This window comes from Narcine bancroftii, chromosome 14 (genome assembly GCF_036971445.1).
Source record: "Narcine bancroftii isolate sNarBan1 chromosome 14, sNarBan1.hap1, whole genome shotgun sequence".
Taxonomy (NCBI): Eukaryota; Metazoa; Chordata; class Chondrichthyes; order Torpediniformes; family Narcinidae; genus Narcine; species Narcine bancroftii.
In genome coordinates, this window is record NC_091482.1 from 168,946 (window position 1) to 241,034 (window position 72,089).

Sequence of the window (72,089 nt, forward strand, 5' to 3'; positions counted from 1 at the left end):
ATACCAAAGACAGGGAAAGATCCACTCGCACCAGCGTCATATAGACCAATATCTTTACTTCACACAGATTGTAAGATAATAGCTAAACTATTAGCAAACAGATTAGCCGACTATGTACCAAAAATAGTAAATCTAGACCAAACTGGATTTATTAAAAAAGATGAACAACAGACAATATTTGTAAATTTATTAACTTAATTCATGCAGTAGAAGGAAATAAAGCTCCATCAGTAGCGATTGCTTTAGACGCAGAGAAGCCCTTTGACAGAGTAGAATGCAATTATTTATTCAAAGTACTACAAAAATTCAGTTTACCAGAGAAATATATTCATTGGATTAAAGCATTATATAAGGGGCCATTGGCGAAAGTGACAGTAAATGGATATATATCAAAGCAACAAGATCAACAAGGCAGGGTTGCCCACTATCGCCCTTATTGTTCGCGTTAGCCATAGAACCACTAGCAGAATTGATAAGAACAGAAAATAAAATAAAAAGGATAAAAATAAAAGACAAGGAATATGAAATCAGTTTATTTGCAGATGACGTTATGGTATACTTAACAGAACCAGAAATAGCAATAAAAGAATTACATAACACATTGAAGGAATATGGAGAAGTGTCGGGATACAAGATTAACGCAAATAAAAGTGAAGCAATGCCAATGAATAATGCGGATTTCTCAAAATTTAAGAAAGAATCACCATTCAGATGGCAAATGCAAGCAATACGATACCTAGGTATACAAATAAATAAAAACCTCGGCCATCTATATTGTCTTTGGCTTGGCTTCGCGGACGAAGATTTATGGAGGGGGTAAAAAGTCCACGTCAGCTGCAGGCTCGTTTGTGGCTGACCAGTCCGATGCGGGACAGGCAGACACGATTGCAGCGGTTGCAAGGGAAAATTGGTTGGTTGGGGTTGGGTGTTGGGTTTTTCCTCCTTTGCCTTTTGTCAGTGAGGTGGGCTCTGCGGTCTTCTTCAAAGGAGGCTGCTGCCCGCCAAACTGTGAGGCGCCAAGATGCACGGTTTGAGGCGTTATCAGCCCACTGGCGGTGGTCAATGGGGCAGGCACCAAGAGATTTCTTTAGGCAGTCCTTGTACCTTTTCTTTGGTGCACCTCTGTCACGGTGGCCAGTGGAGAGCTCGCCATTTAATACGATCTTGGGAAGGCGATGGTCCTCCATTCTGGAGACGTGACCCATCCAGCGCAGCTGGATCTTCAGCAGCGTGGACTCGATGCTGTCGACCTCTGCCATCTCGAGTACCTCGACGTTAGGGGTGTGAGCGCTCCAATGGATGTTGAGGATGGAGCGGAGACAACGCTGGTGGAAGCGTTCTAGGAGCCGTAGGTGGTGCCGGTAGAGGACCCATGATTCGGAGCCGAACAGGAGTGTGGGTATGACAACGGCTCTGTATACGCTTATCTTTGTGAGGTTTTTCAGTTGGTTGTTTTTCCAGACTCTTTTGTGTAGTCTTCCAAAGGCGCTATTTGCCTTGGCGAGTCTGTTGTCTATCTCATTGTCGATCCTTGCATCTGATGAAATGGTGCAGCCGAGATAGGTAAACTGGTTGACCGTTTTGAGTTTTGTGTGCCCGATGGAGATGTGGGGGGGCTGGTAGTCATGGTGGGGAGCTGGCTGATGGAGGACCTCAGTTTTCTTCAGGCTGACTTCCAGGCCAAACATTTTGGCAGTTTCCGCAAAGCAGGACGTCAAGCGCTGAAGAGCTGGCTCTGAATGGGCAACTAAAGCGGCATCATCTGCAAAGAGTAGTTCACGGACAAGTTTCTCTTGTGTCTTGGTGTGAGCTTGCAGGCGCCTCAGATTGAAGAGACTGCCATCCGTGCGGTACCGGATGTAAACAGCGTCTTCATTGTTGGGGTCTTTCATGGCTTGGTTCAGCATCATGCTGAAGAAGATTGAAAAGAGGGTTGGTGCCAGAACACAGCCTTGCTTCACGCCATTGTTAATGGAGAAGGGTTCAGAGAGCTCATTGCTGTATCTGACCCGACCTTGTTGGTTTTCGTGCAGTTGGATAATCATGTTGAGGAACTTTGGGGGACATCCGATGCGCTCTAGTATTTGCCAAAGCCCTTTCCTGCTCACGGTGTCGAAGGCTTTGGTGAGGTCAACAAAGGTGATGTAGAGTCCTTTGTTTTGTTCTCTGCACTTTTCTTGGAGCTGTCTGAGGGCAAAGACCATGTCAGTGGTTCCTCTGTTTGCGCGAAAGCCGCACTGTGATTCTGGGAGAATATTCTCAGCGACACTAGGTATTATTCTATTTAGTAGAATCCTAGCGAAGATTTTGCCTGCAATGGAGAGCAACGTGATTCCCCTGTAGTTTGAGCAGTCTGATTTCTCGCCTTTGTTTTTGTACAGGGTGATGATAAACTCAATTATTATCCACTAATGAAAAAATTACAGGATGACTTAGAGCATTGGAAAGACTTACCACTAACACTAATAGGAAGGATAAACTGTATTAAAATGAACATTTTCCCAAGGATACAATACCTATTTTAGGCATTGCCAATACACTTGACGGAGAAATTCTTCAAGGAGTTAAAGAAAATAATAAGAAAATTTTTATGGAAAGGGGGGAAACCGAGGATAGCACTAGATAAATTAACAGAATGGTATAAACAAGGAGGCTTACAACTGCCAAACTTTAAAAATTATTATAGAGCCGCACAATTAAGATACCTATCAGATTTTTATCAAACAAGGGAAAAGCCAGATTGGACTAGATTAGAACTAGATAAAATAGGGGAGAAGATACCCGAACATATATTATATAAATGGGATGAAAAATTGGTACAACGTAGAAATTCTCCAGTATTACATCATCTGCTCAATATTTGGAAGAAGATTCATGTAGAAAGGAATAAAACAAATTACCAACTACCAAAACTAATACTGACGCAAAATCAGCTAATCCCTTTTACAATAGATAACCTTTCCTTTAGAGAATGGGAGAAAAAAGGGATCAAAAGAATAGAAAATTCTGTGCAATTTGACAAGTGTGACAAGTCTTACAAAATCTCTTTCCATCCTTTTCCAAATTAGGTCAGTAGAATTGTTTCATCATTTCCTTTTCCCAAAGGTGCCCACCCAAATGTGTTTTATGAGCCATGTTCAAAATCTCATCTCTATAGGCTGTAGGATCTATAACCCAATGAACCTCTGCCCATTCTTCATTATCCAATATCGCATTATATTTTCTCATCAATAAACCTCCTTTGAAATAATATCCAACTGGCCCTTTTTAATTCCTTCACCAGAGAATGGTTTCTATCCATCTCCATTTTGTTTTTCTATCAATTTTCCTCGAAGTTCTGAAAAATCCTTTTGCCAACTGCTGCTCACTGTCACAAACTTTTAAATCATTTTAGACATCACTGCCCTCACTGTCACAACTTTCAAATTTAAAATCAGAATCAGAATTCTGACTGAAGAAAATATTTAAAATGACTGGTGATTCACAGCTTGACTCTTTGATCTCTTCATTAGTTTGCTTCTGTACCTGACAGCTTGTTTCTTTCAGCTGCTGACTCTCTCAAGCTTTCTTGAAATCAATTGTCCAATATCTTCTTCACTGACCAAGGTTTTCAACATAACTGCCAACTTCCGTTGTTCAACTTTTAACCTCCAGAACTTTCATCTCCTTAGCAATAAGCAACAACTCCTCCTTTTTCAGATCTGAAAAGTTTGGTGATTCCAAACACATTTTTAATTTCTATTTGGACAAGTTCACTTGGCCCACACTTAAGTTTTGTTTCCAAAACACACTCATCTGTACTTTGTGCAGAATCTCACTTCATATTGGGGTTTAAAACATTCACATTCTGCAGAAACTGACAAAGTTTCCACTTTCAAATCGACACAGATTGGAGTTGCCAAACATGGACCAAAATCCATCGCTGTACTTGAACCCCACACACACAATAAGCCTTTTAATGAGCTTGGGAAATCAGTTTACTAATAAATCACAAAAACTCCAAAGATTTCAGATCCCAAAACTCCAAATCGCAAGGACAAGCCCAAAATATGTTATGAACTAACAACCTTTTTAATTATGTTTGGGATTAAAGGACCTTTTGACAAGAATGTGCTAAAAAGCATTTAAATCCATTTATGCCTCTGAGAAGTCTGCTTTCCTCAGAATTAAAATGGCCTGCATTTGTACAGGTGCTTCTGAACAAACACCTATTGTTTTCAATATCTCAAGAACATCATAAATCCTTTTCACCTTCTTGCATGTTTGTCTCAACTGCCTTCTGTTTGCGATCTCCAAGAACAATCTGTGTTTAAAATGCTAATGCTTTGTCCTTGTGCCCCTGAAATATCCAAGCTAACTGATCAAGTATACAGGTACAATATTTTACCTCTGTAATTTACTTTACTAAGACATTTTTATATACGAGAAATATTAAATTAATATTAAAGGTTAACACAACTCCGTGACATATCTGAATAGTCAAGGTATTAAAGGTGAGTGGGAGAATGGATCAGTTCATGATGGAATGGACACAATGGGCCAAACGGCCTACTTCTGCTCCTGTATCTTATTGTCTCATATTTTACAAAGCACAGATGTTTTTTTCAACCCCAATTTGTAAATCACAGTTTTGGCTTTTGGAATGTAAATTGCACACATTTTTGCACAGCAAAGATATCGGTTTTGACCCAAAAACAGGACATATTTTGAAAAATACAACTTTTGTCTTTTTTTAGCAAAACACTCCATACTTTCCTTCAAAACACAACCTTCAGTTTTTGTTTATTAGAACCTCCACTTCTCCCAAAACAACCATTGTACACAAATTCTCCAAAACACCACAACCATTCCTTAATTGGGGAACACTTCCCCAAAATATTGGCAACATTTATGCTGGCATTGCTCGAACGCCCTAATCAGAGTGACCCACAGTCGCCAGGAGTGGGTGCTGCCACGCGAGCCATCATTCAAGTAAATGGCTCACGAGACTATCTTGTGACTTGAAGTCAAGCTGGTGTAAATACGATCAGTAACTCTCTCTCTGTTTTGTGCAAAGAATCTTGCATATAAGAACTAAAGAGAGTTGGGGTGTGGTTTGGTGAAACTCTGTGTCCTTCATTAATTCTCTGAGTCAACTCAAAGTGGGAGTTCGATTCCTCATCTACGTGTGCAGCCCAGACAGTTTGGGCACAGTTACACCAGGTGGACACATTGCCCAAAGCCTTTGGGATCAGCATTGTGGTGCACACAATAATCACGTCAAATAGGATGGAGTGATTAAACACCTTCAATGACCAAAAACCTGAGCATTACTGATACACGACTGGGCCAGGTTCAGAGGGGGCAAGTCCGGGAAATCCAGGGTGGAGCTAAGGGAGAGGTTGGAGAAGGTCAGGTAGATATGGACTGGCCAGTCCATACATCTATATAAAAGCCTTTCACCACTTTGAGATAAAACCCAACGAGGTGATGTGGCGACACAGAGCACATACTGTACTTTATGACATACATAGTTCATAGTGTCCATCACAGGTTCAGCCTGTCGGGTGGTCTTGTGATGCTCTGTGGCTTCCGAGGCACTGGGCCCTCCCAATTTTGTGCCAGCTCCCCTTCTCGCTTCAGTCTGTATACGGACCTGAATCATTAACTGACCATCTCTCTCCATGGACACTGCCTAACCTGCTGAGTTCCTCCAGCTTCATTCTTTATTCCTCATTCTGGTGGTCCTTCACCTAAAGGCAGAATGGGCTCACAGTGTTGGGGAAAACCTATTCTAAATCCTCGTTCACTCCTTGAGGTGATCGGTCCTTGGCATCTGTTGGCCCTTGTACAGAACAAAGGCCACTCTTCTGCCTCTCACCCTGAAAGGACTCAGTTCAACCTTGTGCCATTTGGGGGATTAGTATTGGGGGAGTGTCAGGTATTGAAGGTTGGGGGTAAGACGTGGGTTTGTTGGTGGATCAGTTAAAGGTTATCTGCCCTCTCATTTCAACTGAATCCACATAGACCTGCATCATTCTGTGTCATATTAAGCCCTGACCACACAAATCCCCCCCATTCACTTTCCAATTTGATGAAGGGTGCAGAATATTAGCTGGATCTTGTTCTGATAATTGCGATGAAGACATCATCACACAGATTTTGCCAGGAAGCTAGGAGAGAGAGTGACCAAGGACATTTCAGACAGGAATCAATTCTCAACTCCTCGACTGAGTCTCATATCCTAATGCCTGCCCCATCTCTAAAACAATAGTGCGAATTGACTACAGCTGGAGCCACTTTCAGGTGCATTCTACGTCAAGAATCAGTCTGCAGAAGCGGAAACAGCCCTGTGGAATGTTCTTTCAGGTGGCACCCTGAAAGGGACAGCTGCAGGAGAGGCGCCTCAGAGCGCACTCCAGCTCCTGTCAGCACGGGAGATCAGGGCAGGTGCGGCTGGCTCAGGATGTTGGGGCAGAGGAGGCTGTCAGGCAGCAGTGATGGGTGGTGTCGGGCGCGGTGATGGAGGCTCTCGGGTAAGGTGAATGGGGCTGTCGGACGCGGGAACGGTGAGTTGTCGGGCATGAGGAGGGGGGCTGTCAGGCGCGGGGATTTGGGTCCCTGGCTGATTATCATCAGGCGGCTGCATTCAGGTTCCTCGGGGGAATTGCTCAGACACGGAGATTATACCTCCCGAAGGAAGATTGGTAAGTACTCCTCCGAGCCGCATCAGGCTCTTTCACATGGCCTCCATACAGCCGTATTCGGGTAGAATATGTGACTTTACATTGGGGTATTCTGGCCACCTGAAGGAGGCTCATCAGGCCTGATCCAAAGGCTGCAAGAAGCCTTCAGCACCACTCAGTCCCAGAATGGCATTTTCTGCTTTGAACTGTTAGCCACCATTGTCAACTTCAAGAATTTAAAATTACTATGAAACTAGACATTTACATATGTAAATTGGAAACCAGAAATCAGACAGGCAGAGAATGATTACCAATGTGTACTGTGAGCAACCCTTCCAGATTTCTGTTGAAATTTTGTAGACCAGAAGGATGTTCTTAATTATAACGGGCACATGAGATTAAATTGCCAACAACAAATCCTTTCTATGTCTTGAGGAAGAGGATGTGCAAAATGTAAAGCAGAAGCTGTACCAATGCCTTCCAAGAAATGTTATCCAATTTGTTGGCAGGAAAATGTCTTAAAAGCTCTACCATGTGACTGTGTTCTTTAACTCCCGTTCAAACATTAATAGTGAGGTGAGTCTGTTCACCCACCACTGGTACCCCTCATTCTTACTGGCATGACTCAATAAAGACTGTGTTTTAGAGTTTGTGGTTTGTTACTGTACCTTTTTGTACCTTGACAGGAAATCGACTTCAACAAGGGTGAGAAAAAAAAACACTCAAACCCCTTACATGGTGACAGATTGAAACTGGGTTACTGTCACTAAGAACATTCTTCCAAACATGCCAAGATCAAAATTCAATTGATTGTCATGGTATAAAGTGCAATATTACACAAAATTCACTTCATTCAGACATAAAGCAGACAGGGTCACATTAGCAGGAAGTTAGACATAGTGTTCCTTGCAGTCAAGAGGAAAAGAGAATTCCCTGAGTCCCCTACAGCCCCCAAACCCAGCCCTTGCCCACAAACACCCAGCCCCCTGCCCCCAAAATCCAGCACAAACCATCAAATGCAGTCGCCTTGTTTAGAAAAGGTAATGGGGAGAATCTTGGGAATTATAGACCAGTATAGGATCTATGAGCATTTGCAGAAGTACAGACTTCTCAAGGACAGTCAACATGCCTTTGTGATGGTAAGGTCATGCCTCATAAGTCTAAATGAGTTTTATTTGAGGGGGGTAACAAAGGAAATGAATGAGGCTCGTGTGGTAGATATGGTCTACATGGATTTTAGCAAGAATTTGACGAGACTCATCAGAAAGTAATTTGGCAAAGGATCAGGGTATCTTTGGCTGTGGATAAAAAATTGTCTTGTTGGAAGAAAGCAGAGAGCAGTGGAGTGCCACAAAGATCTGTTCTGGGACCCCTGCACTTGGTGATTTTTATAAATGACCTGGATGGAGGGGCAGAAGATGGGTCAGTAAGTCTGCAGATGATGTGAAGGTTGGAGGAGTTGTGGATGAAGCTGAAGGTTGTCGAAGGATACAAGAGGATACAGACAGGATGCAGATTTGGGCAGAAAAGTTGCAGATGGATTTCAATCCAGGTAAGTGTGAGGTGATGCATTTTGGAAGTACAAACCAGAAGGCTGGGTACAAGGTTACCAGTCGGTTTCTTGAGTGTGGATAAACTGAGGGAATTTGGGGTTCAAATCCAAACATCCCTCAAGGTTTCCGCTCAGGTTGATAGGATAGTTATGAAGGCCAATGGGATGATGAGCTTCATTAAACTTTTCTACGTGGTCTTGCGTGAAAGTGAGGCCATTTTGGCAGGAAAGCGCAGAAAAATTAACCACGATCACAGGAGTGGCCTCCACGTGAGACCTGGAGCAATATCTTCATGGAAACAAGCGACAACTTAACCAAATATCTAATATCATTTATAAAAATAGCACTGGCCTTCACGAAAAGATGTATCACGATCAACTGGATGTCCGATAGCACGCTGGGCTGGGGAAATGAACTGCTGTTACCTACGGAAAAAAAAAATCACATAAACGTGACCCTTTGGTAAAGGTCTGTCAGCTGTACCTGGACCACATAGGGGCCCAGACACTAATATAAATGAACAATAAAAGGGGATAAAAGTAACCATTATATAAACCAAAACCAAGTTTCCCCAACTGGACTCATCTACTTGTAATCTCTGAAAATGTGGATATGAAAACAAACTGCAATAGAGAGAGAAAAAATTCAAAGTGCAAAAGGAAGAGTCTTTAAATGAATCCCTGAATGTGTGTTGAGTCTCGTGGTGAAGGGGTAGCAGCTATTCCTGAACCTGGCTATACCTCTTTCCTGATGGGAGCAGTGAGAACAGAGCGGGTGATGTGGATCCTTGATTGCTGCTGCTCTCTGACAGCAGCGTTCCCTGCAAATGTTCTCAATGGTGGAGGGTTTTTACCTGAGATGTCCTGGGCGGTGTCCATACTTTTGCAGAGCTTTTTGCTCAGGGGTATTGGTGTCACAACAGCTCAAACCTACTACAAACTGAACCTTTCACCCCTCACACCCGTAAACCCACTATTTTTCTTGCATCAATGTGCCTGCCTAAATGTTAAAGGTCCCTATTATTCCAGACTCCACCATCCTGCCCGGCCATGTGCTCCAGGCACCCGCAGCCTTCTGCACGTTCTCTTTCTACAAGTCCTTCAGCAGCCTTGTGTTTCCTCAGCACTGCCTGCTCTTCCACCAAGCTCTGCCACAAATCCATTCACTATGAGCTTCCTGCATCACTCCAGAGAAAAGCCCAAGGTTTCTCTCTCTGAATATTGCATTTACTTCATTCTGAAGGGCTGAATTCCTGCAGCTTCCCAATCAAACATCTGCAATCGCCTTTAAATTGTGCCGCTCTGCACAGATTTGTGCCACCTGCTTTTAAACAGGTTAAATCCTATGGGCATTCTGACAGTGTCCTTCCACTCTCTCTCTCTCTCACTCTACCGGTGGAACTAAATCCTTCTGCTCAAATTGTTGCTTGGTCTGGGCTTCTGTCCTTTTGCCTGGATTCTCATCCTCTGCTATTTCAGTCTGAACCTTGCCGTCAGCCCGAGGAATAAAAACGTGTGGATATGGATCGGAATTCTTTCTGGCTGAAGCATCTCAAACACTGCTCTCATCTTCGTGTGTACACAGCTAGAGACAAGAACAAATCTTAGAAACATAGAAAAATAGGTGCAGAAGTAGGCCATTTGGCCCTTCAAGCCTACACCACCATTCAATATGATCATGGCTGATCAGTACTCGGTTCCTGTCTTCTCCCCATACCCCCTGATCCTCTTAGCCACAAGGGCCAAATCTAACCTACTCAACAAACACATTCTTCTGAATAACTGGGTGCTCATCAATGCTTTCAAAGCTCTGGATCCCCAGCACAATTTGCATCATTGTGCACGCAGACGAGTGCCCCAGAGTGGTCGATGCTGAATTTTTTTTTAAATTTAACCCTTGAATAAAATTAATCTTGACCTGGAGCACCTTTTACCATCTCGATCCTCTCTCTCCTTCCACATCATCCCTCTCCACCACTCCCCTGGGATAGGTGCAGAAGGTAGCATGTTAAACCGGAAAGTCTGAAGTTGCTGAGGTTGGGTGCAATGCACAGACGTGCTGGAGAACCTCAGCTGGTCACACCGCATCCTAAAGAGGTAAAGGACAACCAACATTTCATGCCTGGGCCCTCCGTCAGGAATGCCCGGAATGTTCCTGTGGTTGCGGTGTGACCCCCTGAGTCTCTCCAGCACATTAGTGCATTTGCAGGGAGTAGAAATCCTTTTCAGTAATGACTTTGGGAGTAAAATCCTGGGCAGCATAAGATCTGACTGATGAAGGAATTCTAATCCACTCGAGGTGAAGCGCCCTGTGCCATGTAACAGAGAGCTCGGAAAATGTTATCTGCAGTCCCCGCAATCAAAGATATATTTTCATTTTTAATTGCACGGCGAATACTAATTCGACAACCAACACCTTCATCCCCACCATGAAAAAAGGTCAAGTACGTAACAGTCATCCCTGTGGGCAGGATTCTAGCGGAGTTGAAAATCCGTGGGTGCCCGTATCTTGTCCTGAGTCACTGTGAAATCCATCTCCAGGATGTTGGCACTTTATTCCTGTGTGTTTTTTTGAACCTTGCTTAGTGCTAAGTGTTTGAATTAAGATTTTTCCATTAGTTTTTCCTTTTGAATTGAACATTACAATATATGTTAATGCACTTTCCAAAGTGTTTTACAATGTAAACAATATTTTAAAGAAAAATCTGAAGACTTCACCATCTGAGATGCAGGAACTAATCTGTGGCTTCAGCGGGTCTGCGCCCAGGGTTATTTGGATTAGTTGAAACAGGACCGTCTTCCAATGTCTGCAGTGAAACTGGGAGAAAGAGGGTTGGGCTGTCGGTGTCATAGTTAATGACGTCTCATTACAGAACTGAAAGCTTTCAGTCTGTGGTGAACTGATATTCTCATCCCACTGACCAGCATCCCTTCCTGCTCATTCCCATCCATGGGTCCGGGACTCCCTCGCCCTCACGGGTCCCCCTCACACTCGCAGTTCCCCGATCGCCTCAACCACACGGATCCCCTCAACCACGTGGATTAACACCCCCACCTTCAGCCTCGCGGGTCCCCCTCAGATTTCTGGGTCCACGTCCCCGTCCCCCCTCAGCCTTCCGGGTCCCCGTCCCCCCTCAGCCTTCCGGGTCCCCGTCCCCCCTCAGCCTTCCGGGTCCCCGTCCCCCCTCAGCCTTCCGGGTCCCCGTCCCCCCTCAGCCTTCCGGGTCCCCGTCCCCCCTCAGCCTTCCGGGTCCCCGTCCCCCCTCAGCCTTCCGGGTCCCCGTCCCCCCTCAGCCTTCCGGGTCCCCGTCCCCCCTCAGCCTTCCGGGTCCCCGTCCCCCCTCAGCCTTCCGGGTCCCCGTCCCCCCTCAGCCTTCCGGGTCCCCGTCCCCCCTCAGCCTTCCGGGTCCCCGTCCCCCCTCAGCCTTCCGGGTCCCCGTCCCCCCTCAGCCTTCCGGGTCCCCGTCCCCCCTCAGCCTTCCGGGTCCCCGTCCCCCCTCAGCCTTCCGGGTCCCCGTCCCCCCTCAGCCTTCCGGGTCCCCGTCCCCCCTCAGCCTTCCGGGTCCCCGTCCCCCCTCAGCCTTCCGGGTCCCCGTCCCCCCTCAGCCTTCCGGGTCCCCGTCCCCCCTCAGCCTTCCGGGTCCCCGTCCCCCCTCAGCCTTCCGGGTCCCCGTCCCCCCTCAGCCTTCCGGGTCCCCGTCCCCCCTCAGCCTTCCGGGTCCCCGTCCCCCCTCAGCCTTCCGGGTCCCCGTCCCCCTTCAGCCTTCCGGGTCCCCGTCCCCCCTCAGCCTTCCGGGTCCCCGTCCCCCCTCAGCCTTCCGGGTCCCCGTCCCCCCTCAGCCTTCCGGGTCCCCGTCCCCCCTCAGCCTTCCGGGTCCCCGTCCCCCCTCAGCCTTCCGGGTCCCCGTCCCCCCTCAGCCTTCCGGGTCCCCGTCCCCCCTCAGCCTTCCGGGTCCCCGTCCCCCCTCAGCCTTCCGGGTCCCCGTCCCCCCCTCAGCCTTCCGGGTCCCCGTCCCCCCTCAGCCTTCTGGGTCCTGATCACCCTCACCCTTCTGGGTCCTGATCACCCTCACCCCTCTGGGTCCTGATCACCCTCACCCCTCTGGGTCCTGATCACCCTCACCCCTCTGGGTCCTGATCACCCTCACCCCTCTGGGTCCTGATCACCCTCACCCCTCTGGCGGGACCCCGTCACCCTTCTGGGTCCTTGTCCCCTCTCCCAGCAGCCTCAGCATTCCACTGCCCCCCTCAGCCTCGCGAGTCCCCGACCCCCCCCTCAGCCTCGCGGGTCCCCGACGCCCCCCTCAGCCTCGCGGGTCCCCGACACCCCCCCTCAGCCTCTCGGGCCCCGACCCCCCCCTCAGCCTCGCGGCCCCCGCCCCCCCACCTCAGGCTCGCGGCCCCCGCCCCCCGACCTCAGGCTCACGGCCCCCGCCCCCCCACCTCCGCCTCGCGGCCCCCGACCCACCTCCAACCTCGCGGGCCCCGACCCCCCCTCAGCCTCGCCGCCCCCGACCCCCCCCCCCTCAGCCTCGCGGGTCCCCGACCCCCCCCTCAGCCTCGCGGGTCCCCCGACCCCCCCTCAGCCTCGAGGGTCCCCAACCCCCCCCTCAGCCTCGCGGGTCCCCGACACCCCGCCCTCAGCCTCGCGGGTCCCCCGACCCCCCCCTCAGCCTCGCGGGTCCCCCGACCCCCCTCAGCCTCGCCGGTCCCCCGACCCCCCTCAGCCTCGCGGGCCCCGACACCCCCTCAGTCTCGCGGGTCCCCCGACCCCCCTCAGTCTCGCGGGCCCGACCCCCCTCAGCCTCGCGGGCCCCGACCCCCCCCTCAGCCTCGCGGGCCCCGACCCCCCCCTCAGCCTCGCGGGCCCCGACCCCCCCCCCTCAGCCTCGCGGGCCCCGACCCCCCCCCTCAGCCTCGCGGGCCCCGACCCCCCCCTCAGCCTCGCGGGCCCCGACTCCCCCCTCAGCCTCGCGGGCCCCGACCCCCCCCTCAGCCTCGTGGGCCCCGACCCCCCCCTCAGCCTCGCGGGCCCCGACCCCCCCCTCAGCCTCGCGGGCCCCGACTACCACACACCCTAACGCCACCCCGACCCAAACTCCCTCACGGTTCCCCGGCCCCACCTCACAACCATCTCCCCGCCCGTTCCCCTCCGAGCTCCGGCCGCCCCGGACCCAAAGGGCGACCCGTGGAAACTCCCTCCTCCCTGGTCTCGCTCCCAAAATGCCCCGATTCCCGCCCGTGAAGCACCGACACGAACCTCTCCCGCTCGCGACCAACTGCTCCAAAGGCGGGAAAGATCAACAACATGGCGGCCCCCAGCGGTCGCTCTCGCGAGAGCTTGAGCCACCCCTCCACGGGATCTCTTCGCCAGCCCAGTCCCACTGGGGAAGGGGCCGAGAGCTGCCTCGGGCCTCCAGTCCATCTCCCCTTCAGGCTGCACATTTCCACACCAGGACCTGCCCCACATTCCCCCCCAAGATTCCAGTCCATCCCACCTCCACCACCTTGGCCCAAAGCTCATTCCACGCTCCCACCCCCCTCTGAGGGAAGAAAATCCCCCTTCAATCTCAATCCATGTCCTCCTCTTTGAATCTCCCCCACTCTCCTTGGAAACAGCCTGTCCCCATGGACACGATCCGTCCCCCCTCACAATTTTCAAATCTTCCTCAATCTTCGACGCTCCAGGGAATAAAGTCCCAGCCTGTCCAACCTTCCCCTGGAACTCAAACCCCGAAAGCCAGACCACCTTCTTGTCCCTCTCCTCGACGCGCTGTCTCATTCCTATCCTTCCTCTCCTCCAGCCACCCAAACGGCACACAATGTTCCCAAGTTGGCCTCACCCATGCCTCGTCCAACTTCCTCGTGGCCTCCCACCTCCTGCACTCAATCCTCTCATTTCTGAAGGCCAAAATACCAGAAGCTTTCTTCACTCCCCCCACCCCCCCCCCCCATCTCCACATGGGACTCCACTTTCGGGCAGTTCTGTACCACAGTTCCTCAATCCCTTTGTTTGACAACACTCCTCAATGGTGTACCATTTAACATTCAAACTCTTACGTTTTAAGAATCAATTGCAGAGATCCATGGATGTGGGAAGTCAGGAGGGTTAGGGACTGGGTGCAGGTCGATGAGACTGGCAGAATGATATTTCACCATGAACGAGAAGGGCCGAAGGGTCCCTTTTCTTTGCTGTGGGGTTTCTAGGGTAGAGTTCACACCATTCTCAGGAAGGAGGATGAGCAGACAGGTGTCATGGTCCATGGGTAGGAATGGTGATGAGATCCTGCCAGGAGAGATGAGGGAGTTAAGTGCGAAGGTGAAGGGCACAACCAAGGGGTCTCTGTCTGTCTGTGTGCGTGTGTCACTACGTCTGTGTGTTTCTCTCTATGTCTCTGTGTGTCTCTGTGTCTGTGTGTGTGTCTCTGTGTGTGTGTCTCTCTCTGTGTCTGTGTCTCTCTCTCTCTGTCTGTCTATCGGTCTGTGTGTGTATCTGTGACTGTGTGATTCTCTGTGTCTGTGTGTCTCTGTCTGTGTGTGTCTCTCTGTGTCTGTTTGTGTGTCTCTGTCTGTGTCTCTTTGTGTGTCACTGTCTGTGTGTGTGTCTCTCTCTCCCTGTGGCACAATGTGTGTCTCTCTGTGTCTGTATGTTTGTGTGTCTCTCTCTCTCTGTCTCTTTCTGTGTCTCTGTATCTGTGTGTGTGTCTGTCTGTGTCTCTCTGTCTGTGTCTCTCTCTCTGTCTGTGTCTCTCTCTGTGTCGCTGTCTGTGTGTCTCTCTGTCTGTGTCTCTATATCTGTGTGTCTGTGTGTCTATGTCTCTGTGTGTGTCTCTCTCTATCTATGTCTGTGTGTATGTATCTGTGTGTGTCTGTCTCTCTGTGTCGTGTGTTTGTCTCTGTCTCTGACTGTGTGTGTGTCTGTCTCTTTGTGTCGTGTGTGTGTCTCTCTCTGTCTGTGTGTGTGTCTCTCTGTCTGTCTGTGTCTGTCTGTGTGTGTCTCTGTCTGTCTGTCTCTCGCTGTCAGTGTCTCTCTCTCTGTCTCTGTCTGTGTGTGTTTCTCTGTGTGTCTGTGTGTGTGTATCTGTCTCTCTGTGTCTGTGTGTGTGTGTCTGTCTGTCTGGGTATGTGTGTGTCGCTCTCTCTCGGTGTCTCTAATATATGCTTATTCATTACCCACCATTATCCATCCCTACTGGTGGTGCGGGCTTTGTTCCCCAAGGCGTCCGTATTGGCTGCCCATAGACCATCTCTGCCCCAACGCATTCCTCGGTGTCACCTGCATTAAAATCAAGATGGCATCAGCACCTTTTTGGACACTTTTAGCTGTGTTTCCTCAGTTCTTCTGGCCAGTTTTGTGTTTCGTTCACACATTCCTGCTTCCTGGGGTTCACGGCACTCGTGGAAGATCGCCAGTTCCTGAAACAATTCTTCATTCATCTTATTTGTAACATTTTTACATTTAATTTAACATATGCATTAAAAAACTTAAATTTCTTGTTTGAAAATAAGATAAAATTAATGCATAGTGATTTAAAAAGTAACCCCTCCCACAGCTGCCCAATAGAAAACAATAAAGAGAGGAAACATCTAGATAGTATTTATAAAAATTGACCAAAACTCTCAAATAAAATCTTGGTTTTCTTGGTTTTAGGAGTCAGAAAGTTCGTGTTGGGTGGTTAAAACTTAATTCTGACAATTGGTAAATACACATCCCAAATCTTCAAAAGAGAAATTCAAATTTGTTCCGTGAATTCGATGTAATTATTTCAAGTGGGAATCAACGGCCTATTTCAGTGTGGCCATCGACCCATTCCCAAATACGCATCGGACTTCCAAGTTACTGCCACACATTTTAACCCTATAACAATTACAGCACAGAAACAGGTCACTTGGCCCTTCTTGTCTGCACTGAACAAAATACTCTCCTCTCGTACCACCTCTCTGCATTCCCCTCCCCTCCAATTTTCCCTGAAATGACAAAATGGACCCTGCCGCCACTATTTCTCCCGGAAGCTCACTCCACTCAGCCACCACTCTGAGTAAAGAAGTTCCCCCTCATGTTACTTCCAAACTTTTACCTCCTGTTTCAATCTCTGCTCCCGCAATGAAAAAAGTCTCTCCACATCAACTCGTTCTATCCTCCTAGTAATTTTAAAGACCTCGATCAAATCCCCTCTCAACCATCTACAATCCATAGAATAAAGACTTCATTTGCTGAATCTTTCTTTGTAATCTAGTTGCTGATATCCAGGTAACATTGACTTAAATCTTCTCTGCACCCTCTCTACTTTGTTGATAGCTTTCCTCTCATTTGGTGACCAGAACTGCACACAGTACTCTCAACAGGGCCTCACCAATATCTTGTCTAGTCTCAACCTCACTGCCCGACTCCCGTATTCTATGCTATGGTTGATCAAGGCCAGCTATTTGAACAGATTCTTTTCGAGGTACTCTCTGATTACCCTCCAATAATTAACCTATCACTGTCAGGCTCACCTGGTTGGCTTTTGAAGCCGTTTTTAAACAAAGGAACATTAGATTACATCCATTCCTCTGGCACCTCACCCGTGGATAAACAGGTTTTAAATATTTCTGTCAGAGCCCTTGCAATTTCTACTCTTCTTTCCCTCAAGGCCAAGGGAATATCATGTCAGACCTCCATCCACCAACAGACAAAAATCAGCCATCACAAGGTGAAGGCAGGACAGTAGACCCACCTCTCCAGCACGAGTCATGGATCAAGTGAGCACTGACTGCAAGAAGTTTCTACATCCTCTTGGTGTCTATGTGGATTTCCTCCCACACTCCACAGCTCAAGGTGGCCGTAAGTTCATTGGCGAATTGGGAAGCTCAAGACCATGGGGTGGAAGTGCACATTCTGGTCCTGGGGGCATCAATTCAATTCAACTGCACGGATGAACCTTTGGGCACGACCTGATCTTTTTCTGGTTTCAAACTCATTATTTTTGAAAATTGTATGTGCACCTCTAATGCAACACGACTGCTGCTAAACAGGCTTCTTGATGCATATCCATGACAAGAACTCGGGAGAATCTGATTTGGTTACTAGACTTTTGAACAGAACAGTGTCTGGACATTTTATCCCTAAACTGAAACTTTATAGACATACAGAACAAAAACAGGGCAAAACAAGCTTGTGTCTCACCAATACCACAATTCACAGACACTTTTTAAGTTCTCAAGGGTGGCAGAAAACAAAAAGAACAGACAAACTCCTTCCACACTGTCACTTTGAGAGCTTTGGACTCACCATGCTAGAAATATTGCCAAGCCATCACTCTCTCTCCAAATCAATGACCAAAAGTACTGGCTGAGCGATAGATTTGAGACATTTTACCCGCTATGTAGCAATCAGGCACAAGGGAAAGTGGTGCTTCCATTGTAAAGTATTTAGGAATCTCAGACCACAAACAACCTTCACCCCAAAAAACAAGCAATTCTCCACAATAAAACTAGGTTTCCTTCCTGTCTGCAAGCATCTGCTCTCTTGAGTCTGAATGGCACAACTGGGGAAACCGTTTCAAACCCATGACCTGAAACAGCATATTCTCTTCCCCTAATTGGAGCTGTCTTGAATTGGCCACCATTGCCCGAGCAAGAATGAACTGGGAGATCTCACACTTGCTCCTTCACAGGTGAGACCTCCCTGTTCATTGGAGCTCCATATTATCCATCTTGCTCTATTTTGTTAACCTTAATCAAGTCTCCTCTCATTCTCCAACACTCCCATGAAAAATAAAAATCATGTATCCTGAAGTTCGCGAGTCCGGACACCAGGTGGTGGTATTATACCTAGATCTCTCTCTCTCTCTCTCCCTCTCTCATCATGTATGCAGTACTCGGTGTGAACAGGCGGTGGCAGCACTTTACAGCCCTTGCAATCTGCAGCTTGGACAGGAGATGGTTGGTTTGTACCTCGTGGGCTCTTGCACCAAGATTGAAGATTTGGAGATTTCCCATTGATTGGCAGAGAACATGCACGACATCACATCCAACCCTGAGATTCCCTTTTTCCTGTAGACACGACCGAATTCCCACGAATGGATTGGGAAATCAATGTTCCCGGGTACACGTCCTATAGAAAAGACAGAAAGTTGAGAAGAGGGGGTGGGGTAGCTCTGTTGGTAAGAAATGAAATTCAGGCGTTTGAAAGGAAAGACATTGAAACAGGTGGGTAGAGTCTGTTTGGATAGAATTAAGAAATTGTAAAGGCATGAGGACCATAATGGGGGAAATTTACAGGCCTCCGAAAAGTAGTTCAGATATCGGTGGCAGTATAAATCAGGAATTAAGAGTGGCATGTCAAAGTGGTAGCAATACGGTAGTTATGGGGGACTTCAACATGAAGGTGGACTGGGATAATCAGACGGGGGCAGGAACACAAGAGTGAGTTTATTGAATGTCTACGAGATACTTTCTTGGAGCAGCTAGTGGAGGAACATACCATGAGGAAGTCGATTCAGGACTTGGTACATTGCAGCAACACAGAGTTAATAAGTGACCTCGATGTAGGAGAGCCATTAGGGAATAGTGAGCATGGTATGGTTACTTTTGAGCTGCAATTAGAAAGGGAAAAAGAAAGGAAGTCGGAAGCATCTGTACTGCAGTTAAATAAAGGGGATTATGCAGCTATGAGGGAGGATCTAGCCAAAATAAAATGGAAAGATACACTAGCTGGTAGGACAACTCGGGAAAAATGGCAGGTGTTTTTGGACATTTTCCACAGGATTCAGGACAAATTTATTCCAAAGTGGAGGAAATGCCCTAGGAGATGCAAATGGCAGCCGTGACTAACTAATGAAATCAAGTGCAATATCAAATCCAAAGGGAGTAAGTATAAGATAGCGAAGTGGAGTGGGAAGCTAGAGGATTGGGAAACCTTCAAAGAGCATCAGAGGGTAACTAAGAAAGTCATAAGAGAGGGGAAAATGAAGTATGAGAGGAAATTAGCAAATAATATCTTGGAGGATAGCAAAAGCTTTTTTAAATATGTGAAGAGGAAGAAATTGGTTCGGTCTAAAATTGGTCCATTAAGAATGGAAAAGGCTGGAATTATTACCGGAAACAAGGAGATGGCTGAGGAATTTAACAAATACTTTGCATCGGTCTTCACCAAGGAGGATATAGGTTATGGTCAGTTAGGGGGTAGTGGTCATGTGGTATCAAGAGACTTGGGGAACTTTCCTGGGGAAGTAGGGGATCTAATGGATATCCGGATCTAGAAGCAGGAGGTTGTGAGTAAATTGTTGGGACTGAGGGCTGATAAAACCCCAGGGCCTGATGGGCTGCATCCCAGGGTGCTTAAAGAAGTTGCTATGGAAATTGTGGAGGCACTGGTCGACATTTTCCAAAGTTCCATAGATTCAGGGGAGGTCCCTGAGGATTGGAGAATGGATGATGCGGTGCCGATTTTTAAGAAGGGAGGGAGGGAGAAAACGGTAAATTATAGACCGGTCAGCCTGACGTCAGTGGTGGGGAAGATATTGGAATCTATCATAAAAGGAGTAATAGCAGAACACTTAGGCAGAAATAATAGTATAAGGGCTAGTCAGCATGGATTCCTTAAGGGTAAGTCATGCTTGACTAATCTTCTGGAATTTTTCGAGGATGTGACAAAGAGGGTGGACTTGGGAGAGCCAGTGGATGGGGTGTATTTGGACTTCCAGAAGGCCTTTGATAAGGTACCGCACGGGAGACGAGTGGGCAAGATCAGGGAGCATGCAATTGGAGGTAAGGTGCTGACATGGATCGGAAATTGGTTAAGAAATAGGAAACAAAGGGTTGGAGTAAGCCGGTCCTTTTCAGGATGGCAGGATGTGACGAGTGAAGTGCCGCAGGGATCGGTATTGGGTCCTCAGTTGTTTGTAATTAATGTAAATGATTTGGATGAGGGGATTATTAATAACATGAGCAAATTTGCAGATGACACTAAACTGGGTGGCGGTGTGGGGTGTGAGGAGTATGTCAAGAAAATGCAGAGGGACTTGGACAGGTTGGGGGTGTGGGCTGCTGAATGGAAGATGACGTTCAATGTGAGCAAATGTGAGGTTATCCATTTTGGGGGCAATAATAGGAAAGCTGAGTATTATTTAATTGGAGACAAGCTCGGGAGTGGGGAGGAGCAAATGGATCTGGGTGTACTTGTTCACCGGTCACTGAAGGCTAACATGCAGGTTCAAAAAGCTGTGAAGAAGGCAAATGGCATGTTGGCTTTCATAAAGAGGGGATTGGAGTATAGGAACAGAGACACCCTTCTGCAGTTGTACAGGGCCCTGGTGAGACCCCACCTGGAGTAATGCGTCCAGTACTGGTCTCCAGTTTTGAGGAAGGACATACTAGCTATAGAGGGTGTGCAGCGCAGATTTACAAGGTTAGTTCCAGGGATGGCGGGGTTGACATATGCTGAAAGGCTAGAGAAACTGGACTTGTATCCGATGGAGTTTAGAAGGATGAGGGGGGACATGATTGAGGTATACAAAATTATCAGGGGGATGGACAGGGTGAAGTCGGATTACTTGTTCCCAGTGATGGGGGAGACGAGGACTCGAGGGCATAGTTTAAGAATACAGGGAAGGCCCTTTAGGACGGAGATGAGAAAACATTTTTTTACCCAGAGAAGTGTGAATCTGTGGAATGCTCTGCCACAGAGGGTGGTAGAGGCAGATTCGCTGATTATGTTCAAAAGAGAGTTAGATAAGACTCTAGTGGGCAAAGGAGTTAAGGGTTATGGGGATAAGGCTGGAAAGGGGTACTGATAGTAGTGATCAGCCATGATCTGTAAAATGGTGGTGCTGGCTCGACAGGCCGGAGGGCCTACTCCTGCTCCTATTGTCTATTGAACCATTCCTCCAAGGTCCCTCTGTTCCTCAATGCCCTCCCCTTCACTGCATACGTACGTCTTGGTTATTCTTCCCAAAATAAAGCACCTCACACTTACCTACATTAAACTCCATCTGCCATCTTTCCAAACAGTCCAAATCCTTTTGTAGTCCATGAAAACCCTCCTCACTCTCCACAACTCTTGAAAATAAGCAAAAAGTATTACGTTATGTTAAGCTTTCCTTTGAAAATTTTAATAAAATTTAATAGAATATTTCAGGCCAATGGGACGCCAGGCATCATTAATCTTTCCATGTACGGCGTGGTCGTGCGTGAAAGTGTGGCCATTTTGGCCAAAAAAGCGCAGTAAAACGAACCGCGATCACAGGAGTGGCCTCCACAGTCGACCCGCAGCAATATCTTTGAGGTAATTTCATGGAAACAAACGACAACTTAAGCAAATATCAAATCTCATTTATAAAAATGGCACTGGCCTTGTCCTTTGACTGTTGGTTCCGTGATTAGACAGGGATGACTTAAAAGTGTGGTGGGGAAAGAAAGTGTTTGAAAACAATGAAATAACAAATGAAGGGCAGGGGAGTGGATGTGGGGTGTGTGGATTTTAGTGAGGCCTTTGACAGGGTTGCCCAGGGTAGATTCATTCTGATAGTCATGAGGCAAAGGATCTGTGGAACCTTGGTTGTGTGGATTCAGAATTAGTTTGCCTGCAGAAAGAGGTTCTCAACCTTCATCTTCTCACTCACGTACCACCTTAAGTAATCTCTGAACATTAAGGGATTGCTTCATGTGGTAGGTGAGTGGGAAGGGAAGGTTGAGAATGACGCTTCTAGATTGTTCATATGATTATTTTAAAATAGGGTTTGAACTTTCTTTCCACCCACTTACCACTAAAAGTGGTATGTGAGTGCAAGGAAAAAGGTTGAGAACCATTGGTTTAGTACGTTATATTTAAGGAGTGAATATATGGGCTAGAACAACATCAAGGCCTGAAGGGCCTGTACTGTGCGGTGTTCTCTGGATCTGCTGATCAATGGCCAGGGTTACCCATCCAGTATGGACACTGCAACTGAGTAAGGCAAGAGGAAACTTCTTCAGTATTTCCAGCCCATCTGTAACCATGACCTAAACGTCAATATTGGTCTCAGCTCAGAAAAGAACGGGGAGGCCACAACTACAATTCAGAGGTTCAGAGATTGTGGTGGATTGAGAGACAGGATCGCCCTCGCTGGACGGTAAGGCACCTGAATGATGATATTTGGTGTCCAAAATAGGAACTTCTCTTATTTTTGATCATTGAGCCCATGGTAAAACCTTCATTTCACTTCAAGTCACACTTTCCAAGAATGTGTCGACAACATTGAGGACCAGCTGTAGGCCCTGGTGGGTTCACCTTCAAGTCCCAGCAACAACCTAACCAATCTCTGCACTCCTTCAATCACATGGATTCTGCAATTTGGTGACTTGGTCCTCCAAATATGAAACAGCTAAAGCAACCTGAAAAAATCCCGTTTAATCCAAATATTTTTAGTCTCTTCCAGGAAAAATATTCTAGGATCCATTGGGAGTGTTCAAAATTTTAATTTTGGACCAAAATGTATATATTTTGGACAAACCCAAGTAGAATATATAAACATAGAAAAATAGGTGCAGGATTCGGCCATTTTGCCCTTCAAACCTACCCTGCCATTCAATACGATCATGGCTGATCAGTACCCAGTTCCTGCCTTCTCTCCATACCTCCTGATCCCCTTAGCCACAAGGGCCAATTCTAACCTACTCTTGAACATTGACAAGGAACCAGCCTCAACTACTTTCTGTAGCAAAGAATTCCATAGATCCATCATCCTCCAAGAGAGGAAATCTTTCCTCATCTCGGTCCTGAAAACCTTCCCCCAATGCCTGAAGAGGGCGCATAAAATCAGTGAACTGGTGCGGACTCGAAAGGCCAACATGGCCTGTTTCCGCTCCGTAAATGGTTATATGGTTATAGTATGGTTATCCTTAAACTGTAACCCCTGGTTCTGTTTTTCCCAGCATTGCAAACAACCTACCCGCATCTAGTCTATCTAAACCCTTTAGAATTTTGTTTCTATAAGATCCACCTTCAATTTCCTAAATTCCAGAGAATACAAGCCTAGTCTATCCAACCTTTCTTCATCTGCAAGTCCTTCCATCCCTGGTATCAGTCTAGTGAATCTTCTCTGCACCCACTCCACGGCGAGGATGTCCTTCCTCGGATTAAAGAGGCCAAAACAGCACGCAGTATTGCAGGTGTGGTCTCACCAAGGCCGTGTATGGCTGCAGCAGGATCTCTGTACTCAAGTCCTCTTGCTATGAATGCCTTCCTCACCGCCTGTTGCACCTGCATGCCCACTTTCAACGACTGATGCACAGCAACACCCAAGTCTCTCTGCATTTCCTGAACAGATACCGTTGAGATAATAGTCCTCTTTCCTGTTCTTGCCTCCAAAGTGGATCACCTCACATTTATCCACATAAAAGAACCTACTTTATTACATCCAAGACAAATCTGATAATGTCAAATTAAATTTATTTAAATTGGGTTTCAAGTATAATCGATGTAAAAAAGATTATATTGTGCCAGTCTCGACCTGACATTAATAATTTTAGTTGTACTTAATGATTTTCATATTTTAACTTTCAAATCAGATTCCCATTTTAATCTTGATTGATGAATTTCTAATTTAGCAGCTTTTTTTCTGTACATTTCTGAAATAACTCCATTAGTGATCACAGACAAAGGAACAGAACCAGGCCACTAGGCCCATCGAGTCTGTTCCATAAATCTACACTAAGCTACTCTACACTAGTTCTCATTTTTGGCCTTTCCCCCATAATCCCTTGATGCCCTCACTAATGAGATATTTGTCGTTCTTTTTAAAATACTCCCAGCGATCTGGCTTCCACTGCTGTATGCCGCAGTGAGTTCCACACATCCACGACCCTCTGGCTAAAGAAGTTCTTCCTGATCTCTTTTATACGGATAACCTCTCATTTTCAGACTATGAATAGTTTTCCGCCTGTTTAATATTTCCACTCGGAGACGAGGCTTGTATTATACGTTATCTTTTCTAATGGAATACAAGACCTCCTTTCTGAATGCCACCATTGAATACTCGTCATTTTCTAGCCCCAGCTAAAGCCAATCTCAAAGAGCAATTTGAGACTCATCTAATTTTAATTCTAAACTCAATTTCTTCATATCACCCAATAAAAATACCTTAGGATCAAGTGAAAGTTTAAATTTTAATAAGTTCCTTGATTCTATCCCAGAAAGGTTTCACGTAATCAAGTCGAGTGCAAGAAAGAGCCAACTTGCTCATGGCACCTAAAGCACCAATTTACGTGAAACTCCACGAGTTCCACCTACCTACTTCCCTTGCCCATAACCCTCCCACCCCCTCACATCCATGTACTCATATAACCTCATCTTAAATGACAGAATTGACCCTGGCGCAACTTCTTCCAGTAGATCATTCCACTCAGCCACCACTCTGAGTGAAGAAGCATCCTCCTGTATTACTTAAGTTTTGCCCCTTAACTTATGACCCCTTGTTCCAATCTCTGCTCCCCTTAGGGGAAAGAGCCTATTCACGGCTACTCTATCTATTCCATTGATAATTTTAAATACCTCTATCAAATCCCCGCTCAACCCTCTACGCTCCAATGAATGAAGTCCCAGTCTACTCAATCTTTCTACGTATTCAAAATACTGCAATCCAGGCAACATTTTCGTCAAACTTCTTTGCACTCTCTCTACCTTATTGATATCCTTCCTATAATTTGGAGTCCAGAACGGCATACAATACTCCAAACTTGGCCTCACCAACACTCTGAACATCACCTCCCCAGATCCTATATTCCATGCTATGATTTATAAAGGCCAGCGTACCCAAAGCCTTCTTTCTCCATGGGAATCCACCTTCAAATTTAAAACTAATTTGGCAGGGGGAAGGGAACAGGACTGATAGGGAAGCAGATAGGAGAGTGAATATAGGGGTGGTTCTGTTAGACGGTGAAACAATAAGGAAAAAGGGAACTAAAAGTGATAGGAGAGTAGGGGCAAGTGCATCGAGAACAAAGATGGATGGAGAATGGAGATATGGTATCAAGGTATTGTGTATGAATGCACGGAGTGTAAGGAATAAAATGGATGAGCTTGAGGCGCAAATGGCAATGGGAGGTTATGACATTGTCGGAGTTACGGAGACATGGCTGCGGGAAAGGCAGGATTGGGAAATCAATGTTCCCAGGTACACATCCTATAGAAAAGACAGAAAGTTAGGAAGAGGAGGTGGGGTAGCTCTGTTGGTAAGAAATGAAATTCAGGCCTTTGAAAGGAAAGACATTGAAACAGGTGGGTAGAGTCTGTTTGGATAGAATTAAGAAATTGTAAAGGCATGAGACCATAATGGGGGTCATTTACAGGCCTCCGAAAATTAACTTAGATCTCGGTAGAAGTATAAATCAGGAATTAACAGTGGCATGTCAAAGTGGTAGCAATACAGTAGTTATGGGGGACTTCAACATGAAGGTGGACTGGGATAATCAGACGGGGGCAGGAACACATGAGTGAGTTTATTGAATGTCTACGAGATACTTTCTTGGAGCAGCTAGTGGAGGAACATAGCATGGGGAAGTCGATTCTGGACTTGGTGCTGTGCAGCAACGCAGAGTTAATAAGTGACTTCGATGTAGGAGAGCCATTAGGGAATAGTGAGCATGGTATGGTTACTTTTGAGCTGCAATTAGAAAGGGAAAAAGAAAGGAAGTCGGAAGCATCTGTACTGCAGTTAAATAAAGGGGATTATGCAGCTATGAGGGAGGAGCTAGCCAAAATAAAATGGAAAGATACACTAGCTGGGAGGACAACTGGGGAAAATGGCAGATATTTTTGGACATTTTTTTTACAGGATTCAAGACAAATTTATTCCAAAGTGGAGGAAAGGCTCTAGGAGATGCAAATGGCAGTCGTGGCTAACTAATGAAATCAAGTGCAATATCAAATCCAAAGGGAGTAAGTATAAGATAGCAAAGTGGAGTGGGAAGCTAGAGGATTGGGAAACCTTCAAAGAGCATCAGAGGGTAACTAAGAAAGTCATAAGAGAGGGGAAAATGAAGTATGAGAGGAAATTAGCAAATAATATCATGGAGGATAGCAAAAGCTTTTTTAAATATGTGAAGAGGAAGAAATTGGTTCGGTCTAAAATTGGCCCATCAAGAATGGAAAAGGGTGGAATTATTACCGGAAACAAGGAGTTAGCTGAGGAATTGAACAAATACTTTGCATTTGTCTTCACCAAGGAGGATATAGGTTATGGTCAGTTAGGGGGTAGTGGTCATGCGGTATCAAGAGACTTGGGGAACTTTCCTGGGGAAGTAGGGGATCTAATGCATATCCAGATCTAGAAGGAGGAGGTTGTGAGTAAATTGTTGGGACTGAGGGCTGATAAATCCCCAGGGCCTGATGGGCTGCATCCCAGGGTGCTTAAAGAAGTTGCTATGGAAATTGTGGAGGCACTGGTCGACATTTTCCAAAGTTCCATAGATTCGGGGGAGGTCCCTGAGGATTGGAGAGTGGCTGATGTGGTGCCGATTTTTAAGAAGGGAGGGAGGGAGAAAACGGGAAATCATAGCCTGACGTCAGCCTGACGTCAGTGGTGGGGAAGATATTGGAATCTATCATAAAAGGAGTAATAGCAGAACACTTAGGCAGAAATAATAGTATAAGGGCTCGTCAGCATGGATTCCTTAAGGGTAAGTCATGCTTGACTAACCTTCTGGAATTTTTCGAGGATGTGACAAAGAGGGTGGACTTGGGAGAGCCAGTGGATGTGGTGTATTTGGACTTCCAGAAGGCCTTTTATAAGGTACCGCACGGGAGACTAGTGGGTTAGATCAGGGAGCATGGTATTGGAGGTAAGGTGCTGACATGGATAGGAAATTGGTTAAGAAATAGGAAACAAAGGGTTGGAGTAAGCGGGTCTTTTTCAGGATGGCAGGATGTGACGAGTGGAGTGCCGCAGGGATCGGTATTGGGTCCTCAGTTGTTTGTAATTTATGTAAATGATTTGGATGAGGGGATTATTAATAACATGAGCAAATTTGCAGATGTCAGGAAAATGCAGAGGGACTTGGACAGGTTGGGGGTGTGGGCTGCTGAATGGAAGATGACGTTCAATGTGAGCAAATGTGAGGTTATCCATTTTGGGGGCAATAATAGGAAAGCTGAGTATTATTTAAATGGAGACAAGCTAGGGAGTGGGGAGGAGCAAATGGATCTGGGTGTACTTGTTCACCGGTCACTGAAGGCTAACATGCACGTTCAGAAAGCTGTGAAATGGGCAAATGGCATGTTGGCTTTCATAAAGAGCGGATTGGAGTATAGGAACAGAGACGCCCTTCTGCAGTTGTACAGGGCCCTGGTGAGACCCCACCTGGAGTATTGCACCCAGTACTGGTCTCCAATTTTGAGGAAGGACATACTAGCTATAGAGGATGTGCAGCGCAGATTTACAAGGTTAGTTCCAGCGATGGCGGGGTTGACATATGCTGAAAGGCTAGAAAAACTAGACTTGTATCCGATGGAGTTTAGAAGGATGAGGGGGACATGATTGAGGTATACAAAATTATCAGGGAGATGGACAGGGTGAAGTCGGATTACTTGTTCCCAGTGATGGGGGAGACGAGGACTAGAGGGCATAGTTTAAGAATACAGGGTAGGCCCTTTAGGACGGAGATGAGAAAACATTGTTTTACCCAGAGAAGTGTTAATCTGTGGAATGCTCTGCCACAGAGGGTGGTAGAGGCAGATTCGCTGATTATGTTCAAAAGAGAGTTAGATAAGACTCTTGTGGGCAAAGGAGTTCAGGGTTATGGGGATAAGGCTGGAAAGGGGTACTGATAGTAGTGATCAGCCATGATCTGTGAAATGGCGGTCACTGAAGGCTCGACAGGCAGAAGGGCCTACTCCTGCTCCTATTGTCTATTGAACCATTCTTCCAAGATCCCTCTGTTCCTCAATGCCCTCCCCTTCACTGCATACGTCTTGGTTATTCTTACCAAAATAAAGCCCCTCACACTTACCTAAATTAAACTCCATCTGCCATCTTTCCAAACAGTCCAAATCCTTTTGTAGTCCATGAAAACCCTCCTCACTCTCCACAACTCTTGAAAATAAGCAAAATGTATTACGTTATGTTAAGCTTCTCTTTGAAAATTTTAATTTCACATGCATTAAATGCGTACGTAAATTTCTCATTCAAAGATAATGAAAAATTAATACATAGTATTTTTTTTAATTCCCCCTGCCCAACAACCCAATAGAAAAGAAAGATAACATCTGGAAAGTATTTATAAAAAAATTACTAAAAAACTATCAAATAAAATCTAACAAATATTCTGGATTTTAGGAGCCAGAAGGTTCAGGTTGGGCGATTACAACTTAATTCCTACAGTTTATAAATAGGATTCCCAAATCTTTCCAAAAATTTCAAATTTGTTACAGAAATTACATGTAATTATTTCAAGTGTCAAGGGACTTGGGGGGTTCTCGTTCAGGAAAACATAGTGAGTGGGAAACCACCAGGTTGGATCGGCAGGAAAAGAAAGCAAATTCTATGTTGGCTTTTGTTTCTAGGGTAGGGAGGTGTTGATGGGGCATGGGAGAGACCTCATTTGGAGAACTGCGAAGTTTATCTTAAAAAGGATGTGCTGATGTTGGAGAGAGAGCAGAGATTTACCAGGATGATATATCTCCACTCTTCATTGGAGTATAGAAGAAGGAGAGGAGATTTCAGAAACCTTTCCAATGCTGAAAGGATTGGACAGTAGATGTGAATAATGTTTCCCTTGGATAAAAAGACATTGTCTTAGAATTGGAAGGTACCTATTTAAAGCAGATGAGAAATTTATTTCACCAGAAGGTCATGGAATTTGTTGCTGGATTGTTTTTTTTTTTGTTTTTTTTAATTTTTTTATTTTTCACACCATCAATCACAATAGCCATGATATACACTTTTTCTTTTCCACACATTTACAGTGACTTTTTCTCCCTCCCCCCTCCCTCCTCCCAAGCCACCCCCCCATCCCCCCCCCTCTCATCCATTTTAGTTATACAATCTAGGTTGCATTAATTCAGTTAGACAATGTTGTCATTCAACAAAAATACACCAGAAATTCTACTGAGTCCATTCTTTTCTTTTCTTCTCCTTCCATCAACTTAGGTAATGTTTGTTCCCGGTAGGTTTTCGCTATTGTATTTAATGTAAGGCTCCCATACTTGTTCGAATATTTCAATATTATTTCTTAAACTATATGTTATTTTTTCTAATGGAATACATTTATTCATTTCTATATACCATTGTTGTATTTTCAAATTATCTTCCAATTTCCAGGTTGACATAATACATTTTTTTGCTACAGCTAGGGCTATCTTAACAAATCTTTTTTGTGCATCCTCCAAGTCAATTCCAAATTCTTTATTTTTTATGTTACTTAGGAGAAAGATCTCTGGATTCTTTGGTATATTGTTTTCTGTTATTTTATTTAATATCTGATTGAGATCATCCCAAAATTTTTCTACTCTCTCACATGTCCAGATTGCATGAATTGTTGTTCCCCTTTCTTTTTTACATCGAAAACATCTATCAGATACTGTTGGGTCCCATTTATTTAACTTTTGCGGTGTAATGTATAGTCTGTGTAACCAATTATATTGTATCATACGCAGCCTCGTATTTATTGTATTTCTCATCGTTCCAGAGCATAACTTCTCCCATGTTTCCTTTTTTATCTTTATATTTAAATCTTGTTCCCATTTTTGTTTAGTTTTACCATTTGTTTCCTCATTTTCCTTTTCTTGCAGTTTAATATACATATTTTTTATAAATCTTTTGATTAACATTGTATCTGTAATCACATATTCAAGGTTACTTCCCTCTGGTAAACTCAAGTTGCTTCCTAATTTATCTTTCAAGTAGGATCTCAGTTGGTAATATGCCAGCGCTGTATCTCCCGTTATATTGTACTTATCTCTCATTTGTTCAAAGGATAAGAATCTACTTCCTGAAAAACAATTTTCTATTCTTTTAATCCCTTTTTTTTCCCATTTTCTAAAGGCAAGGTTGTCTATTGTAAAAGGGAGTAGCTTATTTTGCGTCAATATTAGTTTTGGTATTTGGTAATTTATTTTATTTCTTTCTACATGAATCTTCTTCCATATATTGAGGAGATGGTGTAATACTGGAGAAGTTCTATGTTGTACCAATTTTTCGTCCCATTTATATAATATGTGTTCAGGTATCTTTTCCCCTATTTTATCTAATTCTAGTCTCGTCCAGTCTGGTTTTTCCCTTGTTTGATAAAAATCTGATAGGTACCTTAATTGTGCGGCTCTATAATAATTTTTGAAGTTTGGCAATTGTAAGCCTCCTTGTTTATACCATTCTGTTAATTTGTCTAGTGCTATCCTCGGTTTCCCCCCTCTCCATAAAAATCTCCTTATTATTTTCTTTAACTCTTTGAAGAATTTTTCTGTCAGTTGTATTGGCAATGCCTGAAATAAGTATAGTATCCTTGGAAAAATGTTCATTTTAATACAGTTTATCCTTCCTATCAGTGTTAGTGGTAGCTCTTTCCAATGCTCTAAATCGTCCTGTAATTTTTTCATTAGTGGATTGTAATTGAGTTTATATAATTGGCCTAGATTTTTGTTTATTTGCACACCTAGGTATCTTATTGCCTGCGTTTGCCATCTGAATGGGGATTCCTCCTTAAATTTTGAGAAATCCGCGTTATTCATAGGCATTGCTTCACTTTTATTTACGTTTATCTTGTATCCCGACACTTCTCCATATTCCTTCAATTTCTTATATAGTTCTTTTATTGATAGTTCTGGTTCTGTTAAGTACACTATCACATCATCCGCAAACAGACTGATTTTATATTCCCTGTCTTTTATTTTTATTCCTTTTATATTATTATCTCTTCTTATCGATTCTGCTAGTGGTTCTATAGCTAGCGCAAACAATAATGGTGATAGTGGGCATCCCTGCCGCGTTGACCTGCTTAAGTTAAATTGCTTTGATACATGTCCATTTACTGTCACTTTCGCTAACGGTCCCTTATATAATGCTTTAATCCAATTAATATACTTCTCCGGTAAACTGAATTTTTGCAATACTTTGAACAAGTAATTCCATTCTACTCTGTCGAAGGCCTTCTCTGCGTCTAAAGCAACTGCTACTGCCGGTGCTTTATTTCCTTCTACTGCATGAATTAAGTTAATAAATTTACAAATATTGTCTGTTGTGCGTCTTTTTTTGATAAATCCAGTTTGGTCTAAATTTACCATTTTCGGTACCTGTTCTGCTAATCTGTTCGCTAATAGTTTAGCTATTATCTTATAATCTGTGTTTAGCAGAGATATTGGTCTATATGACGCTGGTGAGAGTGGATCTTTCCCTTGTTTTAGTATCACTGTAATTATTGCTGTTTTACATGAATCTGGTAAGTTTTGTGTCTCATCAATCTGGTTGATTACATCCAGGAGGGGCGGTATTATTAGGTCTTTAAATGTTTTGTAGAATTCTATTGGGAGTCCATCCTCTCCTGGTGTCTTATTATTTGGTAAATTTTTTATTATCTCTTGTATTTCTACTGTTCCAAATGGTTCTGTTAATTTATTTTGTTCCTCTATTTGTAGTTTTGGTAGTTCAATTTTAGTCAAAAATTCATCTATTTTCCCTTCTTTCCCTTCGTTTTCGGTTCGGTATAATTGTTCATAGAATTCTCTGAAGTTTTCCTTAATTTCTTTTGGATTATATGTAATTTGTTTGTCTTTTTTCCTTGTTGCCAATACCATTTTCTTAGTTTGCTCTGTCTTAAGCTGCCATGCTAGGATTTTGTGTGTTTTTTCCCCTAGTTCATAATATTTCTGTTTTGTCTTCATTATATTCTTCTCCACCTTATATGTTTGTAATGTTTCATATTTTATTTTTTTATCCGCCAATTCTCTTCTTTTGGTTGTATCTTCCTTTATTGCTAATTTTTTTTCTATGTTTATTATTTCCCTTTCCAACTGCTCTGTTTCCTGATTATAGTCCTTCTTCATCTTGGTTGCATAACTTATTATTTGCCCTCTAATGAATGCTTTCATTGCGTCCCATAGTATAAACTTATCTTCCACTGATTCCGTATTTACTTCAAAGTACATTTTTAATTGTTTTTCAATAAATTCTCTAAAATCCTGTCTTTTAAGTAGCATGGGGTTTAATCTCCATCTATACATTCTTGGAGGGATGTCTTCTAGCTCTATTGCCAATAACAGGGGTGAGTGGTCCGATAATAGTCTAGCTTTATATTCCGTTTTCCTAACTCTCCCTTGTATGTGGGCTGATAACAGGAATAGGTCTATCCTTGAGTATGTTTTATGTCTAGTCGAGTAGTATGAGTATTCCTTTTCTTTTGGGTTTTGTTTCCTCCATATGTCCACAAGTTTCATTTCTTGCATTGATTTAATTATAAATTTGGTTACTTTGTTCTTCCTGTTAATTTTTTTCCCCGTTTTATCCATATTTGGATCCAAATTCAGATTGAAATCCCCTCCTATTAGTATGTTCCCTTGCGTATTAGCTACCTTCAAAAAGATATCTTGCATAAACTTTTGATCTTCTTCGTTAGGTGAATATATATTAAGTAGATTCCAAAGCTCTGAATATATCTGACATTTTATCATAACATATCTCCCTGCTGGATCTATTATTTCCTCTTCTATTTTAAATGGCACATTTTTGCTAATTAATATAGCCACTCCTCTTGCTTTTGAATTATACGATGCTGCTGTTACATGTCCTACCCAATCTCTCTTTAATTTCTTGTGCTCCAATTCAGTTAAATGTGTTTCTTGGACAAATGCTATATCTATTTTTTCCTTTTTCAGTAAGTTTAGTAGTTTCTTCCTTTTAATTTGGTTATGTATTCCATTAATATTTAGAGTCATATAGTTCAGCGTAGCCATTTTATATTTTGTTTATCTTCTCTTTCCGTTTTTCCATCATTACCTTTCCTCCTTTTCCATTTCTGTTTTCTTATTTTCAACTCTTTACCAGACAACATTCCTACAACATCCAACATTTTCCTTATTCTCCTATTTCTATCTTCTTTATCCCCAATCTCCCCTTCCCCTCCTGAGTTGCCCTTTATCCCTTGTCGGACAACCACATCTCCCCTCTCCATTTGGATTTGCGAATCCACTCGCAAGCGTCAACTGATTTTGCAGTGACCGCTCTTTTCCCCCCACCCAGCCCCCCCCAGAAAAGATTTCGTTTTTTATATGTCACAAAGGTCACTCTTTTAGTTCCCTCCTTATTCTCTCTATTCCATTACCTTCCCTTATTAATTCTTGTCTATACTCTCTATGTTTTCCTCTAATTACAGATACTTTCACATATGCCCATTGTCTCTATTCACTCTTATACCTCTTTACCCGCATACATATCAATCGTGGTCATTTTTACCCTCCTTACCCGTCTTCATCCCTCAGTCTATTTTTGTCTTTACCCACATACATATCAATCGTGATAATTTTTGCTCTCATTACCCGTCTTCATCCCTCAGTCTATTTTTGTAATTGTTCTGCAAATTTTCGTGCTTCTTCTGGATCCGAGAATAGTCTGTTTTGTTGTCCTGGAATAAATATTTTCAATACCGCAGGATGCTTCAGTGTAAATTTATATCCTTTCTTCCATAAAATCGCTTTTGCTGCATTGAACTCTTTTCTCTTCTTTAGGAGTTCAAAGCTTATATCTGGATAAATGAAGATTTTTTGCCCTTTATACTCCAGTGGTTTGTTGCCCTCTCTTACTTTTTCCATTGTCTTCTCCAGTACCTTTTCTCTTGTAGTATATCTTAGGAATTTTACTACAATAGATCTTGGTTTTTGTTGTGGTTGTGGTTTAGGGGGCCAATGCTCTATGTGCCCTTTCTATTTCCATTTCTTGCTGTAGTTCTGGACATCCTAGGGCCTTAGGGATCCATTCTTTTATAAACTCCCTCATATTCTTGCCTTCTACATCTTCCTTAAGGCCCACTATCTTTATGTTATTTCTTCTGTTATAATTTTCCATTATATCTATTTTTTGGGCTAGTAATTCTTGTGTCTCTTTAGTTTTTTTATTAGATTCCTCCAATTTCTTTTTTAAGTCTTCTACCTCCATTTCTGCTGCTATTGCCCGTTCTTCCATCTTGTCCATTTTTTTCCCCATTTCTGTTAAGGTCATATCCATTTTATTTATTTTCTTTTCTGTGTTGTTTATTCTTCTTCTTAAATCATTGAATTCCTGTGTTTGCCATTCTTTAAATGACTCCATGTATCCTCTAACAAGAGCAAGTACCTCCTTTACCTTGCCTTTCTTTTCTTCTTCTATTTCCCTGTACTCTTCCTCTTCCTCTTCTTCTTCCTCTGGGTTGGCCATCTGTTGTTTCTTTGTTGCCCTTTTCTTCTCTTCTTTCTTGTTTTCGTTGTCTTCTATGTTCTCCTCTTGCTGCAGGTGTTCTGCAGCTGTCGTTGCCGGCCGTGGAGATCGACTCCCCAGCTGGTCACCCCTCCCGTCGGTGTGTTTTTTTTGCATGCGCATGCGCGGTTGCGCACTTTTACTCGGCTCTGCGAGCCATTTTTGTAGTCCATTATTTACCGACCTGAGGGAGCGGGTTTCTCTCTCCGCAGCGGGCCTCTTCGGACAGGTAAGGCCTTCACCTTTTTCCTCCGTTGTCTTCTCTTCCTCTCTTCTTTCCGTTGATTTTGATTTTTCTCCTTTTGTCTCCATCTTCTTTCCACCTTTATATTCACTTTTCTTTAACTTGTATTTCTGTGCCTTTGTATTTTCTCTTGTTTTTCCCGACTTTTCTGGAGAGGGCTGGAGTTCACCGTCCAGCCACTACTCCATCACGTGACTCCTCGTTGCTGGATTGTTGAGAGAGTTTAAGTGGTGGGGGGGGGGGGGGGCGGAATTAATAGATGTTTAATGAATCAGGGTATCAACGGGTTCAGGGGAAAAAGCCAGAACTTGGAATGAGAGGCGAGAACTGTTTAGATCAGGGGATAGCAGACACAGTGGGCTGAATGGCCAACTTCTGTTCCTTGTGATTTGACACCATTTTAACTAATGTACCTTTGAGAATTTTAACATCCATCCATATGTCCTCTGTATTTTGGATGTGAAACAACGGCTGTGCAGGAGAAGCCAGTGAGTTGGTGAGACCAATTGCTCTTCAGGTTGGAGGCCTGTGATGAGAGATGTGCCTCAGGGATAGGTGCTGGAACAATAATGTGGTGAATTGGATTAGCAAGCTGGCAGGTGACACCAAGAACGGAGGAGTTGTGGACAGCCAGAAAATCTTGCAGAAGGATCTGGACCAGCTGGAGAAAGGGCAGATGGAATTTAATGCAGACAAGTGTGAGGTGTCACATTTTGAAGGGCAAACCAAGAAAAGATAGACACGGTGAACGGTCGGGCACTGAGGAGTGAGGTTGAACAGAGGGACATGGTAAACGGGTGTCATTCCATGCAAGTGCTGTCACAGGTGGATTTGGGCGGGAATTGAAGATACCCAAGTTAACTAAAATTGAAAATTGTAAATGGGGCAAAAAAAGGGATCTATTTCAGAAATGTTTGTGACAACAGAAAATGGCTAAACCAACTTTAGATTAAATGGGAGATTCTTCTTTAGAATTAACCCAAGAAGAACGGACTACTTACTATGTGTGAAGATGGTGGATTAAATTGATGAATGTGCGATATAATTGGGTGAATTATAATTTTTTTTTACATCAGTTGTATTTAACTCCAGGAAAAAAAGATAAGGATTTAGTCATTCAGACTAATGTTTTCATTGTGGGATTCAAATTAATACTTTTTTTTGTCTGTCTGGTTGTGTGATAAAGTTAAGCCTTTGAGGATTTATTTGAAACTACTTTAAAGAAACTCTTTTTATGTTCGGTCCACTGCTTTTTCTAATGCGGTATATTACAACTTGAACAACGGGATTAAGAATGGATAAACCTCAAATTAAGTTTATTCAGTTAGTATTAGCAGTGGCCAGTAAATGCATTGCGATGACGTGGAAAATTAGGTTTGGTGTTTTCATTCTGCCGCAACGAATTGATATGATTTTTCTCTCCCTCAGTCGAGGGAGTTTGGGGGGGGGTAATTATGGGGAGGGGGGATGGAATATAGTTTTTTTTGGGAGGTTGGTTTATTTTGTTTACTATGTATTTTACATGTTCATAAATAAAGTTTAAAAAAAGATACACAACCAGTGTTTCAGGCTTGTGCCTTTTAACAGGGCTACGAGTATCTGTACTCTATAAAGGTTCACTGCTTGATCAGATGAGCTTCTCCAGCATTTGTGTCCTTACAGAATTTGGTTGAGTTACTATATGTGGACATCAGGTCATTTTTTCACCCTTAAACTGTCCATCCACACAGACAGGAACTTCTTTTTCACACAACTACCCCCATTTGGTGAAGTGTGTGGAATATTAGCTGTAGAATATCTTGTTCTGGGAATTATGATGAAGAAACCATCACACAGACTTTGCCAGAAAGCTGGGAAAGAGAGTTAAAAAGCACATTCCAGACAGGGATCAATTCTCACCTCCTCAACTGAGCCATACATATCCAAATGCCTGCCTGATCTGCAAAACAATGGTGCAAATTGTTAGACCTGATCCAAAGGCTGCAATAAGCCCCCAGCACCACTCAGACCCTGAATGGCATTGTTTCTGCTTTGAAGTGAAGAATTTAAGACTGCTATGAAATTCAGACATTTGGGTAAATTGGAAACCAGAAATCAGGCAGGCAGAGAATGATTACTAACGTGAACTGTGAGCAACTCTTCCAGACTCCTGTTGATTTTTTTGTGTTCCCTAACCCTAACTGGTACATGAGATTAGATGACCAACAAGAAGTCCTTTCCTTGTCTTTAGGAAGAGGATATGCAAAATGTAAAATACAGTGGCAGATAGAACAGTAACAGGTCATAACAAGCCCTGACCATCTGAAACAGGTCATGGGAATATAAATTTATTCAGTAATGTAGAAATTACTGCAAAAGCTGAGAAATTAGGAATTCATAAACTGAGGCAAAGATGGGATGGAGATTTGAACATAGAAAATGGACTGATCGTTATAAATGAGATAGACTGGTTCAATACAATTTTATTCACCAGACACCTCAAAAGAAAATACATGGAATCGGATTTGTTTCAAATGTTAACAAGTCATTTCTACTTTTCTGCATTTGACTTAGCAATGTCCTAAAATTGGGCAGCTTGGTTGAAATAAGTATCTTTTTAAAAATTCCCACAGGATCCATTAGAAAGAGATGTTAAGGAATTAAATTTAAATTAAAACTGAATATTTACCAGGTTTAAATTGCTGCAAATTGTACAGCTAGAAAGTGCGTGGCCATATCTTGCAAACTGGCTGAGGTTCGGAACTGTTCACCACAAGAAAATAATGTATCGTTCACGAGATGAACATTCTATCTTTGGAGCCCACATTTCCTAAAGGTGGGTTGAAGTGAAGTTTTGAAATATTCACAATATTATGGTTAAATAAAACATCTGTTGAAGATCTCTGGTCCCTCATATGGGATGTGGAGAGGGTGGGTCTGGGTAGATCTCAATTTGTATTAATCAACCACATGTATCGGGATTTGAATTATATTCTTGTAAAATTAACAAGAATATAACTAACTCTTAAAAATTAATTTAAAAAAAAACCCTGACCCACACAAATGCCTCTGTTCACCTTGCCATTTTGTAAAAGGTGATGGGGGGAAAATCCTGACACAAGGGATAGATTTGAACCTGGGTCACTGTCATTTTCTGTTAAACATGCCAAGATCAAAATTTGACTGACTGTCCTGTAACAAAGTGCAATATTACACACACTTAAGGTAAGATGGTTGTTATATAGAGAATTTAGGTTAAAATGACTTAAGTTAAAATGTGATGATTAATCATAAAAAGGGAAGCCAGAACGGACAGGTAGCTTACTAGCAGCCAAGGACAAAAGGTTCAGCTGGATATGTTTTTTTTAAACCTATCTTTTCATGGTCATAGTGAGAGACATGCAGGAGACAAAAGATTGATAAGAAGGGTGAGAAACAGAATTTAGTGTATGTAGAGTTCACAACGTACGTAACGAACGTGATAATTAAAAATGCAGTTATACTTAGAATGCTTTTGCAATACTAACCAATTAAAACAGTATTAATAAGAAGGGGAAGGGCAAACAATAAGGGTATAAAAATGAATGCACTGTATGTATCGGGGCTTAACTGGTGAGAAGCCAGTTGAGTCCAACTCTGCAGACTTGTAAATAAAGCTTGTCGTGTCATCAGTTTTAAAGAGACTCATGTGTGAGAAGTTTTATTTCTGACAATGGTTACATCAGCAAAAATTAAATGAAATGCTTCTTACAGTCAAGAGCAAAAGAATTCCCTGCAGCCTCCAACCCAGCCCTTGCCCACAAATAACACCCCCCGCCCCCCTCCCCACCCCAATTCTGGGATCAAACCATCAGCAGCCTACACTTTGTTGGAATCTAGGGGTTAAAACATTATGAAAGAAATGATTAATTAATAAGTTGATATGTACTGCATGGTTCAGGGAAAAAGAGGAATGTGATTAAGTGGCAATCACAGCATGGAGCGAAGTTGGCTGAGCAAAATTGTCTGCTCCCAAATACAGGGAGAGGAAATTCATAAAACGATTTAGGAGGAAAGCTCCAACTGAAGGAGGTGGTGAGTAGCACAGGAGACACAGGCCAGACCAGAACAAAGAATGGCCTGCAAGAAACCAAGGGAATGGAAAACCAGTCTAGGAGGAAGAATAAGACATGAGGAGGTGTTAAAGAGAACAGCAGAAATTGGCCAGACAGGAACAGAATGGTGATTAGAAATATCTGGTGATGAATTAATTTCTGATCAAAACAACAGGATAGTCTGGCCTGGAGGATTAAGATGGGAGCGCTACACCCCAGATATCTGCAAAACAGGAGATGACTTGTGATAACCCTTATGCAAAAAGATCTAGCAAAGGAAGCCAACTTTTCTTCTGTATGATAAGGTTGATGTATATAAACTGAGCCAACTGGACAATAGGGGTCAGTCTTGGGGAATAGCTCACTGTGCAGGTGACCTATGAACTAACGACTGACCCAGAGCTCTGTTAAGTTTTATTCTTGTGCTGTGTAATAAATTGACTGTTGAACCGAATACCTTCTCCTATCACTTCATTCAAAGAACACGCTGGACTCAGACCACATACAGACTAAATTAAGAGTAAGGGAAAGCCAGAGTCCGACAACTTCAGAGCCAAACCTCAGGCACAAACATCCCAAAACCATCATCCCAGGACAAGAGCTAAAGTTGCAGGCACCGTAAACCACACACATTAAAGCAACACATTTCTCTGGCTCAATACCCACGAACCACATGGAACACCAGTTTGCAAACTACCCACAAACACCGGATTCCTTTCACCCCAACAACTCAAAGAACCACCCCAGAAAAAGCAGCCACAGTAAAACCAGGCTTCCTACCTTCCTCTGATGGCAGCATCACCTCATCTCTGCCTGAAAGCTGCAAGTGACGAGAGTGGGGAAACTCTCCTGTTTTAAATCCTGAGCTGGAATCAGGAGGACAATTAATTCAGGTGTGAAATATCTCAGTAAATTGTGGCTGGCCCTTTAAACAAGGCCCATCTCCGCCCTTCAAGAGAGCTGCAATTAAGGGAATAGCACCTTTTTAATTTGGAGTGGGAGTTAAAACAGTTTTCTCACCTGTGGCATTGAGATGTTTGAGGAGATGATACTTCTAGATAGGGGAGTGTTAGAGCTGTATGAGAGATTTGTTTGTTTTTGGGGCTTGTCCTTTCAATTTTGGTTTGGAAGCCTTTTGTGGTCTATGAAAGCTGAAAACTAAGCAAACTAGGGTTTTCTTTGATCCTGATGGTTGTGCAGCAGTTCAAACTTCTCAAATGCAGAATTTGAGCTGTTTGCTCTCCCAGTGCCCTAGAGCATTGGTTTGGGAACATTTATGCCACAGGTGGTGTTATGGTCCTGTTAAGCCAATGACTCTGGATCAAATCTGGCCCCGTCTGCAAGGGGTTTGTGTGTTCACCCACTCTTCAGTGGAGGTGGCAGGTTAACAGGGGTTTGTGGTGGGGGGGGGGAAACAATCGCAGGTGAATGAGGGGGAATGCACAGAGCTTGTGGGGTGAATAGGAGTGTGAGGCAGTTGTTGGCGAAGGACAGTGTGTTGCAGGGATGTGTAGCTGAGGACTCACCATCCAATCTCAGACCAGAGGGAAGCAGGATTCTTATCGTGCTCACAAATTCCTTCGTCACTCCTCGAACGATGATCAGTATTCTGACTCAAGCGTTTTCTGGCCCTGTGACGACAAGCGGGCCTAACGTTCCAATGGCAAATGAGGCAGGGAGGATGTTTCCTGTAATAGAGGTAGTAAAAGTTCCATTAGAGAGGAATACGTTGCCTTTAACTGATAACATGCGGTGGGGTCTCAGTTCATTTGGTGATGTCTGGGATCTCTCTATCAATATAAAAAATGAAAATAAAGGCTGGGTCTCTCTGTGGGGGGGGGGGTGTCTAATATTTGCTTATGTCATAATCTAATTCATCCCAACTAGCAGTGCGGGCTTTGTTCCCCAAGGCGTCCGTATTGGCTGTCCATGGACCATCTCTGTTCCAATGCAGTCCTCAGTGTCACTTGCATTTAAATCAATGATGGCATCAGCACCTTTTGGCCAATTTTAGCTGTGTTTACTCAGTCAATCTGGCCAGTTTAGTTTTTCATTCAGTACTGGTGTCTGGGGTTAATGGGAGTAGTGGATGATTGATAATTCCTGAAATAATTCTTCATTCATCTTATTTTTTTTTAAATTATTTAATTTCACATATGCATTAAAAACTAATTTTTTATTTGAAATAACATCAAATGAATGCATAGTGATTAAAAAAATTAACCCCTTGTCTTGGGATGATGGTTTTGGGATGTTTGTGCCTGAGGTTTGTCTCTGAAGTGGACGCTGCTGATGGGTTGATCCCAGAATGGGGGGGTGGGGGGGTTTGTGGGCAAGGGCTGGTTTGGAGGCTGCAGGGAATTCTCTTGCTCTTGACTGCAAGAACCATTTCATTTAATTTTTGCTGATGTAAAGAAAAAAAGAAAAAACATCTGGATAGTATTTATAAATATTTACCAAATCTTTCAACTAAAATCTAACATCTTAAATTTCTTGATTTTAGGAGTCGGAAGGTTCATGTTGGGCTTACAAGTTACTGCCACACATTTTACCCCTATAACAATTACAGCACAGAAACAGGTAATTTGGCCCTTCTCGTCTGCTCTGAACTAAATACTCTCCTCCAGTACCACCTCTCTGCATTCCCCTCCCCTCCAATTTTTTCTGAAATGACAAAATGGACCCTGCTGCCACTATTTCTCCCAGAAGCTGACTCCACTCAGCCACCATTCTGAGTCAAGAAGTTCCCCCTCATGTTACTTCTAACAAGACCTCTTGTTTCAATCTCTCCCACTTGCAATGGAATTGCCTATCCACATCAACTCTATCCATCCTTCTTGTAATTTTAAATACTCTACCAAATCCACTCTCGGCTTTCAAGTTGACAGTAATGCACTCATGGATGGTTGGATGAATTCTCTTGGGGAAGAGTTCATAGTGGCTCAAAAGTGCTTGATTAGATGCAAGGAGAGCTGCCACTGAATGTTGCATGTATTTGGTTCTGGGTTTCGAAGGTACCTCAGCTCTCTCTCTTTTGTACTCGGTCCAAAAGACATTGCTGATCTTATTTGGAATTAGACCAGTTTCAATTAAGCAATGCTGAAGATTTTTGCTGAAGGGGGGTGGGGGTTGGGAAATAAGCATTGCATTAAATGAAGCTGCGGCTGGTCATCCTTAAGTGTTGATCTGCAGTCCAAGTCTGGTGAGCTTTCTGGGATGGGCTAACATTCCAGGCAACTCCTTCTTCACACAACAGGATTCAACATTTAATAGGACGGGGGGTGGGGGAATAATCTTGGGTTAAGTTCCATTTGTGTTTTGAGTTGATCTGATATAGTTCATGAAGCCCATTGGATTTTAACTTCTGTCGGGAGCACAGTGGGATATGAACAACATTTCTTGTTGTTTTCAGAGTATATCTTTCCCCTGGTTTATAATTCTTTGTGTGAATCATTTTTTTACTCCTGTCCAAGTTAGTAACAGGAAACACTGTGGGAGTGGGACGCTGTTTCATCGCTGGTAAAGTCCAACAACTGGTGAAACATTCACATGATTGAAGCTCTCTGGAAGGCAGGTTTCCAATTACTGCAGGTAACTTTCAGTTCAAGATCGTTCACCCCATCTTCCTCACTCGTGCACAGTGTCACGCCCATCAATGATGGAGGGAGGAAAGTTGGTTTGAAAATGAGCAAATTGTTTACGTCAGAGCCAAGTCTGAAACCACCTTTTATTGAACCAAGCGAGATGCAGGACTGGTCACGGTGGCTGCTGGGGGGCACATGCAGATAGCCTTGCCCACAAGGAATCTTTTGAGTCCTCATTCTCAACATAGGGTGGCAGTGTCCTAGGGTCTCCTTCTTTCGCCTTGTCTTCCTTAATCATCTGGAGCCTGATTTCTTTCCCCTCTCATTCAGCCTGCATTATTTTCTGCATCCTCTCCCTGTTACTCCCTTGCTTTCTGTTCCCTTCATTTTCTCCCTCATCATTAATATTAGCAAAGATGACTGGCTTGGTTTAGTCTGTAACATGTTTGAGTTTCAAGTGGAACATTTAACGTGGGCTCAGTGCTGTTTTGAAATATTAGCAGAACAGAGGATGACACCAGTCACTAATAGATAGAAGAGAAAAAGATCCCCCTCTCTCTGGTAAGGTCGTGGGCAAGAGACCTAAGAGAGGAACAAGTCTGAATAAACATCTTTCCTGATTAACTGTGTCCGGTGCATTGATTGAGTGGTGGTGTTGCAGCAGACCCCACTCTTATCCATAATTGATTGGAAACTAATGGAGCGCCAGAATAGCGTACATAGTTGAAGAAATTAAATTCCAAGACTTTGCTCTGCAAAGTGTTTCAACTTCAAAAGTACAGCCCCTCATGGCCAATCCCGGGAATTTACTGGGACAGGGTCCAGTGGAAAAGGGACACTGTCCAAATGCCAGTGTCAAATGATGTCATTTCACGCCACCTATAACCCTACTCATATCCTCGGTGTTTGCCGATGTCGGCCTGATGGTAAAACCAGTGGAAGAGAGACAGCAGAGAATCACCCGTTTCCAGTCGAAGGCAGAACACTCCGCTCCCCAGGGATGAGTTGTGTTCAGTGGAAAAGCAATCTTGTGTCCCAGTGGAAATGGCACCAAGGGCTTCCTAACCTGAGACACTGCATGGCCAATGAACTGGGATTCCCGTGGAAAAGGGTTTCAGACTGCTTTGTAAAATCTGCATGCAATGCTTCAACCGAAATGAAGGCCAATGGGATGATGAGCTTCATTTCGTGGTCGTGCGTGAAAGTGAGGCCATTTTGGCAGGAAAGCGCAGAAAAATTAACCACGATCACAGGAGTGGCCTCCACGTGATACCTGGAGCAATATCTTCATGGATACAAGCGACAACTTAACCAAATATATAATATCATTTATAAAAATAGCACTGGCCTTCGCGAAAAGATGTATCACGATCAACTGGATGTCCGATAGCACGCTGGGCTGTGGAAATGAACTGCTGTTACCTACGGAAAAAAAAATCACATAAACGTGACCCTTTGGTAAAGGTCTGTCAGCTGTACCTGGATCACATAGGGGCCCAGACACTAATATAAATGAACAATAAAAGGGGATAAAAGTAACCATTATATAGACCAAAACCAAGTTTCCCCAACTGGACTCATCTACTTGTAATCTCTGAAAATGTGGATATGAAAACAAACTGCAACAGAGAGAAAAAAATTCAAAGTGCAAAAGGGAGAGTCTTTAAATGAGTCCCTGAATGTGTGTTGAGTCTGGTGGTGAAGGGGTAGCAGCTGTTCCTGAGCCCGGCTATACCTCTTCCCTGATGGGAGCAGTGAGAACAGAGTGGGTGATGTGGATCCTTGATTGCTGATGCTCTCTGACAGCAGCGTTCCCTGCAAATGTTCTCAATGGTGGAGGGTGTTTACCTGAGATGTCCAGGGCGGTGTTCATACTTTTGCAGAGATTTTTGCTCAGGGGTATTGGTGTCACAAGAGAATAGCTCAAACCTACTGCAAACTGAACCTTTCCCCCTTCACACCCGTAACCCACAATTTTTCTTGCATCAATGTGCCTATCTAAATGTTAAAGGTCCCTATTATTCCAGACTACACAATCCTGCCCGGCCATGCGCTCCAGGCACCCGCAGCCTTCTGCACGTTCTCTTTATACAAGTCCTTCAGCAGCCTTGTGTTTCCTCAGCACTGCCTGCTCCTCCACCAAGCTCTGCCTCAAATCCATTCACTCTATGAGCTTCCTGCATCACTCCAGAGAAAAGCCCAAGGTTTCTCTCTCTGGATATTGCATTTACTTCATTCTGATGGGCTGAATTCCTGCAGCTTCCCAATCCAACATCTGCAATCGCCTTTAAATTGTGCACCTCTGCACAGATTTGTGCCACCTGCTTTTAAACAGGTTAAATCCTATGGGCATTCTGACAGTGTCCTTCCACTCTCTCTCTCTCTCTCTCTCTACCGGTGGAACTAAATCCTTCTGCTCAAATTGTTGCTTGGTCTGGGCTTCTGTCCTTTTGCCTGGATTCTCATCCTCTGCTATTTCAGTCTGAACCTTGCCCTCACCCGAGGAATAAAACCGTGGGGATATGGATCGGAATTCTTTCTGGCTAGAGCATCTCAAACACTGCTCTCATCCTCGTGTGTGCACAGCTAGAGGCAAGAACAAATCTTGTCCTTAGTCACTGTGAAATCCATCTCCAGGATGCTGGCACTTTATTCCTGTATGTTTTTTTTTAACCTTGCTTAGTGCTAGTTTTTCCTTTTGAATTGATCATTACAATATATGTCAATGCACTTTCCAAATTGTTTCACAATGTAAACAAAATTTTAAAGAAAAATCTGAAGACTTCACCATCTGAGATGCAGGAACTAATCTGTGGCTTCGGCGGGTCCGCGCCCAGGGGTATTTGGATTATTTTAAACAAGACCATCTTCCAATGTCTGCAGTGAAACTGGGAGAAAGAGGGTTGGGCTGACGGTGTCATAGTAAATGACGTCTCATTACAGAACTGAAAGCTTTCAGTCTGTGGTGAACTGATCTTCTCGTCCCACTGACCAGCACCCCTTCCTGCTCATTCCCATCCATGGGTCCGGGACTCCCTCACCATCATGGGTCCCCCTCACACTCGCAGTTCCCCAATCCCCTCAACCACACGGATCCCCTCAGCCACGCGGGTTCCCAACCCCACCTTCAGCCTCGCGGGTGCCCTCAGCCTTCTGGGTCCCAATCTCAAAGAGCAATTTGAGACGCATCTAATTTTAATTCTAAACTCAATTTCTTCATATAACCCAATAAAAGTACCTTAGGATCAAGTGAAAGTTTAAATTTTAATAAGTTCCTTGATTCTATCCCAGAAAGGTTTCACATAATCAAGTCGAGTGCAAGAAAGAGCCAACTTGCTCATGGCACCTAAAGCACCGATTTACGTGAAACTCCACGAGTTCCACCTACCTACTTCCCTTGCCCATAACCCTCCCAGCCCCTCGCATCCATGTACTCATATAACCTCATCTTAAATGACAGAATTGACCCTGGCGCAACTTCTTCCAGTAGATCATTCCACTCAGCCACCACTCTGAGTGAAGAAGCATCCTCTTGTATTACTTCTCAAGTTTTGCCCCTTAACTTATGACCCCTTGTTCCAATCTCTGCTCCCCTTAGGGGAAAGAGCCTATTCACAGCTTATTCCCTTGATAATTTTAAATACCTCTATCAAATCCCCGCTCAACCCTCTACGCTCCAATGAATGAAGTCCCAGTCTACTCAATCTTTCTACGTATTCAAAATACTGCAATCCAGGCAACATTTTCGTCAAACTTCTTTGCACTCTCTCTACCTTATTGATATCCTTCTTATAATTTGGAGTGCAGAACGGCATACAATACTCCAAACTTGGCCTCACCAACACTCTGAACATCACCTCCCCAGATCCTATATTCCATGCTATGATTTATAAAGGCCAGCATACCCAAAGCCTTCTCTCTCCATGGGAATCCACCTTCAAATTTAAAACTAATTTGGCAGGGGGAAGGGAACAGGACTGATAGGGAAGCAGATAGGAGAGTGAATATAGGGGTGGTTCTGTTAGACGGTGAAACAGTAAGGAAAAAGGGAACTAAAAGTGATAGGAGAGTAGGGGCAAGTGCATCGAGAACAAAGGTGGAGGGAGAAAGGAGATATGGTATCAAGGTATTGTGTATGAATGCACGGAGTGTAAGGAATAAAATGGATGAGCTTGAGGCGCAAATGGCAATGGGAGGTTATGACATTGTCGGAGTTACGGAGACATGGCTGCGGGAAAGGCGGGATTGGGAAATCAATGTTCCCGGGTACACGTCCTATAGAAAAGACAGAAAGTTAGGAAGAGGAGGTGGGGTAGCTCTGTTGGTAAGAAATGAAATTCAGGCGTTTGAAAGGAAAGACATTGAAACAGGTGGGTAGAGTCTGTTTGGATAGAATTAAGAAATAGTAAAGGCATGCGACCATAATAGGGGTCATTTACAGGCCTCTGAAAAGTAACTCAGATATCGGTAGAAGTATAAATCAGGAATTAAGAGTGGCATGTCAAAGTGGTAGCAATACAGTAGTTATGGGGGACTTCAACATGAAGGTGGACTGGGATAATCAGACGGGGGCAGGAACACAAGAGTGTGAGTTTATTGAATGTCTACGAGATACTTTCTTGGAGCAGCTAGTGGAGGAACATACCATGGGGAAGTCGATTCTGGACTTGGTGCTGTGCAGCAATGCAGAGTTAATAAGTGAGAGCCATTAGGGAATAGTGAGCATGGTATGGTTACTTTTGAGCTGCAATTATAAAGGGAAGAAGAAAGGAAGTCGGAAGCATCTGTACTGCAGTTAAATAAAGGGGATTATGCAGCTATGAGGGAGGAGCTAGCGAAAATAAAATGGAAAGATACACTAGCTGGGAGGTCAACTCGGGAAAAATGGCAGGTGCTTTTGGACATTTTCCACAGGATTCATGACAAATTTATTCCAAAGAGGAGGAAAGGCTCTAGGAGATGCAAATGGCAGTCGTGGCTAACTAATGAAATCAAGTGCAATATCAAATCCAAAGGGAGTAAGTATAAGATAGCAAAGTGGAGTGGGAAGCTAGAGGATTGGGAAACCTTCAAAGAGCATCAGAGGGTAACTAAGAAAGTCATAAGAGAGGGGAAAATGAAGTATGAGAGGAAATTAGCAAATAATATCATGGAGGATAGCAAAAGCTTTTTTAAATATGTGAAGAGGAAGAAATTGGTTCGGTCTAAAATTGGTCCATTAAGAATGGAAAAGGCTGGAATTATTACCGGAAACAAGGAGATGGCTGAGGAATTTAACAAATACTTTGCATCGGTCTTTACCAAGGAGGATATAGGTTATGGTCAGTTAGTGGGTAGTGGTCATGCAGTATCAAGAGACTTGTGGAACTTTCCTGGGAAGTAAGGGATCTAATGGATATCCGGATCTAGAAGGAGGAGATTGTGAGTAAATTGTTGGGACTGAGGGCTGATAAAACCCCAGGGCCTGATGGGCTGCATCCCAGGGTGCTTAAAGAAGTTGCTATGGAAATTGTGGAGGCACTGGTCGACATTTTCCAAAGTCCATAGATTCGGGGGAGGTCCCTGAGGATTGGAGAGTGGCTGATGTGGTGCCGATTTTTAAGAAGGGAGGGAGGGAGAAAACGGGAAATTATAGACCGGTCAGCCTGACGTCAGTGGTGGGGAAGATATTGGAATCTATCATAAAAGGAGTAATAGCAGAACACTTGGGCAGAAATAATAGTATAAGGGCTAGTCAGCATGGATTCCTTAAGGGTAAGTCATGCTTGACTAACCTTCTGGAATTTTTCGAGGATGTGACAAAGAGGGTGGACTTGGGAGACCAGTGGATGTGGTGTAGTTGGACTTCCAGAAGGCCTTTGATAAGGCACCGCACGGGAGACTAGTGGGCAAGATCAGGGAGCATGGAATTGGAGGTAAGGTGCTGACATGGATAGGAAATTGGTTAAGAAATAGAAAACAAAGGGTTGGAGTAAGCGGGTCTTTTTCAGGATGGCAGGATGTGACGAGTGGGGTGCTGCAGGGATCGGTATTGGGTCCTCAGTTGTTTGTAATTTATGTAAATGATTTGGATGAGGGGATTATTAATAACATGAGCAGATTTGCAGATGACACTAAACTGGGTGGCGGTGTGAGGAGGATATAAGGAAAATGCAGAGGGATTGGACAGGTTGGGGGTGTGGCCTGTTGAATGGAAGATGACGTTCAATGTGAGCAAATGAGCAGGGGAATCACGTTGCTCTCCATTGCAGGCAAAATCTTCGCTAGGATTCTACTAAATAGAATAATACCTAGTGTCGCCGAGAATATTCTCCCAGAATCACAGTGCGGCTTTCGCGCAAACAGAGGAACTACTGACATGGTCTTTGCCCTCAGACAGCTCCAACAAAAATGCAGAGAACAAAACAAAGGACTCTACATCACCTTTGTTGACCTCACCAAAGCCTTCGACACCGTGAGCAGGAAAGGGCTTTGGCAAATACTAGAGCGCATCGGATGTCCCCCAAAGTTCCTCAACACGATTATCCAACTGCACGAAAACCAACAAGGTCGGGTCAGATACAGCAATGAGCTCTCTGAACCCTTCTCCATTAACAATGGCGTGAAGCAAGGCTGTGTTCTGGCACCAACCCTCTTTTCAATCTTCTTCAGCATGATGCTGAACCAAGCCATGAAAGACCCCAACAATGAAGACGCTGTTTACATCCGGTACCGCACGGATGGCAGTCTCTTCAATCTGAGGCGCCTGCAAGCTCACACCAAGACACAAGAGAAACTTGTCCGTGAACTACTCTTTGCAGACGATGCCGCTTTAGTTGCCCATTCAGAGCCAGCTCTTCAGCGCTTGACGTCCTGCTTTGCGGAAACTGCCAAAATGTTTGGCCTGGAAGTCAGCCTGAAGAAAACTGAGGTCCTCCATCAGCCAGCTCCCCACCATGATTACCAGCCCCCCCACATCTCCATCGGGCACACAAAACTCAAAACGGTCAACCAGTTTACCTATCTCGGCTGCACCATTTCATCAGATGCAAGGATCGACAATGAGATAGACAACAGACTCGCCAAGGCAAATAGCGCCTTTGGAAGACTACACAAAAGAGTCTGGAAAAACAACCAACTGAAAAACCTCACAAAGATAAGCGTATACAGAGCCGTTGTCATACCCACACTCCTGTTCGGCTCCGAATCATGGGTCCTCTACCGGCACCACCTACGGCTCCTAGAACGCTTCCACCAGCGTTGTCTCCGCTCCATCCTCAACATCCATTGGAGCGCTTTCATCCCTAACGTCGAAGTACTCGAGATGGCAGAGGTCGACAGCATCGAGTCCACGCTGCTGAAGATCCAGCTACGCTGGATGGGTCACGTCTCCAGAATGGAGGACCATCGCCTTCCCAAGATCGTGTTATATGGCGAGCTCTCCACTGGCCACCGTGACAGAGGTGCACCAAAGAAAAGGTACAAGGACTGCCTAAAGAAATCTCTTGGTGCCTGCCACATTGACCACCGCCAGTGGGCTGATATCGCCTCAAACCGTGCATCTTGGCGCCTCACAGTTTGGCGGGCAGCAACATCCTTTGAAGAAGACCGCAGAGCCTACCTCACTGACAAAAGTCAAAGGAGGAAAAACCCAACACCCATCCCCAACCAACCAATTTTCCCCTGCAACCGCTGCAATCGTGTCTGCCTGTCCCGCATCGGACTTGTCAGCCACAAACGAGTCTGCAGCTGACGTGGACTTTTTACCCCCTCCATAAATCTTCGTCCGCGAAGCCAAGCCAAAGAAATAAAGTTTAAAAAAGATACACAACCAGTGTTTCAGGCTTGAGCCCTTTATCAGGGCTACGAGTATCTGTACTTTATAAAGGTTCACTGCTTGATCAGATGAGCTTCTCCAGCATTTGTGTCCTTACAGAATTTGGTTGAGTTACTATATGTGGACATCAGGTCATTTTTTCACCCTTAAACTGTCCATCTACACAGACAGGAACTTGAAACATTTCTTCTTTTTCACACAACTACCCCCATTTGGTGAAGTGTGTGGAATATTAGCTGTAGAATATCTTCTTCTGGGAATTATGATGAAGAAACCATCACACAGACTTTGCCAGAAAGCTGGGAAAGAGAGTTAAAAAGCACATTCCAGACAGGGATCAATTCTCACCTCCTCTACTGAGCCATACATATCCAAATGCCTGCCTGATCTTCAAAACAATGGTGCAAATTGTTAGACCTGATCCAAAGGCTGCAATAAGCCCACAGCACCACTCAGACCCTGAATGGCATTGTTTCTGCTTTGAAGTGAAGAATTTAAGACTGCTATGCAATTAAGACATTTGGGTAAATTGGAAACCAGAAATCAGGCAGGCAGAGAATGATTACTAATCTGAACTGTGCGCAAGTCTTCCAGACACCTGTTGATTTTTGTGTTCCCTCACCTTAACTGGTACATGAGATTAGATGACCAACAAGAAGTCCTTTCCATGTCTTTAGGAAGAGGATATGCAAAATGTAAAATACAGTGGCAGATAGAACAGTAACAGGTCATAACAAGCCCTGACAATCTGAAACAGGTCATGGGAATATAAATTTATTCAGTAATGTAGAAAAGACTGCAAAAGCTGAGAAATTAGGAATTCATAAACTGAGGCAAAGATGGGATGGAGATTTGAACATAGAAAATGGACTGATCGTTATAAATGAGATAGACTGGTTCAATACAATTTTATTCACCAGACACCTCAAAAGAAAATACATGGAATCGGATTTGTTTCAAATGTTAACAAGTCATTTCTACTTTTCTGCATTTGACTTGGCAATGTCCTAAAGTTGGGCAGCTTGGTTGAAATAAGTTTTTTTTTAAAAAATTCCCAAAGGATCCATGAGAAAGAGATGTTAAGGAATTAAATTTAAATTAAAACTGAATATTTACCAGGTTTAAATTGCTGCAAATTGTACAGCTAGAAAGTGCGTGGCCATATCTTGCAAACTGGCTGAGGTTCGGAGCTGTTCACCACAAGAAAATAATGTATCGTTCACGAGATGAACATTTTATCTTTGGAGCCCACATTTCCTAAAGGTGGGTTGGTGAAGTTTTGAAATATTCACAATATTATGGTTAAATAAAACATCTGTTGAAGATCTCTGGTCCCTCATATGGGATGTGGAGAGGGTGGGCCTGGGTAGATCTCAATTTGTATTAATCAACCACATGTATCGGGATTTGAATTATATTCTTGTAAAATTAACAAGAATATAACTAACTCTTAAAAATTAATTAAAAAAAAAACCCTGACCCACACAAATGCCCCTGTTCACCTTGCCATTTTGTAAAAGGTGATGGGGGGAAAATCCTGACACAAGGGACAGATTTGAACCTGAGTCACTGTCATTTTCTGCTAAACATGCCAAGATCAAAATTCGACTGACTGTCCTGCAATATTACACACACGTAAGGTAAGATGGTTACATCAGCAAAAATTAAATGAAATGCTTCCTACAGTCAAGAGCAAAAGAATTCCCTGCAGCCTCCAAACCAGCCCTTGCCCACAAATAACACCCCCTGCCCCCCCCCCCAATTCTGGGATCAACCCATCAGCAGCCTACACTTTGTTGGAATCTAGGGGTTAAAACATTATGAAAGAAATGATTAATTAATAAGTTGATATGTACTGCATGGTTCAGGGAAAAAGAGGAATGTGATTAAGTGGCAATCACAGCATGGAGCGAAGTTGGCTGAGCAAAATTGTCTGCTCCCAAATACAGGGAGAGGAAATTCATAAAACGATTTAGGAGGAAAGCTCCAAATGAAGGAGGTGGTGAGTAGCACAGGAGACACAGGCCAGACCAGAAAAAAGAATGGCCTGCAAGAAACCAAGGAAATGGAAAACCAGTCAAGGAGGAAGATTAAGGCATGAGGAGGTGTTAAAGAGAACAGCAGAAATTGGCCAGACAGGAACAGAATGGTGATTAGAAATATCTGGTGATGAATTAATTTCTGATCAAAACAACAGGATAGTCTGGCCTGGAGGATTAAGATGGGAGTGCCACACCCCAGATATCTGCAAAACAGGAGATGACTTGTGATAACCCTTATGCAAAAAGATCTATCAAAGGAAGCCAACTTTTGTTCTGTATGATAAGGTTGATCTATATAAACTGAGCCAACTGGACAATAGGTGTCAGTCTTGGGGAATAGCTCACTGTGCAGGTGACCTATGAACTAACGACTGACCCAGAGCTCTGTTAAGTTTTATTCTTGTGCTGTGTAATAAATTGACTGTTGAACCGAATACCTTCTCCTATCACTTCATTCAAAGAACACGCTGGACTCAGACCACATACAGACTAAATTAAGAGTAAGGGAAAGCCAGAGTCCGACAACTTCAGAGCCAAACCTCAGGCACAAACATCCCAAAACCATCATCCCAAGACAAGATCTAAAGTTGCAGGCACCGTAAACCACATACATTAAAGCAACACATTTCTCTGGCTCAATACCCACGAACCACATGGAACACCAGTTTGCAAACTACCCACAAACAGGGGCTTCCACAAACACCGGATTCCTTTCATCCCAACAACTCAAAGAACCACCCCAGAAAAAGCAGCCACAGTAAAACCAAGCTTCCTACCTTCCTCTGATGGCAGCATCACCTCATCTCTGCCTGAAAGCTGCAAGTGACGAGAGTGGGGAAACTCTCCTGTTTTAAACCCTGATCTGGAATCAGGAGGACAATTAATTCAGGTGTGAAATATCTCAGTAAATTGTGGCTGGCCCTTTAAACAAGGCCCATCTCCGCCCTTCAAGAGAGCTGCAATTAAGGGAATAGCACCTTTTTAATTTGGAGTGGGAGTTAAAAAAGTTTTCTCACTTGTGGCATTGAGATGTTTGAGGAGATGATACTTCTAGATAGGGGAGTGTTAGAGCTTTATGAGAGATTTGTTTGTTTTTGGGCCTCGTCCTTTCAATTTTGGTTTGGAAGTCTTTTGTGGTCTATGACAGCTGAAAACTATGCAAACTAGGGTTTTCTTTGATCCTGATGGTTGTGCAGCAGTTCAAACTTCTCAAATGCAGAATTTGAGCTGTTTGCTCTCCCAGTGCCCTAGAGCATTGATTTGGGAATATTTATGCCACAGGTGGTGTTATGGTCCTGTTAAGTCAATGACTCTGGATCAAATCTGGCCCCGTCTGCAAGGGGTTTGTGTGTTCACCCACTCTTCAGTGGAGGTGGCAGGTTAACAGGGGTTTGTGGGGGGGGGGGGAAAAATCGCAGGTGAATGAGGGGGAATGCACAGAGCTGGTGGCGTGAATAGGAGTGTGAGGCAGTTGTTGGCGAAGGAGAGTGTGTTGCAGGGATGTGTAGCTGAGGACTCACCATCCAATCTCAGACCAGAGGGAAACAGGATTCTTATCGTGCTCACAAATTCCTTCGTCACTCCTCAAACGATGATCAGTATTCTGACTCAAGCGTTTTCTGGCCCTGTGACGACAAGCGGGCCTAACGTTCCAATGGCAAATGAGGCAGGGAGGATGTTTCCTGTAATAGAGGTAGTAAAAGTTCCATTAGAGAGGAATACGTTGCCTTTAACTGATAACATGCGGTGGGGTCTCGGTACATTTGGTGATGTCTGGGATCTCTCTATCAATATAAAAAATGAAAATCAAGGCTGGGTCTCTCTCTGGGGTGGGGGGGGGGAGTATCTAATATTTGCTTATGTCATAATCTAATTCATCCCAACTGGCAGTGCGGGCTTTGTTCCCCAAGGCGTCCGTATTGGCTGTCCATGGACCAACTCTGTCCCAATGCAGTCCTCAGTGTCTCTTGCATTTAAATCAATGATGGCATCAGCACCTTTTGGCCAATTTTAGCTGTGTTTACTCAGTCAATGTGGCAAGTTTAGTTTTTCATTCAGTACTGGTGTCTGGGGTTAATGGGAGTAGTGGATGATTGATAATTCCTGAAATAATTCTTCATTCATCTTATTTTTTTTTAAATTATTTAATTTCACATATGCATTAAAAACTAATTTTTTATTTGAAATAACATCAAATGAATGCATAGTGATTTAAAAAATTAACCCCTTGTCTTGGGATGATGGTTTTGGGATGTTTGTGCCTGAGGTTTGTCTCTGAAGTGGACGCTGCTGATGGGTTGATCGCAGAATGGCGGGGGAGGGGGAGGGGGGGTGTTTGTGGGCAAGGGCTGGTTTGGAGGAATTCTCTTGCTCTTGACTGCAAGAACCATTTCATTTAATTTTTCCTGATGTAAAGAAAAAAAGAAAAAACATCTGGACAGTATTTATAAACATTTACCAAACCTTTCAAATAAAATCTAACATCTTAAATTTCTTGATTTTAGGAGTCGGAAGGTTCATGTTGAGCTTCCAAGTTACTGCCACGCATTTTACCCCTAGAACAATTACAGCACAGAAACAGGTCATTTGGCCCTTCTCGTCTGCTCTGAACTAAATACTCTCCTCCAGTACCACCTCTCTGCATTCCCCACCCCTCCAATTTTCTCTTAAATGACAAAATGGACCCTGCTGCCACTATTTCTCCCGGAAGCTCACTCCACTCAGCCACCATTGAGTCAAGAAGTTCCCCCTCACGTTACTTCAAAACTTTTGCCTCTTAACTCAAGACCTCTTGTTTCAATCTCTCCCACTTGCAATGGAATTGCCTATCCACATCAACTCTATCCATCCTTCTTGTAATTTTAAATACTCTACCAAATCCCCTCTCGGCTTTCGAGTTGACAGGAATGCACTCATGGATGGTTGGATGAATTCTCTTGGGGAAGAGTTCATAGTGGCTCAAAAGTGCTTGATTAGATGCAAGGAGAGCTGCCACTGAATGTTGCATGTATTTGGTTCTGGGTTTCGAAGGTACCTCAGCTCTCTCTCTTTTGTACTCGATCCAAAAGACATTGCTGATCTTATTTGGAATTAGACCAGTTTCAATGAAGCAATGCTGAAGATTTTTGCTGGGGGGGGGGTGGGGGTTGGGAAACAAGCATTGCATTAAATGAAGCTGCGGCTGGTCATCCTTAAGTGTTGATCTGCAGTCCAAGTCTGGTGAGCTTTCTGGGATGGGCTAACATTCCAGGCAACTCCTTCTTCACACAACAGGATTCAATATTTAATGGGACGGGGGGCGGGGGAATAATCTGGGGCTAAGTTCCGTATGTGTTTTGAGTTGATCTGATATAGTTCATGAAGCCCATTGGATTTTGACTTCTATCGGGAGCACAGTGGGATATGAACAACATTTCTTGTTGTTTTCAGAGTATATCTTTCCCCTGGTTTATAATTCTTTGTGTGAATCATTTTTTTACTCCTGTCCAAGTTAGTAACAGGAAACACTGTGGGAGTGGGACGCTGTTTCATCGCTGGTAAAGTCCAACAACTGGTGAAACATTCACATGATTGAAGCTCTCTGGAAGGCAGGTTTCCAATTACTGCAGGTAACTTTCAGTTCAAGATCTTTCACCCCATCTTCCTCACTCGTGCACAGTGTCACGGCCGTCAATGACGGAGGGAGGAAAGTTGGTTTGAAAATGAGCAAATTGTTTACGTCAGAGCCAAGTCTGAAACCACCTTTTATTGAATCAAGTGAGATGCAGGACTGGTCACGGTGGCTGCTGGGGGGCACATGCAGATAGCCTTGCCCACAAGGAATCTTTTGAGTCCTCATTCTCAACATTGGGTGGCAGTGTCCTAGGGTCTCCTTCTTTCGCCTTGTCTTCCTTAATAATCTGAAGCCTGAATTCTTTCCCCTCTCATTCAGCCTGCATTATTTTCTACATCCTCTCCCTGTTACTCCCTTGCTTTCTATTCCCTTCATTTTCTCCCTCATCATGAATTTTAGCAAAGATGACTGGCTTGGTTTAGTCTGTAACATGTTTGAGTTTCAAGTGGAACATTTAACGTGGGCTCAGTGCTGTTTTGAAATATTAGCAGAACAGAGGATGACACCAGTCACTGATGGATAGAAGAGAAAAAGATCCCCCTCTCTCTGGTAAGGTCGTGGGCAAGAGACCTAAGAGGGGAACAAGTCTGAATAAACATCTTTCCTGATTAACTGTGTCCGGTGCATTGATTGAGTGGTGCTGTTGCAGCAGACCCCACTCTTATCCATAATTGATTGGAAACTAATCTATGGTCACTGGACCCAAAATGTTCACATACACGTTTTACCTCTCTAACCATTACAGCATCGAAATAGGCCAACTTGGCCCTTCGAGTCCACGCCGAACACTTGGTCCTACCTAATCCCATTGACCTACACTCGCCCCTTGACCCTCCATTCCTTTCCTGTCCAAATACATATCCCACTTCTCCTTAAGTGCTAATATTGAGCCTGCCTCCTCCACTTCATCTGCAAGTCCATTCCACACACCCACCACTCTGAGTGAAAGTCCCCCCTCACATTTCCTCGAAACTTCTGCCCCTTTCTCTCAACCCACGTCAAATCTATACCCCAATAATTTTAAATACCTCAACCCAATCCAACCTCAACCTTTTATGCTCCGCAGAATAAAAATTTTGCTTAACCTTTCCCTATAACTTAGACCTGTGGTTTTCAAAATGCTCTCAAACTCAAATTCCACTTGAAGCAATCCCTACACCAGAAGTGCTCTGTGATTAGTCAGGAATTGATTCAGGTGCTATGAAAGGAACCATCTACATCCTACAGGATGGAGCGCCAGAATAGCGTACATAGTTGAAGAAATTAAATTCCAAGACTTTGCTCTGCAAAGTGTTTCAACTTCAAAAGTACAGCCCCTCATGGCCAATCCCGGGAATTTACTGGGACAGGGTCCAGTGGAAAAGGGACACTGTCCAAATGCCAGTGACAAATGATGTCATTTCACACCACCTCTAACCCTACACATATCCTCGGCGTTTGCCGACGTCAGCCTGATGGTAAAACCAGTGGAAGAGAGACAGTAGAGAATCACCTGTTTCCAGTCGAAGGCAGAACACTCAGCTCCCCGGGGATGAGTTGTGTTCAGTGGAAAAGCAATCTTGTGTCCCAGTGGAAATGGCACCAAGGGCTTCCTAACCTGAGACACTGCATGGCCAATGAACTGGGATTCCCGTGGAAAAAGGGTTTCAGACTGCTTTGTAAAATCTGCATGCAGTGCTTCAACCGAAATGAAGTCCAATGGGATGATGAGCTTCATTAAACTTTTCTACGTGGTCGTGCGTGAAAGTGAGGCCATTTTGGCAAGAAAGCGCAGAAAAATTAACCACGATCACAGGAGTGGCCTCCACGTGAGACCTGGAGCAATATCTTCATGGAAACAAGCGACAACTTGACCAAATATCTAATCTCATTTATAAAAATAGCACTGGCCTTCGCGAAAAGATGTATCACGATCAACTGGATGTCCGATAGCACGCTGGGTTGTGGAAATGAACTGCTGTTACCTACGGGAAAAAAAAAATCACATAAACGTGGTAAAGGTCAGTCAACTGTACCTGGACCACATAGGGGCCCAGACACTAATATAAATGAACAATAAAAGGGGTAAAAAGTAACCATTATATAGACCAAAACCAAGTTTCCCCAACTGGACTCATCTACTTGTAATCTCTGAAAATGTGGATATGAAAACAAACTGCAATAGAGAGAGAAAAAATTCAAAGTGCAAAAGGAAGAGTCTTTAAATGAGTCCCTGAATGTGTGTTGAGTCTCGTGGTGAAGGGGTAGCAGCTGTTCCTGAACCTGGCTATACCTCTTTCCAGATGGGAGCAGTGAGAACAGAGCGGGTGATGTGGATCCTTGATTGCTGCTGCTCTCTGACAGCAGCGTTCCCTGCAAATGTTCTCAATGGTGGAGGGTTTTTACCCGAGATGTCCAGGGCAGGGTCCATGCTTTTGCAGAGCTTTTTGCTCAAGGGTATTGGTGTCACAAGACAACTGATCAAACCTACTACAAACTGAACCTTTCACCCCTCACACCCGTAAACCCACTATTTTTCTTGCATCAATGGGCCTGTCTAAATGTTAAAGGTCCCTATTATTCCAGACTCCACTATCCTGCCCGGCCATGCACTCCAGGCACCCGCAGCCTTCTGCACGTTCTCTTTCTACAAGTCCTTCAGCAGCCTTGTGTTTACTCAGCACTGCCTGCTCCTCCACCAAGCTCTGCCTCAAATCCATTCACTCTATGAGCTTCCTGCATCGCTCCAGAGAAAAGCCCAAGGTTTCTCTCTTTGGATATTGCACTTCCTTCATTCTGATGGGCTGAATTCCTGCAGCTTCCCAATCAAACATCTGCAATCGCCTTTAAATTGTGCCCCTCTGCACAGATTTGTGCCACCTGCTTTTAAACAGGTTAAATCCTATGGGCATTCTGACAGTGTCCTTCCACTCTCTCTCTCTCTCTCTCTCTACCAGTGGAACTAAATCCTTCTGCTCAAATTGTTGCTTGGTCTGGGCTTCTGTCCTTTTGCCTGGATTCTCATTCTCTGCTATTTCAATCTGAACCCTGCCCTCAGCACGAGGAATAAAACCGTGGGGATATGGATCGGAATTCTTTCTGGCAAGAGCATCTCAAACACTGCTCTCATCCTCGTGTGTGCACAGGTAGAGACAAGAACAAATCTTGTCCTTAGTCACTGTGAAATCCATCTCCAAGATGATGGCACTTTATTCCTGTGTGTTTTTTTTGAACCTTGCTTAGTGCTAGTTTTTCCTTTTGAATTGAACATTACAATATATGTTAACGCACTTTCCAAATGGTTTTACAATGTAAACAATATTTTAAAGAAAAATCTGAAGACTTCACCATCTGAGATGCAGATTCTAATCTGTGGCTTCGGCGGGTCCGTGCCAAGGGGTATTTGGATTATTTTAAAGAGGACCGTCTTCCAATGTCTGCAGTGGAACTGGGAGAAAGAGGGTTGGGCTGTCGGTGTCATAGTTAATGACGTCTCATTACAGAACTGAAAGCTTACAGTCTGTGGTGAACTGATATTCTCGTCCCACTGACCAGCACCCCTTCCTGCTCATTCCCATCCATGGGGCCGGGACTCCCTCAACCTCATGGGTCCCCCTCACACTCGCAGTTCTCCGATCCCCTCAACCATACGGATCCCCTAAACCACGCGGGTTCCCACCCCTACCTTCAGCCTCGCAGGAGCCCTCAAGCCTTCTTGGTCCACGTCCCCCCTCCGCCCTCTGGGTCCCCGTACCTCCTCAACATTCTGGGTCCCCGTCCCCTTCCGCCCTCAGCCTTCTAGGTCCCCGTCCCCCCTCAGCCTTCTGGGTCCCCGTCCTCGTCCCCCCTCAGCCTTCTGGGTCCCCGTCCCCCCTCAGCCTTCTGGGTCCCCGTCCCCCCTCAGGCTTCTGGGTCCCCGTCCCCCCGCAGCCTTCTGGGTCCCCGTCCCCCCGGAGCCTTCTGGGTCCCCGTCCCCCCGCAGCCTTCTGGGTCCCCGACCCCCTCAGCCTTCTGGGTCCCCGTCCCCCCTCAGCCTTCTGGGTCCCCGTCCCCCGTCAGCCTTCTGGGTCCCCGTCCCCCCTCAGCCTTCTGGGTCCCCGTCCCCCCTCTGCCTTCTGGGTCCCCGTCCCCCCTCAGCCTTCTGGGTACCCTTCCCCCCTCAGCCTTCTGGGTCCCTGTCTCCGTCCCCCCTCAGCCTTGTGATTTCCCGTCCCCGTAACCCTCATCCTTCTGGGTCCCCATTCCCCCTCAGCCTTCTGGGTCCCCGTCCCCCCTCAGCCTTCTGGGTCCCCTTCCCCCCTCAGCCTTCTGGGTCCCCGTCCCTGTCCCCCCTCAGCCTTGTGAGTTCCCGTCCCCGTCCCCCCTCATCCTTCTAGGTCCCCATTCCCCCTCAGCCTTCTGGGTCCCCGTCCACGTCCCCACTCAGCCCACTGGGTCACCGTCCCCGTCCCCGTCCCCCCTCAGCCTTCTGGGTCCCCGTCCCCGTCCCCCCTCAGCCTTCTGGGTCCCCGTCCCCGTCCCCCCTCAGCCTTCTGGGTCCCCGTCCCCGTCCCCCCTCAGCCTTCTGGGTCCCCGTCCCCCCTCAGCCTTCTGGGTCCACGTCCCCCCTCAGCCTTCTGGGTCCTGATCACCCTCACCCTTCTGGGTCCTGATCACCCTCACCCTTCTGGGTCCTGATCACCCTCACCCTTCTGGGTCCTGATCACCCTCACCCTTCTGGGTCCTGATCACCCTCACCCTTCTGGGTCCTGATCACCCTCACCCTTCTGGGTCCTGATCACCCTCACCCTTCTGGGTCCTGATCACCCTCACCCTTCTGTGTCCTGATCACCATAACCCTTCTGGGTCCTCATTCCCCTCACCCTTCTGGTTCCACGAGTACCCTCACCCATCTGGGTCCCCGACCCCCTCACCCTTCTGGGTCCCCGACCCCCTCACCCTTCTGGGTCCCCGACCCCCTCACCCTTCTGGGTCCTCGTCCCCGACCCCCTTCATCATTCTGGGTCCCCGTCCTTGCCCCCCCTCAACCTTCTGGGTCCCCGTCCCCGTCCTCCCTCAGTCTTCTGGGTCCCCGTCCCCGTCCCCCCTCAGCCTTCTGGGTCCCCGTCCCCTTCCGCCCTCAGCCTTCTGGGTCCCCGTCCCCCCTCAGCCTTCTGGGTCCCCGTCCTCGTCCCCCCTCAGCCATCTGGGTCCCCGACCTCGTCCCCCCTCAGCCTTCTGGGTCCCCGTCCCCCCTCAGCCTTCTGGGTCCCCGTCCCCCCTCAGGCTTCTGGGTCCCCGTCCCCCCGCAGCCTTCTGGGTCCCCGTCCCCCCGCAGCCTTCTGGGTCCCCGTCCCCCCGCAGCCTTCTGGGTCCCCGACCCCCTCAGCCTTCTGGGTCCCCGTCCCCCCTCAGCCTTCTGGGTCCCCGTCCCCCGTCAGCCTTCTGGGTCCCCGTCCCCCCTCAGCCTTCTGGGTCCCCGTCCCCCCTCAGCCTTCTGGGTCCCCGTCCCCCCTCAGCCTTCTGGGTACCGTTCCCCCCTCAGCCTTCTGGGTCCCTGTCTCCGTCCCCCCTCAGCCTTGTGATTTCCCGTCCCCGTACCCCCTCATCCTTCAGGGTCCCCATTCCCCCTCAGCCTTCTGGGTCCCCGTCCCCCCTCAGCCTTCTGGGTCCCCTTCCCCCCTCAGCCTTCTGGGTCCCCGTCCCAGTCCCCCCTCAGCCTTGTGAGTTCCCGTCCCCGTCCCCCCTCATCCTTCTGGGTCCCCATACCCCCTCAGCCTTCTGGGTCCCCATTCCCCCTCAGCCTTCTGGGTCCCCATTCCCCCTCAGCCTTCTGGGTCCCCATTCCCCCTCAGCCTTCTGGGTCCCCGTCCACGTCCCCACACAGCCCACTGGGTCACCGTCCCCGTCCCCCCTCAGCCTTCTGGGTCCCCGTCCCCATCCCCCCTCAGCCTTCTGGGTCCCCGTCCCCCCTCAGCCTTCTGGGTCCTGATCACCCTCAGCCTTCTGGGTCCTGATCACCCTCACCCTTCTGGGTCCTGATCACCCTCACCCTTCTGGGTCCTGATCACCCTCACCCTTCTGGGTCCTGATCACCCTCACCCTTCTGGTTCCTGATCACCCTCACCCATCTGGGTCCTCATTCCCCTCACCCTTCTGGTTCCACGAGTACCTCAGCCTTGCGTGTCCCTCAACCTTCCAGATACCCGTCCCCCTCAGCCTCGCAGGATCCCCCCCCCCCACAGCCTTGCGTGTCCCTCACTCCTCTGGCAGATCTCCCACACCCCTCTGGCGGATATCCCTCACCCTTCTGGGTCCTCGACCCCCCTCACCCTTCTGGGTCCCCGACCCCCTCACCTGGGTCCCCGACCCCCTCACCCTTCTGGGTCCCCGACCCCCTCACCTGGGTCCCCGACCCCCTCACCCTTCTGGGTCCCCGACCCCCTCACCCTTCTGGGTCCCCGACCCCCTCACCCTTCTGGGTCCCCGACCCCCTCACCCTTCTGGGTCCTCGTCCCCGACCCTCTTCATCATTCTGGGTCCCCGTCCCTGCCCCCCCTCAACCTTCTGGGTCCCCGTCCCCGTCCTCCCTCAGTCTTCTGGGTCCCCGTCCCCGTCCCCCCTCAGCCTTCTTGGTCCCCGTCCCCGTCCCCCCTCAGCCTTCTGGGTCCCCATCCCTGTCCACCCTCAGCCTTCTGGGTCCCCGTCACCGTCCCTCCTCAGCCTTCTGGGTCCCCGTCACCGTCCCCCCTCAGCCTTCTGGGTCCCCGTCCCCCCTCAGCCTTCTGGGTCCCCGTCCCCCCTCAGCCTTCTGGGTCCCCGTCCCCCCTCAGCCTTCTGGGTCCCCGTCCCCCCTCAGCCTTCTGGGTCCCCGTCCCCCCTCAGCCTTCTGGGTCCCCGTCCCCCCTCACCCTTCTGGGTCCTGATCACCCTCACCCTTCTGGGTCCTGATCACCCTCACCCTTCTGGGTCCTGATCACCCTCACCCTTCTGGGTCCTGATCACCCTCACCCTTCTGGGTCCTGATCACCCTCACCCTTCTGGGTCCTGATCACCCTCACCCTTCTGGGTCCTGATCACCGTCACCCTTCTGTGTCCTGATCACCCTCACCCTTCTGTGTCCTGATCACCATTACCCTTCTGGGTCCTCATTCCCCTCACCCTTCTGGTTCCACGAGTACCTCAGCCTTGCGTGTCCCTCAACCTTCTGGATACCCGACCCCTCAGCCTCGCAGGATCCCCGCCCCCCACAGCCTTGCATGTCCCTCACTCCTCTGGCAGATCTCCCACACCCCTCTGGAGGGTCCCCCTCACCCCTCTGGTGCGTCCCCCTCACCCTTCTGGGTCCTCGACCCCCTCACCCTTCTGGGTCCCCGACACCCTCACCCTTTTGGGTCCCCGACCCCCTCACCCTTCTGGGTCCCCGACCCCCTCAGCCTTCTGGGTCCCCGTCCCTCTCCCCCCTCTGCCTCGTGGGCCGCGACCCTCCTCAGCCTCGCGGGTCTCCGACTACCACACACCCTAACGCCACCCCGACCCAAACTCCCTCACGGTTCCCCGGCCCCACCTCACAACCATCCCCCTGCCCGTTCCCCTCCGAGCTCCGGCCGCCCCAGACCCAAAGGGCGACCCGTGGAAACTCCGTCCTCCCTGGTCTCGCTCCCAAAATGCCCCGATTCCCGCACTTGAGGAACCGACACGAACCTCTCTCCCCCTCACGCTCGCGACCAACTCCTCCAAAGGCGGGAAAGATCAACAACATAGCAGCCACCAGGTGTCGCTCTCGCGAGAGCTTGGGCCACCCCTCCACGGGATCTCCTCTCCACCACCCCGAGCCCCTGGATGGAGCCCCAGGGGTCGAGGTCCAGCCCTTTGGAGCCCCATCTCTCCTGAGAACCTCGTCCCACTGGGGAAGGGTCCGAGAGCTGCCTCGGGCCTCCAGTCCATCTCCCCTTCAGGCTGCACATTTCCACACCAGGACCTGCCCCACATTTCCCCCCCAAGATTCCAGTCCATCCCACCTCCACCACCTTGGCCCAAAGCTCATTCCACGCTCCCACCCCCCTCTGAGGGAAGAAAATCCCCCTTCAATCTCAATCCACGTCCTCCTCTTTGAATCTCTCCCACTCTCCTTGGAAACAGCCTGTCCCCATGGACACGATCCGTCCCCCCTCACAATTTTCAAATCTTCCTCAATCTTCTATGCTCCAGGGAATAAAGTCCCAGCCTGTCCAACCTTCCCCTGGAACTCAAACCCCGAAAGCCAGACCACCTTCTTGTCCCTCTCCTCGACGCGCTGTCTCATTCCTATCCTTCCTCTCCTCCGGCCACCCAAACGGCACACAATGTTCCCAAGTTGGCCTCACCCATGCCTCGTCCAACTTCCTCGTGGCCTCCCACCTCCTGCACTCAATCCTCTCATTTCTGAAGGCCAAAATACCAGAAGCTTTCTTCACTCCCCCCCACCCCCCCATCTCTACAAGGGACTCCACTTTCGGGCAGTTCTGTACTACAGTTCCTCAATCCCTTTGTTTGACAACACTCCTCAATGGTGTACCATTGAACATTCAAACTCTTACGTTTTAAGAATCAATTGCAGAGATCCATGGATGTGGGGAGTCAGGAGGGTTAGGGACTGGGTGCAGGTCGATGAGACTGGCAGAATGATATTTCACCATGGACGAGAAGGGCCGAAGGGTCTCTTTTCTTTGCTGTGGTGTTTCTAGGGTAGAGTTCACACCATTCTCAGGAAGGAGGATGAGCAGACAGATGTCATGGTCCACGGGTAGGAAAGGTGATGAGATCCTGCCAGGAGAGATGAGGGAGATAAGTGCACAACCAAGGGGTCTCTCTCTGTCAGTCTGTGTGTGTCTCTATCTCTCTGTGTCTCTCTCTCTCTCTGTCTGTGTCTCTCTGTCTGTGTCTCTGTCTGTCTGTGTCTCTCTCTCTGTCTGTGTCTCTCTCTCTGTCTGTGTCTCTCTCTCTGTCTGTGTCTCTCTCTCTGTCTGTGTCTCTCTCTCTATCTGTGTCTCTCTTTGTGTCACTCTGTGTCTCTGTGTGTGTGTCTCTGTCTGTGTGTGTCTGTCTGTGTGTGTCTCTGTGTGTGTATGTCTGTGACTCTCTCGCTGTGTCTCTCTATCTGTGTCTCTCTCGCTGTCAGTGTCTCTCTCTCTGTCCGTATGTGTCTCTCTGTGTGTCTGTGTCTGTATATCTGTCTCTCTGTGTCTGTATATCTGTCTCTCTGTGTCTGTATATCTGTCTCTCTGTGTCTGTATATCTGTCTCTCTGTGTCTGTGTGTGAGTGTGTCTGTCTGTCTGGGTATGTGTGTGTGTCTCTCTCTGTCTGTGTGTGAGTGTGTCTGTCTGTCTGGGTATGTGTGTGTGTCTCTCTCTGTCTGTGTCTCTGTATCTGTGTCTATCTCTGTGTCTGTCCCTGTGTGTGTATGTCTCTCTGTGTCTGTGTCTCTCTGTGTGTCTGTGTCTCTCTCTGTGTCTGTGTCTCTCTCTGTGTCTGTGTCTCTCTCTGTGTCTGTGTCTCTCTCTGTGTCTGTGTCTCTCTGTGTCTGTGTGTCTCTGTGTCTGTGTGTCTCTGTGTCTGTGTGTCTCTGTGTCTGTGTGTGTCTGTGTGTGTGTCTGTGTGTGTGTCTGTGTGTGTGTCTGTGTGTGTGTGTCAGTGTCTCTCTGTGTCTGTGTCTCTCTGTGTCTGTGTCTCTCTGTGTCTGTGTCTCTCTGTGTCTGTGTCTCTCTGTGTCTGTGTCTCTCTGTGTCTGTGTCTCTCTGTGTCTGTGTCTCTCTGTGTCTGTGTCTCTCTGTGTCTGTGTCTCTCTGTGTCTGTGTCTCTCTGTGTCTGTGTCTCTCTGTGTCTGTGTCTCTCTGTGTCTCTCTGTCTGTGTCTCTCTCTCCATGTCTCTCTCTCTGTCTATCTCTCTCTCTCTGTCTATATCTCTCTCTCTGTCTATATCTCTCTCTCTCTGTCTATATCTCTCTCTCTCTGTCTGTGTCTCTCTCTGTGTGGGTCTGTGTGTGTGTGTGTGTCTCTCTCTCTCTCTCTCTGTCTCTCTCTCTCTCTCTGTCTGTTTGTGTGTTTCTCTCTCTATGTCTCTGTGTGTCGCTGTCTGTGTGTGTCTCTCTCTCTGTCTCTCCCTCTGTGTCTCAATGTGTGACTCCCTCTGTGTCTGTATGTGTGTGTCTCTCTCTCTCTGTCTGTGTGTGTGTGTGTGTATGTCTCTCTGTGTCGTGTGTGTGTCTCTCTCTGTCTCTATGTGTGTCTCTCTGTGTCTGTCTGTGTGTATGTCTGTCTCTCTGTGTCGTGTGTGTGTGTCTCTCTGTCTCTATGTGTGTCTCTCTGTCTCTGTCTGTGTATATCTCTCTCTCCATCTGCGTGTGTCTCTCTATCTGTCTGTGTGTGTCTGTCTGTGTGTGTCTCTCTGTCTCTCTCTCGCTGTCAGAGTCTCTCTCTGTCTCTGCCTGTGTGTGTTTCTGTGTGTGTGTCTGTGTGTGTGTGTGTGTGTGTCTGTCTGTCTGTCTGTCTGTCTGTCTGTCTGTCTGTCTGTCTGTCTGTCTGTCTGTCTGTCTGTCTGTCTGTCTGTCTGTGTATGTGTGTCGCTCTCTATCGGTGTCTCTAATATTTGCTTATTCATTACCCACCATTATCCATCCCGACTGGTGGTGCGGGCTTTGTGCCGTGTGTGTGTCTCTCTCTGTCTCTATGTGTGTCTCTCTGTGTCGTGTGTGTGTCTCTCTGTCTCTCTGTGTATGTCTCTGTCTGTGTGTGTCTCTTTGTGTGTATGTCTGTGACTCTCTCGCTGTGTCTCTCTCTGTCTGTGTCTCTCTCTCTGTCTCTCTCTCGCTGTCAGTGTCTCTCTCTCTGTCTGTATGTGACTCTCTGTGTGTCTGTATATCTGTCTCTCTGTGTCTGTGTGTGAGTGTGTCTGTCTGTCTGTCTGGGTATGTGTGTGTGTTTCTCTCTCTGTCTGTGTCTCTGTATCTGTGTCTGTCTCTGTGTCTGTCTCTGTGTGTGTGTGTCTCTGTGTGTCTGTGTCTCTCTGTCTGTGTCTCTCTGATGGTGTCTCTCTGATGGTGTCTCTCTGATGGTGTCTCTCTGATGGTGTCTCTCTGATGGTGTCTCTCTGATGGTGTCTCTCTGTCTGTGTCTCTCTGTCCATGTCTCTCTCTCTGTTTATCTCTCTCTCTCTCTGTCTGTGTCTCTCTCTGTGTGGGTCTGTGTGTGTGTCTCTCTCTCTCTGTTTGTGTGTGTTTCTCTCTCTGTGTCTCTGTGTGTGTCGCTGTCTGTGTGTGTGTGTGTCTCTCTCACTGTCTCTCCCTCTGTATCTCAATGTGTGACTCTCTCTGTGTCTGTATGTGTGTGTCTCTGTGTGTGTGTGTGTGTGTGTGTATCTGTCTCTCTGTGTCGTGTGTGTGTCTCTCTCTGTCTCTATGTGTGTCTCTCTGTGTCTGTCTGTGTGTATGTCTGTCTCTGTGTCGTGTGTGTGTCTCTCTGTCTCTATGTGTGTCTCCCTGTCTCTGTCTGTGTGTATCTCTCTCTCCGTCTGTGTGTATCTCTCTCTCCGTCTGTGTGTGTCTCTCTATCTGTCTGTGTGTGTCTCTCTGTCTCTCTCTCGCTGTCAGAGTCTCTCTCTGTCTCTGCCTGTGTGTGTTTCTGTGTGTGTGTGTGTGTGTGTGTGTGTGTGTGTGTGTGTGTGTGTGTGTGTGTGTGTGTGTGTTTGTGTCTGGGTATGTGTGTCGCTCTCTATCGGTGTCTCTAATATTTGCTAACTCATTACCCACCATTATCCATCCCGACTGGTGGTGCGGGCTTTGTTCCCCAAGGCGTCCGTATTGGCTGTCCATGTACCATCTCTGCCCCAACGCATTCCTCGGTGTCACCTGCATTAAAATCAAGGTGGCATCAGCACCTTTTTGGGCACTTTTAGCCGTATTTCCTCAGTTCTTCTGGCCAGTTTTGTGTTTCGTTCACACATTCCTGCAGCCTGGGGTTAATGGCACTCGTGGAAGATCGCCAGTTCCTGAAACAATTCTTCATTTATCTTATTTGTAACATTTTTACATTTAATTTAACATATGCATTAAAAAACTTAAATTTCTTATTTGAAAATAAGATAAAATTAATGCATAGTGATTTAAAAAGTAACCCCTCCCACAGCTGCCCAATAGAAAACAATAAAGAGAGGAAACATCTCGATAGTATTCATAAAAATTGAGCAAAACTCTCAAATAAAATCTTGCTTTTCTTGGTTTTAGGAGTCAGAAAGTTCATGTTGGGTGATTACAACTTAATTCCTACAATTGGTAAATACACATCCCAAATCTTCAAAAGAGAAATTCAAATTTGTTCCGTGAATTCAATGTAATTATTTCAAGTGGGATACAACGGCCTATTTCAGTGTGGCTATTGACCCATTCCCAAATGCGCATCGGACTTCCAAGTTACTGCCACACATTTTAACCCTATAACAATTACAGCACAGAAACAGGTCACTTGGCCCTTCTTGTCTGCACTGAACTAAATACTCTCCTCTCGTACCACCTCTCTGCATTCCCCTCCCCTCCAATTTTCCCTGAAATGACAAAATGGACCCTGCCGCCACTATTTCTCCCGGAAGCTCACTCCACTCAGCCACCACTCTGAGTAAAGAAGTTCCCCCTCATGTTACTTCCAAACTTTTACCTCCTGTTTCAATCCCTGCTCCCCGCAATGAAAAAAGTCTCTCCACATCAACTCGTTCTATCCTCCTAGTAATTTTAAAGACTTCGATCAAATCCCCTCTCAACCATCTACAATCCAAAGAATAAAGACTTCATTTGCTGAATCTTTCTTTGTAATCTAGTTGCTGATATCCAGGTAACATTGACTTAAATCTTCTCTGCACCCTCTCTACTTTGTTGATAGCTTTCCTCTCATTTGGTGACCAGAACTGCACACAGTACTCACAAAAAAGCCTCACCAACATCTTGTCTAGTCTCAACCTCACTGCCCGACTCCTGTATTCTATGCGATGGTTGATCAAGGCCAGCTATTTGAACAGATTCTTTTCGAGGTACTCTCTGATTACCCTCCAATAATTTACCTATTTTGTCAGGCTCACCTGGTTTGCTTATGAAGCCGTTTTTAAACAAGGGAACATTAGATTACATCCATTCCTCTGGCACCTCACCCGTGGATAAACAGGTTTTAAATATTTCTGTCACAGCCCTTGCAATTTCTACTCTTCTTTCCCTCAAGGCCAAGGGAATATCATGTCAGACCTCCATCCACCATCAGACAAAAATCAGCCAACACAAGATGAAGGCAGGACAGTAGTCCCACCTCTCCAGCACAAGTCACCCCAGGATCAAGTCAGCACTGACTGCAAGAAGTTTCTACATCCTCTCGGTGTCTGTGTAGATTTCCTCCCACACTCCACAGCTCAAGGGGCCGTAAGTTCATTGGCGAATTGGGAAGCTCAAGACCATGGGGTGGAAGTGCACATTCTGGTCCTGGGGGCATCAATTCAATTCAACTGCACGGATGAACCTTTGGGCACGACGTGATCTTTTTCTGGTTTCAAACTCATTATTTTTGAAAATTGTATGTGCACCTCTAATGCAACACGACTGCTGCTAAACAGGCTTCATGATACATATCCATGACAAGAACTCGGGAGAATCTGATTTGGTTACTAGACTTTTGAACAGAACAGTGTCTGGACATTTTATCCCTAAACTGAAACTTTATAGATATACAGAACAAAAAGAGGGCAAAACAAGCTTGTGTCTCACCAATACCACAATTCACGGACACTTTTTAAGTTCTCAAGGGTGGCAGAAAACACAAAGAACAGACAAACTCCTTCCACACTGTCACTTTGAGAGCTTTGGACTCACCATGCTATAAATATTGCCAAGCCATCACTCTCTCACCAAATCAATGACCCAAAGTCCTGGCTGAGCGATAGATTTGAGACATTTTACCCGCTATGTAGCAATCAGGCACAAGGAAAATTGCTGCTTCCATTGTAAAGTATTTAGGAATCTCAGACCACAAACAACCTTCACCCCGAAAAACAAGCAATTCTCCACAATAAAACTAGGTTTCCTTCCTGTCTGCAAGCATCTGCTCTCTTGAGTCTGAATGGCACAACTGGGGAAACCGTTTCAAACCCATGACCTGAAACAGCATATTCTCTTCCCCTAATTGGAGCTGTCTTGCAATTGGCCACCACTGCCCGAGCAAGAATGAACTGGGAGATCTCACACTTGCTCCTTCACAGGTGAGACCTCCCTGTTCATTGGAGCTCCATATTATCCATCTTGCTCTATTTTGTTAACCTTAATCAAGTCTCCTCTCATACTCCAACACTCCCATGAAAAATAAAAATCATGTATCCTGTAGTTCGCGAGTCCGGACACCAGGTGGTGGTATTATACCTAGATCTTTATCTCTCTCTCTCTCTCTCTCTCTCGCTTCATGCATGAAGTACTCGGTGTGAACAGGCAGTGGCAGCACTTTACAGCCCTTGCAATCTGCAGCTTGGACAGGAGATGTCGGTGTTACGGAGACATGGCTGCGAGAAGGGCAGGATTGGGAAATCAATGTTCCCGGGTACACGTCCTATAGAAAAGACAGAAAGTTAGGAAGAGGGGGTAGGGTAGCTCTGTTGGTAAGAAATGAAATTCAGGCGTTTGAAAGGAAAGACATTGAAACAGGTGGGTAGAGTCTTTTTTCATAGAATTAAGAAATTGTAAAGGCATGAGGACCATAATGGGGGTCATTTACAGGCCTCCGAAAAGTAGCTCAGATATCGGTAGCAGTATAAATCAGGAATTAAGAGTGGCATGTCAAAGTGGTAGCAATACGGTAGTTATGGGGGACTTCAACATGAAGGTGGACTGGGATAATCAGACAGGGGCAGGAACACAAGAGAGTGAGTTTATTGAATGTCTACAAGATACTTTCTTCCATTGATTTAATTATAAATTTGGTTACTTTGTTCTTTCTGTTAATTTTTTTCCCAGTTTTATCCATATTTGAATCCAAATTCAGGTTGAAATCCCCTCCTATTAATATGTTCCCTTGCGTATCTGCTACCTTCAAAAAGATATCTTGCATAAACTTTTGATCTTCTTCGTTAGGTGAATATACATTGAGTAGATTCCAAAACTCCGAATATATCTGACATTTTATCATTACATATCTCCCTGCTGGATCTATTATTTCCTCTTCTATTTTAAATGGCACATTTTTACTAATTAATATAGCTACTCCTCTTGCTTTTGAATTATACGATGCTGCAGCTACGTGTCCTACCCAATACGAGATACTTTCTTGGAGCAGCTAGTAGAGGAACCTACCAGGGGGAAGTCGATTCTGGACTTCGTGCTGTGCAGCGACGCAGAGTTAATAAGTGGCCTCGATGTAGGGGAGCCATTAGGGAATAGTGACCATGGTATGGTTATTTTTGAGCTGCAATTAGAAAGGGAAAAAGAAAGGAAGTCGGAAGCATCTGTACTGCAGTTAAATAAAGGGGATTATGCAGCTATGAGGGAGGAGCTAGCCAAAATAAAATGGAAAGATACACTAGCTGGGAGGACAACTCGGGAAAAATGGCAGGTGCTTTTGGACATTTTCCACAGGATTCAGCACAAATTTTTTCCAAAGTGGAGGAAAGGCTCTAGGAGATGCAAATGGCAGTCGTGGCTAACTAATGAAATCAAGTCCAATATCAAATCCAAAAGGAGTAAGTATAAGATAGCAAAGTGGAGTGGGAAGCTAGAGGATTGGGAAACCTTCAAAGAGCATCAGAGGGTAACTAAGAAAGTCATAAGAGAGGGGAAAATGAAGTATGAGAGGAAATTAGCAAATAATATAATGGAGGATAGCAAAAGCTTTTTTAAATATGTGAAGAGGAAGAAATTGGTTCGGTCTAAAATTGGTCCATTAAGAATGGAAAAGGCTGGAATTATTACCGGAAACAAGGAGATGGCTGAGGAATTTAACAAATACTTTGCATCGGTCTTTACCAAGGAGGATATAGGTTATGGTCAGTTAGGGGGTAGTGGTCATGCGGTATCAAGAGACTTGGGGAACTTTCCTGGGGAAGTAGGGGATCTAATGGATATCCAGATCTAGAAGCAGGAGGTTGTGAG